The following is a 72,089-nucleotide window of genomic DNA, read 5'->3' as shown; positions in this document are numbered from 1 at the left end:
TTTCGGGACAGAGGGTAGATCTTACTCTTGGGAGGCATGGCGTTAGGGAGGAGGTCGATAGCACAATCCCAAGGATGATGAGGAGGTAATTGGATAGCTTTGACTTTACTGAAGACCTCCACTAAGTCATGGTAGCATGTTGGGATTTAAACATTCAGGGTTTTTCAGGGCTTTCTACACTGGTCGAGAGACATAGAAGGGGGCTTGAGGCTAAACAATGATTCATGCAGAAATTGGAACAATAAATTATCTCACTATGCTGCCAGGAGATGCTTGGGTTGTGAGCGCTCAGCCATGGAAATCCAAGGATGAGGTCATGCTGGCAAGAGTCCATTAGGTACAGAGAAATGGATTCTTGATGAAATAGTCTCACAGTAAGAGAGTTTTAGTTTGATTAGTTATTCCTTTTCTGATGGGTGTATCGTCGATTGCCTTGATCTTGATTGGTGGGGTGCATGGTTGGACGAGGATGTTATATTTTTGGGTGAGGCAGCTCCAGAATCGGTCATCGCTGTCAAATTAACAGAAAGATTCTCAGTTCTTAGGGTAATAGGAGTGTAAAGGACTTAGTGCTAAGTAATGCAAAGTGTTCAATATTTACCCTAGAGGTGGTTTTGCTCTTTTGTGTGTAGTGTTGACAAAAGTAACGGTACTTCGGTACCAAGTTGGTACTGAAATTTTGAAAATGTGACGATAACCAGCATTTCTTTAGTACCAGGAGTACCGAGTATCCAGGAACATTCGGTACCCACTGATAGGGCTGTGCCAGTATTTACGTGAATATGACACAACTGAAGCATAAAGCTTTGTTTACAAAAGAAATAATAGGTTAGCAATTAAATATGACATCGCAGCCATGGAAACATTTTGGTTCATGCTGAATGAGAGCGGTACGTGAGTCCATAAATTAATGTTTTGTCGGCTTTGTATTCTGCTTTGTGAATCGCGATCTGGTCACCCGATTATCAGAGAATTTAACAATTTTCCATTAGTTATTCCACTGAACATAGAATCTATTTCTTTTTCCAAATCTTCACTCATGCAGGAAATTATAAAGGTTTCTTCCTTTCACTCACTTTTAGGCCTATTATATTCACATTCTTTACCGAGGTAAAGTAGAAAAAACACTGTAGGACAAAAACCTTTTTGCTTGCATGTCGGTTTCTGTTAACACGGTTTGCGCTTGTTATTAGACGTTATAAGGCGCGTCAAGTTTATTTGTATAGTGCGTTTCACACACAGCAGTGATTTTTAGTTTCACTTTCTCTGGCAGCGCAAATCAAACATAGCCTGAATGTCTTTCCCCTGCGGAGGATACAACTCTCCCTTCAGACCTTTTACAAGAAGTGTCAGTTGCTTGTAACATCATGAGATAACATGAAGACATTATAAAAGAGATGTTCTCTTTCTTGCTCCTGTCCCACATCCCTATCAAAGCGCAGAGCAGTAGGCTATGACGCATCTTTGTGTGGAAATAAAAAACAAATGTTTTTATAAAATAATATATAACCTTCTTATTAATTAGGTTAACATTATTTACCAATTTCATAGTTTTACAGGCTGTAGTGTGTCGTTTCACTGACGGAACAGCTAAAATAAACATGCACTTCTGTTACAATGGATGTTTGAGCATTTGTTTATTCATTCTTTTATATTTCAAAATTTATTTCATTTCAACACACAAACATACACACACACTCCAAATGTTTATATGTATAATTACCATCATATTTAATATGTTTTTAAAATAGATAAATAATAAAATAGTAAAATAGTTCTAACAGATTTTCCTGTGGTACCCAAAATGGTACCGAGAACCGTACAAGTTTTATGGTATTGGTACCAACTACTGGATATTTTGGTATCATGACAACATTACTTGTGTGGACATCTCAAACTGCAGTGTCCTGCCTCGCCGCAGTAAAAGCACAGCCGAGGCTGTCGACATCTCGCTCTCTCTTCCTCAGAAAGCCTTGAAAAGTTTAGTTGCATAGGTTCATCGCTGACCGTGGTTTCAGGGGTTGTTACATTGAATGCAGGGGATAAATGACTCTGTTGAACTCCTCTTGCATTTCTACGTTGGGGAGATTGTCTCATAAGGTTGTCAATATGTATGGCCAGAAAACATAGTCAGAAAATGACAAATCACCTCTTTTGCATGCCAGCTCTGTTTGTAGTTCATACTTCGCTGAAACGCGGCCTTAAGAGAAATATTATTCCAAGCAAGCGTTCTAAACTGCATAATCAGCTGCTGTGCGGTTGTTTTGGGAGAGGTGAAGTAGTTGAGTTGATATATTTTTTCCAGCGGGATATTCAAACACTTCTCACAATTGTTGAATGAAATAGTCCACAGAGGTTTGCAAGTCACTATCCCACACAGCAGAAGTCCAGTTTTGTTAATTTATCATTATTTAACCTTGGTCAGACAGGGCTTGAACCCGTGGCCATATTGGCACAGCCTATCCATATATTTTGTGAAACGATGATGTCATCACCTCATGTGTTGACCTTAGTCAGACACCGCTAACAGCACAAAACAGCAACAACAACAACAATAGCAGACTCTATATGCTTGTGTTCGTGCTGCAGAAGCTACTAAGCCAAAATAAAGCATTGTTTCTAAGGTACTAAAGGTAAGTACTAAAGTTTGTATACAGCACGCAAGGTTTATGCACATGCTCAAACTCTTATTCGCTGTTTTAAGTGTATCTCTGTGGCAGAATTACAGTGCCACATACTGGTCTGGCATGTATACTACATCGTTTTGAGCCGGTTTCAGCAGTTTCGTGTGTACACAGATATTTCTTGAGACGAGGAAAAAAAAAAAAGATTGGATAGGGAAAGATCTGGCTTCGCGTGGACGGGGCCATAGACAGCGCGTAAATAACAGGATGACTAAACACTTTCTTAGCCTACTCGGTTAACAAATAATATAAATATGCATAATAAAAGGCTATTGCGTTTACGCTTGATATAAACAATCAGAAACAATTGCGTAAACAATCATAAGCATGCAGTAAAACAATAGATACATGCAGGTCGATCAGGTCGTATCGTCATTAATTAGGCTTAAAAGACTAAACAAACTGAATTATGCTGATGATAATCCAGAGGCAACAAGTTAACTGAGATCCAGTACTGACGTGTCCAGTACTTTTAGACTCTAGCATACTCTGTAGAGTTCCACAAGGGGGCGCTAACATTCCATTGAATATTAAATTTTCCAGCTCTCAGTGAAACACTTAATATAAATCTATTACCTGGAGTATTGGTTTAATAAGGAGTCCTTCTTAACAACCGCCCCCAAATTTGCCCAGTCAAATTAGCTTATTTAAAAGGGCTTAAAACTGTGTCCATGTCTGGGAGTGCTGGTTATTTAATGAGGTGTGCTACAGGTCTGATATATGTTCTGTCCTCAATTTTAACTTCAGCTGTCCTAATCCATCAGTCCCAGGAATAATATTAGTGATCTTTCCTATTAGCCAGAGGGCTCTGGGTAACTGTGGGTCCACAATCATGACGACCATGTCTGGTTGCATTGGTTTTTGTTCCTCTGCCATTTACCACAGGTTTGTAAGTTGGGCAGATAGTACTTTGTGAAGTGTGTCCAGAATTGATCAGCAAGCACTGTCTCATGATATACAGTCTGTGGGAGTGATGGGTCAATCTGCCCCATGAGAAGAAGGTTTGGAGTCACCGACTCAGAGTCAGCAATATCTGTGGAGATGTAACCCAGAGATTTAGAATTTAGAATTCCTTCTATTTCAATGAGAACTGTGTTCATGTTACAGGTAGCTGTGTAGGAACACACACGACGAGGAATATAAGTTAAGAGCAAGACTTTACTAGGCAATTCAATGGAACATTCAGGAATACAGGATATACACACACACACTAACAACGTAAGATAACAGACAACACTAGTGAGCAAGGTGACTGTTTATAAAGGGAGTCCAGATGAGTGATAATCATAATGAGTGACTTCAGGTGATAATGATGACATGCAGGTGCAGGACAGACGGGATGCTGGGAAACGTAGTGCTGGAACTGGTGACTGTGACAGTTCAGGACCTCCTCAGTCATATTTTGTCCTTGCAACGTGGCATATAGGGCAGACTTGATGGATCTGATTTCACATTCCCAAAAATCTCCTCCAAAATGGGCACTACTGGGAAGATTAAATCTGAATTGGATTTGCTGTTTAACTAGCTCCGTCTGTAGTGTAGGACTCAATGATTTGAATAAATTTTGCAACTCTCTTTCACCACCTTTAAAGTTCGTGCCTTGATTCTGAAGGTTTTCCCTGGCGTGATGTGAAGCATCTTAGGGCCATCAGAAACGAGTCAGTATCAAGGCTGCTTAACAGGTCTACATGAACAGCATGAATAGTCTGGCATTTAGGCAATATGCCCCAACGTTTCTCACACCGTCTACCCACTTTAACTGTAAAGGGGCCGAAACAGTCCATTCCGGTAGAAAAGAATGGAGGCTTGAATATTTGCAGTCTGGCCAGAGTGAAATCTGCCATTTGAGGCACTGTTGGTTTAGCTTGCCACCTTTGACAATCAGGATATAAGGGCTGCTGCCATTTTATGGCTCCCTACTGCGAAAAATCCAGTATTTACGACTGAGCTCTGCTGGCGTAGTTTGTGGGGGGGTGGGGGGGAGGTACCCCCCCCCAAGATTCAAATCCATCAGTTACAACCCCCCCAATATTTCAACATGAAAATCACAGTAGATCTATACTAAAATGTGTATAATTCATTTATTTTGTAACAATAATTTTGTTTATAATCGAATATGTGTTTGTCATAATAAATTAGTCAAAAAAATACCCCCCCTCCATTGAACCGATTGGTAACGCCCAATCAATGCGCATCGTACTTTCACCAACACAACACGAGTGGAGCAGCTCTACTGTTTGAATGGGAGAGTACAGGTAGCACCAAAAATAAAGAGAACCGCTGCCCAGCCGACTATATTAAACTTCTGTTCAAAGAGGGACGTTAAAAAGAATAAAGCATGTACTGAGAAGGAGGTATGAAAACATTGTAATAGCTAAGTACACTCCACATATATTTTAGCTAGCTAATCCATTGCAATTTAGCCATAACTATCAGTGTAACTGTAACCAATTACTAAAACAGCCATCTATTTTGTTACTTCATTTTTCAATAGTGTCTTATCAATGACAAAAGTATTCACATCGGTGTTTGTTTTCTTCCTTAATTAATCTGACTTTTGAACGAATTGGCTGAATGAACGATTTAAGTAGCTCACTCATTAAAACGTCGAATCGCTGCCATCTACTGGCAGTTTCAATATGTAGCGCCCCCTACCCTTAACCTTTAATAGGGCGGAGCACCGGGTTCTGACAGATGTCTCCCGACTATGAATTAATATTCCCCCTATTACCCTATATGACTATTGTAACTCAAAGTATTTAGGCTTATACTCATTTAATAATATTTATATACAGCAAGAACCCTCCGACAAACAAGAATAACTTCAATCAACACAAAGGGTAAGTATGAAAATATTAACACTAAAATTTATTTATAACAATAGGGAAATATAGAAATGAGTGGATATTATGTGTCAATAAAGATTCAAAAAAATTAATAAAAGGACTGTTGTGTATAGTACTTTTGCTACATACCTTTTAAAATACCGGTACAGCAATTCTCAACATAAGAAAATCTTATATAATCCAAATTAATGAATTTCATAAAGATGGTACTCAATTACAAATATTAACAACACAGGACACTGTAAGAATTAGATGAGGGAAAATCAAAACCTCATAATACACTTAGTAACAATAACCCCAACTAACAGTGTGAAATACCAAAGTAGAACGTAAAAGATTAGTTTAACGGTTATGTGGGCCCACACACACACACACATACACACACACACACACACACACACACAACCCACCCGTTGCAGGCCTGTAACGTTGCTGGGGAGCGTCGGGGCCTAGAAAACAACAAATGGCCTCTTCACTCAATGAGCCAAACAAACAACAGATCACCTGAACGCCTTTTTTTTTTTTTAGGCAGCTGAACTCCGCAATTTCCTCCTTGGAAGCGGCCAATCATCCAGTCGTGTCCCCGGCAGTCGTCAGAAGGGCGGCGTGAATCTCTCCCGGATGAACAACGAGGAAGGGATATCGCGTGCGGCCTCGCCCAGAGATTCAACTCCCCCCGGCAGTCTGCAGAAGGGCGCCGCAAGTCTCTCACGTAAACAGCGAGGATATAGTGTGCGGACTCGCTCAGAAGTTTCTGTTCTCCGAAATCAGTCTCCTCCACAAATAAACTAGACTTTAATGTCTCTTGCAGTCAATAACCAGTCAGCTGTCTGATTTCTCGCTCGCCTTCACACACAGTGAGGAATGAAATGTTATGGTGCTCTTAGAAAAAAATCCGAAAAAATAGATTCACAATTAACTCTTCTACTGAGTGTAAAAGCACAATAAAAATAAAGACAGGTTTCCCCAAAACTCACTTAATCTAAAATATGTCGTTAACACACTTATTCAGCAGTTAATTCTCTCTATTTAGGCTTAATAACTCACAAGACCCATCAAACACTCTTACTCTCATCTGCCATTTTCGCTCTGCCCCCCCCCCTGTCCAATCAGACTTTTCTATATTTATCAGGGCGGGAATAAGTCAAAAATTAACAAATCACCAAAGGAGGAACAAACATGCTGGGCAAAAACACGTTTTCAGCAAGTGCATCACAAACAAACTTACATACATCTTTGTTCATGCGTGGCCAGTAGAAACGATCCTTGCAAAGTTCTGTGGTTCTCTCGATTCCCAGGTGACCAGATTCATCATGTAGTGAATGTAGCACCTGGGTTCGGTACTTTTCTGGTAAAACTAGTTGTTGTCTCTCTCTCCCGCAGGTGCTTTCTGTAATTCGGTACAAGAGGTGTTGGCGACTGCTTAACTTTGCACCCTGTTGTCGTAAGAGAGTCTCAATGGGGTTAGAACTCTTCGTAGTGGTAAGTATATGCCCTTTCTCCACTTCCTGCTTCACCTGTCCAATGATGGGGTCTTGCTCTTGTGCTAGTCTCAAGTCAGAGTTTGACAACTGCTCCTTGTGTCCCATTTCCAGCTGTACTGGACATACATATGCAGAAGGAATGACTTCTGAAGTAGCACCCAACTGATCCACCAGTCTACTGCAGGATTCATCGGAGTGGTGAGTATCGGCAAGCTGACAGATGGCCCTTACTCCAGAGCTTGGTAGGTCCACCCATTCTTGCGGCAGGTCAGTGGGAGGGGGATAGCGCGACAATACATCCGCATCGATGTTATGACGACCTGGTTTGTACTGAAGGCTAAAGTCATAAGTGGCTAAGGCAGCCAGCCATCGATGCCCAGTAGCACTAAGCTTTGCACTTGTCAGAACGTAGGTGAGGGGATTGTTATCCGTTCTAACTGTGAACTTTGCTCCGTACAGGTAATCGTGGAATTTATCCACAACAGCCCACTTGAGTGCCAGGAATTCCAACTGATGAATGGGATAGTGGCGCTCAGCAGCACTCAGTCTACGGCTTGCATAGGCGACAGGTCTCAGTCCGTCTAGATGTTCCTGATTCAACACGGCACCTAAACCACTCAGGCTTGCATCAACATGTAGAACATAGGGCTTAGCTGGATCTGCATATGCCAGTACTGGAGCATGCGTAAGGCAATGAATGATGTTATGAAAGGCCTCTGTGCACTTTTGGTCCCAACGCTCACCAAACGGCTCTGACTCACTATAATACTTCCCTTTCTGGACAACTTTATTGTGACTTTTGACAGGAGGATAACCTTTGGTCAAGTCAGTCAGGGGTCTCACGATGGCAGAGTAGTTTTTGATAAAGCGACGGTAGAACCCACAAAAGCCAAGAAAGGACCTCAGGGATTTCAGATCATGTGGCATCTTCCAGTGAGACACAACTTTCACCTTCTCAGGATCAGGAGCTATGCCGGCAGCCGATACAATATGTCCGACATATTTGACTTGTGGCTGACAAAACTGGCACTTATCTATAGACACTTTGAGCCCATATTCTTCCAGGCGACCCAACACTTTCAACAGCCGTTCCTCATGCTCTTCCAGGGTACGCCCAAAGACAATGAGGTCATCCAGATATACGATGACCTGGAGAAGATGCATATCGCCAACAGCTCTCTCCATCAGCCGCTGAAATGTGGCTGGAGCCCCCGTAATCCCCTGTGGCATGCGTTCAAACTGGTAGAAACCCAGAGGACAGATGAACGCTGTTTTCTCTTTGTCCTCGTCAGCCATCTCAATCTGGTAATAGCCACTACGCAAGTCTAAAACAGAGAACCATTTACTTCCGGACAGACAGTCCAAAGCATCATCTATCCTGGGAGTGGTGTATTGGTCAGGAATTGTTCTGGAATTCAAAGTCCGGTAGTCTATGCACATGCGGATTGTTCCATTTTTCTTTCGAGCAATAACTATTGGCGAGGCATAAGGGCTCCTGGATTCTGTTATGATACCTGCAGCCAACAGATCTTTTATGTGTCGCCTCACGTCATCAATGTCTGCAGGTGCAACACGTCTGGATCGTTCCCTAAATGGTCTGCTGTCACTCAGTCTGATGTTATGTTTCACACCTTTGGCTCGTCCCACATCCCACTCCTCAAGGGAAAACACATTTCTGTGCTCAGCTAACTTCTCTCTAAGCCTTTTCTCCCAATCAGCAGGAATAGGAGAGTCACCAAACTTGAACACTTTGGGATCTATCCTCTTCAGATCAGTTGGAACATTTGAGGTAACTGTGACTGTGTCCGTGGGAAAAACTTTAGCAATGACTGTGTCAGTGGGGATGCTGATGTCTTTGAAGGTCTCATTGCAAACCAGCACTCTGAATTTGTTCTCATCAATGGCGGAATAAGGCAGAACAGTTGGAGGGATAAACAGTCCAGCTGGAAGCTGACTATCCATTGGCGTTTCCACGAGAAATATGTCTTTTCTCAATGGCTTCTCACACTCCACTTTACACATAGCATACACTTCACTCCTTGAAGGGATAGTTAGGGCTCCTGGTCCTTTCCACTTGACCTGTCCCTCCACTGGCTCGGTGACTTCCACTTTTCCCTGAACCTGGTGTAAACAGGGTTTGAGGAGTGACGACTGAATCCTCAGTGAGTGTGCTTGGTTTGATACACCAGAGTCCTGACTGAGCATGGTCAGACGTTGAAAGAAGCTTGCGTTGGTGCCAATTATTACGGGAACTTGCTGGGGACCTTGAGGTTCTGGGCAGACCAAAGCAAGAATGGAGACTGACTCTTTCACCCCTGTGAGGGAAACAGGAAGCAAAACATCCACTATGATATATCCCTTGTATGGATAACTAGAAGAGCTCAGTCCCCAAATGGACAATCCAGTGAGTGGATGGATGGGTATCTGCGATAAGTATTTGGAATACCACTGGTCGAATACAATGGTGACCTGGGACCCACTGTCCAGTAAAGCTTGACAGGGACATCCATTCAGCTCCACGGAAATGGTTGAGGCAGGGCCCACTAATCCTCTGGGAAGTTGACTCACCCCACAGACCTCAGTTTGACTCTTTTTAGAAAAGCAGTCTAGACTGCTAGAAGTGGCACTGTTTCCAGTCATTTGGTTCCTTTCAGTCTTAGCTTTTCGGAGAGCACGTAACAACTTCTGTATTACTTGTGAGTTATTTTCAGGCGACTGACACTTGGTAGCGATGTGTCCATCCTCTCCACACCGATAACAGAAGAAATCATTGTTGTGCTTTACTGGCCTTTCTCTACTTGAAACTGGAACAGGCCTGGGATGTGACTGAGCAGTGGAACTAATACTCATGACTGCTAGCTGTTGTTGCAGTTGTTGAACTTGCCTCTTTAATACTAGTACTTCAGACTCTCCATGTGTGTCGACTCTTTTCTTCTCCGGCTTGTCTTTCTGATCAACCCTCATGGAGGAAACAGAAACGGGGTTTGGATCTTCCCCAAATCTGGATTTTAGCTCCTGAATTTCTGCTTGGAGTTGTCGGATTACATCATCATCCTGCTTCAGCTGTATGGGCTTCACAGATGTATTGATTTTATGGCGAGCAGCTTCGTTCTCTTCCGCTTCTTTGATTTCATTTAGCAGTTCTAAGAAAGTGGGTGGCTGTTCTCTTCTCTCCCTCAGTCTTAACTGCAGAAGCATCAGATCTGACTCAACCGCACCTCTAATCAGCTGTTCAACCCTTGTTCTGTCCATCATCTGGAGACTTAATCCTCCTCTTTGTACCACTTTAGTCAAGGATTTCTCCATCCTACGCAGAAAGTTTGACAAAGCTTCCCCAGGGAATTGACGTAAAAGACGAAAGGCAAAGTATAGATCCTCCCCTGACTCAGAGGTTCCGAATGTGTTTTCTAAAGCTTCAAGGTATTGAGAAGCACTTGCCTCTGGACTTGAAAGTCGAACAGCTTTGATAATGTCAAGAGCAGGCCCTTTCACACTCTCCATTATTCTTCGTCGTTTTTCCTTTTCAGAGCACTCACATTCCTCAGTCATTAATCGGGCCTGTTCTATCCAGTTTTCTAGACTTTCCTCTCCAGATGGCATTGGAATGGTGCCAGAAAAGATACGTAGTCGTCGATAAGCATTAGTTTCACCTGATGATTTTGTTGTCTTCTCCAGAAGTTCGCCCACCGCACGTATAATGGACTCAGGGGAACTGGAACTGTGTGGAGAAAATAAGGCCTGTACGTCAGTCATAGACTTTCCTTCATCCGTTAAGAACTTTGACAATTTCTTGGAAAACTCAGAGGCTGAAACATCAACAGGTACCACGACAACTTTCCATGACTCTTCTCCATCTGGCCGCTGCAGTTCAGCTGGGATACGGGCAGGGTCGATGACCTCACGACACTCACATATCACCAAGAGGGTACCAGGACTTGGCCCCAATTTCGAATCTCTAACCCGCACTCTTCCCAAGACTTTTACAGTCTGAACAGTATCTTCAATAATTGCCACTTCAGTAGTTGCAGGTACGCCAATCAACAGTATGGCATGAGTCTCCTCAATCTCTGCCTCCTTACACCACTTGGAGAGTTCAGCGTGCAGAAGAGGGCTACTTCCAACGGCCATGCTGAAACTTCAGGCAGATAATAATTAATTGACCTATTGAAGATTAATATATAACACAGCTCTGGTTTTCACTGTATATTGTGTCTTCATCAGGGTAACAGGAAGTAGTATCCCGGACGAGCCCCCACTTTGTGTAGCGCCCCCTACCCTTAACCTTTAATAGGGCGGAGCACCGGGTTCTGACAGATGTCTCCCGACTATGAATTAATATTCCCCCTATTACCCTATATGACTATTGTAACTCAAAGTATTTAGGCTTATACACATTTAATAATATTTATATACAGCAAGAACCCTCCGACAAACAAGAATAACTTCAATCAACACAAAGGGTAAGTATGAAAATATTAACACTAAAATTTATTTATAACAATAGGGAAATATAGAAATGAGTGGATATTATGTGTCAATAAAGATTCAAAAAAATTAATAAAGGACTGTTGTGTATAGTACTTTTGCTACATACCTTTTAAAATACCGGTACAGCAATTCTCAACATAAGAAAATCTTATATAATCCAAATTAATGAATTTCATAAAGATGGTACTCAATTACAAATATTAACAACACAGGACACTGTAAGAATTAGATGAGGGAAAATCAAAACCTCATAATACACTTAGTAACAATAACCCCAACTAACAGTGTGAAATACCAAAGTAGAACGTAAAAGATTAGTTTAACAGTTATGTGGGCCCACACACACACACACATACACATACACACACACACACACACACACACACACACAACCCACCCGTTGCAGGCCTGTAACGTTGCTGGGGAGCGTCGGGGCCTAGAAAACAACAAATGGCCTCTTCACTCAATGAGCCAAACAAACAACAGATCACCTGAACGCCTTTTTTTTTTTAGGCAGCTGAACTCCGCAATTTCCTCCTTGGAAGCGGCCAATCATCCAGTCGTGTCCCCGGCAGTCGTCAGAAGGGCGGCGTGAATCTCTCCCGGATGAACAACGAGGAAGGGATATCGCGTGCGGCCTCGCCCAGAGATTCAACTCCCCCCGGCAGTCTGCAGAAGGGCGCCGCAAGTCTCTCACGTAAACAGCGAGGATATAGTGTGCGGACTCGCTCAGAAGTTTCTGTTCTCCGAAATCAGTCTCCTCCACAAATAAACTAGACTTTAATGTCTCTTGCAGTCAATAACCAGTCAGCTGTCTGATTTCTCGCTCGCCTTCACACACAGTGAGGAATGAAATGTTATGGTGCTCTTAGAAAAAAATCCGAAAAAATAGATTCACGATTAACTCTTCTACTGAGTGTAAAAGCACAATAAAAATAAAGACAGGTTTCCCCAAAACTCACTTAATCTAAAATATGTCGTTAACACACTTATTCAGCAGTTAATTCTCTCTATTTAGGCTTAATAACTCACAAGACCCATCAAACACTCTTACTCTCATCTGCCATTTTCGCTCTGCCCCCCCCTGTCCAATCAGACTTTTCTATATTTATCAGGGCGGGAATAAGTCAAAAATTAACAAATCACCAAAGGAGGAACAAACATGCTGGGCAAAAACACGTTTTCAGCAAGTGCATCACAAACAAACTTTATAGTTCACCGTAACATTTAAAGGGGCAGTTCATAAATGTATCAACTGAGCACACAGAAACTGTTATGATACTATCTGGATAGATAGATAGATAGATAGATAGATAGATAGATAGATAGATAGATAGATAGATAGATAGATAGATAGATAGATAGATAGATAGATAGATAGATAGATAGATAGATAGATAGATAGATAGATAGATAGAGAATAAATAAATTATCCAATAACGCTACACATAAAAGGTTTTGTTTTTTTTAATTAAAAAAAAAAACTATCAGGCAGCATACCAACGCTCAACCCCCCCCCAATGTTGAAACCAAATCTACGCCCTTGGTGATCATACTCAGGTGCCAAGGTTATTAGACAGCTAAAGGATGGTATTGGTTTACCTGCCACTAAACAGTGGAAGTCCTCAGGGAAGCTATCATACTGATCTCTCAGAATGTCTCTTTCTGCTGAATGATGATCCTCAGCAGAAGGATTCCCTTCTTTACCTGCTGCCACGTGGCGATGAAGTGCTACTGCTTCAACTAATGCTTTAAAGCTGCTGAACTGTTGTGGGTCAGACAAGGACTAAACCTCAGTGAGTGTTACATGACCACAAAAAGTAGGCTTCTTCAGTTTGGCAGGATTCTCAGCTGCATTTATATCAGGAGTAGTTGGCCAGCAGGAGGGTGAGTGCCAGAGATATGCCGGTCCTTGTCTCCATGTTTTGTCTGTGGCTAGCTCTTTTAGCATCTTCCCATGAGTTATGCAGTCAGCTGGATTATTGGTGGATTCCACATACTGCCAGGAGTGAGCACTTGTAAGTTCTTTTTATTTCAGCAATTCTAGCAATTCTGTTTAAATACAAAACCTGCATATTCTGTGTCTCTGTGTGAATGATTATTGGCTTTTCCAAAAAAGTATTGCTATACTGAGATGAGTGAAATCGACTGAAATAAAATGTGTTAGCAACATATTAAACATTAACCCTCTGGAGTCTGAGGTTGATTTGGGATAATGGAGGAGTTTTGACATGCCTTGACATTTGTTATTTTTCAGTTGCTTATAAACATATTAATGTCAAAAGTCTCATTACACAGTATTCATCAGAAACTAGGCTACAAAAATATGTGAGCAACAAGTATGTAAATGTTTGTATTTTTGAGAGAATTATGTATATGCATGTTTTTTGATAAAAAAAAAAAAAAGAGTCACTGAAACAAGGCCTCAAAACACATACTTAATATTTTTCCACAAGACTTTTGGGAACTGTATATTTTAGCCTAGAGTTTTTGCTTCACAATGATGTAAAAAGCATTCTGCCTACTTGGACGCACAGAACTTTGATTGATTTTAAATTTCTAAGACACTTTTTGGTTAGGGAGCCCGTATGCAAGGAGGCATGAATCTTCATGAATAATGCTGTGATTCACACCTGAGGAGATTAAGACCCTGCCCCTAATGAGACACATAATGAGCCATTCAGTGAGGAATGTGACTGAGTCAACTAAGAAATAATTCAATGACAAAAGAAATATATCATTTGTTTGAAGTTTATTTAAAATATAATTAACTATATAAATAAGACATATTTTGAGTACACAGTTATACCTGGAAATAAATCCTGTTCAAAGATATAAGTGAACATCACATACCTGACATTTGGTGTTTCTGCACTGGAGAAAAAAAGAAAAAAAACAAAAGAAGAAAAAGAAAAACACATTTTTTCCAGTCAGTGATCTCAGTATCATATTCATGCAGTCCAATGTGGGCCAATATCTGGTCACTATGATTCTCAAATCTGTGAGATAAAAGAAAAAAACCCTCTGTGAGCATGCTGATAACAGGATCACATCAGCTGTTGTATGAACGTTAATATAATGTCCACTCTTAACAGAAAACATTAATTTTGTGATCTCATGCATGCACTTATTATTGCACATCATGTGAAGAAAATGTTGTTTTTAATTACAGTACCGGTCAAAAGATTTGACACAGTACTATTTATAATGTTTTTGAAAGAAGTCAAAGAAGTCTCATGTTCATCAAGCCTGCAATAATTTGATCAAAAACACAGAAAAAAACAGCAATACTGTGAAATATTACTACTTCTATTTTAATATTCTCTAAGATTTATTTCTGTGATTCATGATTACTTGCTAACGAAAGTTTCATTGATGTGGCTATTTTACAGTAAACTCTTCATAATCTGTCCAAAACAGGCCAAAAGAAATATTGTCTAAACATTCATATTGCTATGACATTTTATGTATCTTATTTTTTATATTATAGAGCCTATAAATATTAATGGTTAATCAGTGAATCATTTTGTACACCTATAGATTTCTATAGATATTGATTTTATTGGCATTGTTTCTGGAATTTATTTGCAATTTCCGATATGGATAACCAAATGTAATGAATACTTTTTACATTATTGTTATGAAGGGAGACTCAGGCAGGGGATCCAAATGCAGCATTTTATTAAATGTAAGCGTGGTCGTACAGGCAGGGTAAATCAGGAGCAAACAGGTACAGCAGAGGGTCTGGCAGATATCACTCACAGGTCAGTATACAAAGCAAGGGTCAGGACAGGCAGCAACGGGTCAATAAACAGGGAACAGGCAGACAGTAAACACAAGGAAACGCTCAGAATTGCAACAGTGTTAACAAGACTTCGCGGTGAGGTGGTTTGTGTGAAAGTCCTTTATAGTCCTGGTAATGATGTGCAGCTGGGTGTGGTGATCAGTGTAGTGTGCTAGGCTGTATGTGCTAACAGGTGATTGGTGGAGTGAGTGCATGTGATAGGCAAGGGAGGATTATGGGAAATGGAGTCCGGAGTGAGCAGGAACGTGACAGGAACAGATGGTGATCGTGACAATTATAAGCAATTATCTTATAACCACAATTTTCAAAATGTGTTTGTAGTCCTGGTAAACACTGCGTTGTGAACCAAATGTCCCAACAAGAATGGTAATACCAGTAATTTTAGAACTTGTTTAGGGATATTTTTGGTCCCCATGTGGAAAACAGCTTATAAATACAAAATTATATTTTTATAAAATGTAAAAATGCAGAAAGTTTTCTGTGATGGATAGGTTTAGGGGTAGGGGATAGAATATACTGTTTATACAGTATAAAAACCATTATGTCTATGGAAAGTCCCCATAAAACATGGAAAACCAACATGTGTGTGTGTGTGTGTGTGTGTGTGAGAGAGAGAGAGAGAGAGAGAGAGAGAGAGAGAGAGAGAGAGAGAGAGAGAGAGAGAGAGAGAAAGAAAGTTTGTGAAGATCAGAGCAGAGAGAAAGAAGGATAAAAAATAATTAAGATATCTGGAGAATGAATGAAATGTAATGAAAGAATGTAATAATATTGCACAGCGCCTCTGCCCTGCCCTTACTCACGATTTCTCTCAACATGATGACATGTTGATTTAGTTTAATTGTAAAAATGTAATGATATATTGCCCTAACCAACCCCTAACCCTAAACATACCCATTGGTAATCCTCTTGAAATATTTAACCTAATTTATTTCAATATATGAGCAACTTTATTCTGGTTTGCTTGGAAAGAAAGACTATTTTCTGTCTGTGCGCGTCTTCAATTCATTAGCCGCTTGTTTGAAGTTTTAATCCGGTTTCCTCTGTTGATGTACAATTGCCTGGGTGGCGCTGTCACCAAAACTAAAAAAAACTCGGAATGCACAGATTATCACCACTAGATGGAGCTTTTGATCAATCTATGTTCAATTGCTTTGTTGGATTTGACAGACATTACAACAGTTTCTCTACAATCTCTGTTCCTTCCTCAACACAAAGGTGTTATATTTTATTTTGCAGACGTCATCTGCGTCAGTATGACGCTCACATTGTGAAATCACAGTAGTCACAACAAAGATATCAAGTATTTTGTCTGCAGATATGACCAAGCTTATCCAAGAACACATTTTGATCAGATTCAATTCTACAAGAAGAGGCAGAAGAACATAACTCTACTCTTGTTGGATTCTGTTATGTTATGACAGGACATTAATAATGCAGGAAGTAGTACTATTTGGTCACTTTTATGTCTGAAATGTGGTCAATTTTCCAAATGCATTAAATGGATCACATTCAGTGTCGGTGACACATTGTGTGTTTGATTGACAGATCACTGTCATTAGTCACTGTAGTGTCCTTGTTTGCATATGATAATCTGGGTTGTGCTGGTGCAGTAAATCCAGCTAGCTGCTCTTTTGTTATGTAGGCATGTCTGAAGGGTGTGTTGTGTTTGTTCTGAAAGCTCTAAAACTGGGAGGAGCCGTTCACAATGATGGTCTGATGGAACTGTGAAAGGGAAAGCTTAACGAATTTTGACTTTATGTTCATGCTCTGTGTGTGTGTGTGTGTGTGTGTCACAGGAGTAGGTCACTGCAGCCTGACTGAGGTCCTGAGCCAACAACCATATGCTCTGCATCAAGTAAAAATAGTAGCTCACACAACGACTCGTGTCAGTGTTAATCACTGTGGCTTCACCAAAAGGTACACTGACCTTTGAGCCTGAACCCACTCACCTCAACACCTGACCTCTGCCCAGATCGTTCACATTCACACAAACACACAGTTTAATCTTTTAGTAAAGTATGTCTGACTGTATGTACACAAGCATTTAAAATGCATGAGTTTATACAACCTGATCCAGTAGGAAAACGTAAATATCACGAGATGACATTTTTCGTATGAATTTGTTGATTATTAGACAAAAGTAATCATATAGGTCCGCCCCAACTCGTCACAGGGGCGCAAGCAGATTGTACAAAAACATACAAATGAGATTGTATGAATTAAGTAGCCACCAGTTCATCAAAACATAAAATAGTTATGAACTGTCATGAGATTGTGTTTGTATATAAACACAGTGTTGGGTATGATACTCTAAAAATATAAATTAATTATAGCTACTAATTACATCTTCAAAAGTGTTATTAGATTACTAATTGCTCTCTTTAAACATTATTAGATTACCTATTACGAATTACTTTCTAAATCCCACACCGACCTCCAGCAGTTGAACAACACAAGGACAGACATGAAACTGCACTTCTGATTCTTTCAAATAAACAATATATACAATTACATAAATTATCCTTGAACTGAGCAAACTGTGTAAAGGGAGAAGGTTACATTACTTTTTAACATTACATCTGATGTTAAATTTAGTGTTTTATATCGAATTCTTGGATAGTCTGTAATGCAATTACATCTGAAGTATCTGTAATTAAATTACAGAAAAGAGTAATCCCTTTTCAAGATAAAACTAATATGCAGATATTAATTTACATTCACAATGGGGTCCAAAATCCTGAGATCGCTCATGAAAATGTCTATTTTCTGTAGAAGCAAGACAATCTGATGTCTCTGCAGTTCACATGATCAATTCTACATTCGATTAGTGACCCGGAAACACTGCAGAATATAATTTCATTTCACAGCATAACTCACCTTTCTACTAAAAATGTCATAACCCCCCAAAATCAATTTGTTTAAATGAATGAATGGTTGTGTTCCTACACTGTATCAATGCATGGATCATGTATTCATGCAGGTTTATGTACGAAGAGAAGAGCAGATCTCCTACAACGACTTTCTCTCGGAGATGAAAGGACAGATAGACTAATGAGGACTATTTCTCGCCATAAATGATTCATTCTACACCGTTCTGGGAACATGTGAGGAGAAGTGGGTGGTTCGGGGGTCTCTCTGGACTCTTGGAGTTATTCTGGGAGATAATTAGCGCCTGAATTTTGCCTGCACTGTCACGACTCAGCGCGGCTCAGTCAGTACCGGGTGCGGCGGAACTTCACCTGCGGCGAACGGCACGGCCGTGTCCCCTCCCTCTTCCAACACAGAGAACATATCCACACACACACATGCTGACTCACACACACTCACTTCCGGACACGACTGTGCCAATCCAGCCCTATGTCCTGAGTTTTATCATGCAGCACGCGCAGATCTAGTCCCAGCGCTGAAGGAATAAACCGCGCGACTCTCGCAAAACTTAATTCAACTTTCGTGCCGGGAGAGACTCTTTCACCGCGCGCTCACAGGAGGATTTCACACTTTGAATGACAAAGGCGATCCCGTGGGAAAATCACGCGCCTTCACAAAATGGATAAAGGAACGGGACTCCTCCGTCCTGTGATTTTGTTTATTGCTCTTGGTAAGTTGATAGTTTCTGACTATGAAAAGATTGTTGTCATTATTTCAAGGCAACAAAGAGATTTGCTTCATGAAGCGCGCCTGAAAAGCGTGTTTGTATAGATTAAAAAAAAGTTAGACATGCATTGTGTCTTTATTATAAACTCGTCATATGGTTGTTTATCTTACTTCAGACTCCTTTATGATGAAAATGAGCTAGATGTATTTAAGATCGATGTAAAATTTATATAATCATTGTCATATGAGCATCAGAAGGTGCTTCCTTATCATTTTATAGGCTATGTTAACCCAAACAATGTGACATTAGTCTGTTAAGAGCTTGAGATTTTGTTTCCTTTTAGGCTTTATGGTAAATCCCCAAACCAGAGCTGACTTATTGTAGCAAATATGTGTGTTGTGTAAAGTGTGAATCTCAGTTGTCTAATATTGCCTACACTGTAAAAAAGAATTGTTGGTTTAAATTAAAAAGAGTAAGTTACCTGGTTGCCTTAACATTTTGAGTACATTAAACTTAATACAATGAAGGCAACAGAAACTCAAAATAGTATGTTATCTGAAGCACATTAATTATTGAAGTTGATTTGACACAAGAAAAAATGTCGTGATTAATCATGAAAATAATTTTCTACAGTGTACATGCCAGCTGCCAGAGTTTAGTTTCTAATTCCAGTGGTTAGTTTGGGTGTAAAATGTTTACTACAAGCAGATAGTGGAAACCTGTTTTTCAAGCATTATGTTTGCTGGGTTTTAAACATGATTTTGCTTCAGGACTTGGTGTCTGGGGCCAAAGTGGTTTACCATACAAAAATGGCCTTCACATCAAACATTAAAATATATGAATATTACTGTGTGAGTCCAACAATATGCAAAAAATATTAATATGACAGGTGCAATAAGATCATAAAGTGTCACTTAAATTTAAATTTTTATTCTTTGAACAGACAATAATGTTGATTGCTTTATTTGTTTTCATATGGTTGTAACTAACCACCATGAATATGACCTCTAATATTCAGAATAATATTTGAGTTTACATTGACAAATAGACTCCCTTTGTTCTTGAATATTTGATTACATGCTTGATTTTTGAGGATGAGGGGATGTCACACACCATATCCATGTTGGCATCCGCCTGAAAACGTCTACCATGTGGCATGAATTTGCACTAAAGTACTCTAGAGTTTTGCTAGTAGGCCTATATTTCTCATAGTATGTTTACAATACCTTTCTACGGGAGATTCTCCCGTACTCTATTCTTTTGATAGAGGGAAACAAGATACATTTCTAGTTTAAACATGATTTATTCTTCAGACATTCCTCTTTAAATGCAGTAAGTATCAGCTGTATGCTGAGTGAATCACTTTTGGTTTTCAATCACTGAAAATGGGTAAAAGTCAACAATTTGAACATGGAGCTGCTTTGAGATCCCCATATCTATGGGACTGAACGAAATAGGACCTTGATAATGGAGATTTAAAAGGGAACGTTTATTAAGAATGAGAATCTAGAAGGATATTAAGATATCTTGAATACTTGTAGAGTTACAGGCATGGCAGCTTTGGAAAATGAATATTTACATCATGCAGTTGAGTTGATCGAAAAACACGAGATACATTTCTAGTTTCAACATTATTTGTTCTTCAGATATTCCTCTTTAAAATTAAAATAGTATCAGCTGTATGCAAAGTGACCCACATTTGGTTTTTGGCCACTGAAACTGTGTACAAGTTACCATTTTACTCATGGAGCCACATTATGATCTCCATATCTCTGCGATTGAACAATCAAAGGCCTTTAAAACGAAGATGCCAAAAGAACCAGAATCTAAAAGGATATTAATATATCTTTAATACTTCTTGAGTTACAGAAATGCAAACTTGAGGCAAAAAAACACAAGAAGTGAACTGTCACTGTTGGCATATAATGAAACAAAGATTGACATAGTTTACTAATAGACCTGCAAATCTCTGTGTAAAAACAAAATAATGATGCTGCCATGTTTCTAAAGTCATTTTTACACTCCTCTAATTTGGCTCCAAATCTCAGGTGAAAATGCTCATTTTGACCCTCCTCGACAAAATAGTGGATTACACAGTAAATCTACATCTGTGACATTTAATATTTTGCCTTTGATTACCATTTATGTTTGTCTTTCTACAGAAAATATATTAACAAAGTCAAAAATTTGAGCCGGGGACCTCTGGTTGAGTTGACACAGAATGACCCAATAGTATGCTAGTATGTGCTTCAAAATTCAGCACTTGATTGGATGCATGACCTTTGACGTTAACAATAAAAGATGGGAAGTGTTGTTGTTTTTTTTGGCTCCCTTTTAAAAGATAGAGTTGTTGTTTATTATTTGCATTTGCAAATATTTTTTTGTGCTGATAAGTTTTTGTTGTCTGATTTGGCATGTTCTCTGGCTCACATTCATTATCATTCATCTAATCAGCTCTTACTTATCAACTCTCACCGTTTCTTGTTTTAATACTGCAGCTTTTGACCTCAGTTACATGACAGCAGGTTTATTGTACCATATATTTCTCTAGTGTCTACTATGTTTGCCTTCTGAGTCTTCACACCATATGAGAGCAACCAATCCCTCATGAAGAGACAAGTTGTTACATGTCACCTTCTCTCAGTTTTGGTTTCTGTCCCTCTTCCTCTTCTCTTCTGCTGGTTTGTCTGTTGTTGTTGTTTTTCCCCCAGTGTAATGTTCCAGCTCATTCTAATTTGTGTTAGTGAATTTTCTGTCTTCAGCTGCCATGCCGATATAATCTGTCTCTGAGCACTTAATTCCCAACCCAATAAAGTCTTAATGTTCACCTTTAGTTGCGACAGCATGTTTTCATTCCAGTGCTTTGAACTCATCCATGACCTAATATGGTTATTTACAACTAACATGTCCATGAATAGACAGTCTCTTTGAGGTCATCTTTAAGGTGTACTTTTAACAGATAAACTCATTTAAAATGTAGTCTTTCTCTTCTGGGAAAACAGCAAAAATATTGATGACTCATCCTGCACTAGGGACTGATCATTTCCCGTGACATCACCACACGTTCTGTCTCCAATGGTTCCTTTGAACAACATGGTTTGGACAAACTTGACAGAATTTGGTTTTTATGACTTTTACACCTGGTTTCACAGCCTAGTCCCAGACAAAAATGCATGTTTAGCTGTTTTGACTAAAAGTAACTTGCATATCTTATAATATGTCAGTGCCATTGTTTTCTCAAGATGCACATAAGTTTTTTTTTCAAATGCACATTTATAAAAGCTAGTTAAAGGGATAGTTCTTCCAAAAATTAAAATTCTGTCATAATTTACTCCCCCTAAAGTTGTTCCAAACCTGTATACATTTCTTTGTTCTGATGAACACAAAGAAAGATATTTGGAAGAATGTTTGTAACCAAGCAGATCTCGCCCAAATTGACTACCATAGTCAATGGAGGCGGGATCTGTTTGGTTACAAACATTCTTCCAAATATACAGGTTTGGAACAACTCGAGGGGGAGTAAATGATGACAGAGACTTCATTTTTGGTTGAACTATCCCTTTAAATGTAATAACTGTCTTAATCTAAACCCTGTCTATGAAGCCAGGCCTAAATCATTTTGGTTGTAAGATAATTGATCTAAGGGATTATATACTGCCCTGCCCTGCCAAAAAAAAAAAAAAAAAACTTTCCAGAGTCCAGACCTTATATTCAGTGAAAGTATTTGGGATTTGCTTGTCAATACAAGATCTTGACCAAAATTTTGATGGAAGTGTGGACAAGATCTTGTATTGACAATGCAAGAGGTGAGCACTCTTTAAAGTCCACTCCAGCACATCCCAAAGATGAATGTACTTTATTTTTATTGAGAGTATATAATAGTGTGAAGTGAATGCCTGAAATTAGTTTTCTAATATACAAATTTACTTTTTTTTTTTTTTTTTTTTGTTTTTTTTTAATAAATGAGCTGAACGGGGCAGTGAAGGGAATAAAGTGTCCATCATATCATATTGTTTAAAAACCATCCCAGGATGCTTTTCATGGGTGGCGACTTTGTATATAAGATGACAAAATCTAGTTTTGATTAACATTTCTGGTCACTGCCTAATTCTCATACTATTGTAGTTTTGATCACTGTACTAATGTTTTAAAATTGTTTAAATCCAAACCTTTGACTGATACTGTGTATTTGATCTGTTACTTGTTCCAGTTGTCCAGTAGTGTGTTTCTCAGCACTCTTGTTTTCCATACACCATATGTGAGACCTCTTGTCTTCTTCTCTCAGTGGTGGTCGGTGAGAGCCGTGTGGTGAAGGTTCCCGTCGGGCCTCTGGTGCGCGTCGAGGGTCAGGCCGTCTCCATCCGCTGCGATGTATCTAACTACGAGGGACCCAGAGATCAGGACTTTGAGTGGTCTATGGTCCTCGCCGGCGATAAACTGCTCCAGCTCGTCTCCACCTTTGACAATACTTTCACGGACACTAGAGTGAAGGACCGGGTCAACAGTGGTGACATCAGTTATAAGAAGCTGGCAGATAACGCTGTGGAGCTCAGATTCAAGAAGGTCAGAGTGACGGACAGCGGCTTGTATCGCTGCAGCACGCCCAGCACCGACTCCGTCTACAGCGGGAACTACGACGCCGATGTGGAGCTCAAAGGTGAGTCAAGTGTGCGTTTACCAGCTCGTTGTGCTACACTAGATGTTTTCACAGAGCAAAAGCAGGTTTATTTATTCATATTATGCTCCATCTGGGAGGAAGACTTCAACAGTGTCGCTGCATCTGCCAGCCCGAAATGAAGTTATTTATTTATAATAAAAATGGGGCAATGACTTCAGTATATACAAAGGGGAAATTGATAAGCTTTAATATGGACCGATATTTTGGTATTTTATCATAATAACTCTGGCAAATTGTCTGATTAACAGAAGTGGTGATAGTGCCAATTCCAAAACCTGTGCATTTGTGAATATAGGGTAAATATTATGCGTCAAAAATGTTAGTTTTCATTCTGTGTACAAAGTTATTTTAAATTTATACTACGGGGCTGATTGGTTGATGAACGTTCTAAGCTGTGCAATTATTTCAGGGAAAGGCACGTCTAAAGTAGTTCTAGCAGGTCTTGACCGCATTACAGTTCCATATCAGTACGCCAAATAATTTCAGTTATTTCAATAGGTCCTTACAGCCTACAACAGCAAAAGAAACAAATCCCACAATGACAGTGACCAAGCAAATAAATATAGTAAACTATAGGATGAAGACGACAAATTATTCTCAAGGTTTTTGCCAACAAATACGTTTTATTATGTCCTGAAAGCTTGTACTCTTTCTCCCGCTCTCTCTCTCTCACTCAAACACACACTCACACAGAAATGTGTTGTCACCTTACCACCTCGGGTGTGCTTTATTTTCTAATAATTCAATGGCCTGTAGTCAATTATTTCATACATCTTACTAAACTTAATTGTAACATATATGTTGTCATTCTATCAGCTGCCCTGCACTAGCCCTTATAGGTCAACATTTTCAAAACCTATAAAGCCTGACATATGAAATAGGATTTATTTATTTTTTTTTTGAAAAATATCAGTTTAATGAACAAAATCTGCAGGGGGAAAAATATGTTTTTTTTTCATAATCATATTTGTTACCTCTGGCTTTTATTGCTTGTATAGTTTGATTTAGTGAGAATATGGAAAGAAAAACGGATAAATTTTATTCAGAGGCTCAAACTGACCAAAAATATGTAACTTGCTGCAGATGCTGATATTTATATGGATGAAATTCTGATGCTTTATAATGTATATCAATGAGATCTTTAAAACAATATAGCAACTACTTTGATAAAATCATATAAATATCAAATAATTATCTGCCAATAATATATCTTGGTAAGATTTTTAAATATAGTAGTAAGATATTTAAATGTTTAGTTTTTTGATCAAAGCTCTGTAGTTTTAAAGCACATAATGCAATGCAGTACAATGATGATTAAGAGATGAACAAATAATCCTTTCTCAAAAGCCTGATGATCATATTTGAGACTCACGATTTTTCTAATAAATGATGGATAATCAAGAGTCGCTTCAGTGCATCAGTGTTCATCTTGAAATGTTACTAACACTATCAAAGTGATTCTTACATTTACTTTATAAAAAGAAATCAGTGCAGATTTCACAGCAGAAAGAAATGTGAAGCACGAGCTGAAGGACGATTGTACAATTAAACTAAAAGACTTTTACTTGCTAAAAAAGTATGAACTGTCAAACAAACAAGAGAAGGCCTGTAGCAGATTGTGTGAGACAGGATTATCAGTAAAGTTTTGATCATGTTGATCATTTTAGAGGCTTTACATGTTTAAACAAGGCTGCACTAGGAGTGTAAATGGAATGCGATGTGCTGCAAGGCCTGGAGTGTGACAAAAATACAAAGACTTATTCTTTGCTCTACTTACTAGAGTGAAAGTCTCTAAAGCTCCGAAGCTTTCTTTCAGACAGCATGCTGATTTTATCACTCCATTCCATTTCTGGATGCACCAATAGAGAGAATTAAGAGCACAGAACAACACAGGGAACATAAAATATGAGGTTCAGCTAATTCATAATACAAATCTGTTCATTCTAACTGGGAGTTTAGTTATACAAGATGAAAAAGTTCACCCCAAAATAAAGTAATTAAAGGTATGGGACCTATAGTGCCCCTTTTACAAGATGTAATGTCAGTCTCTGGTGTCTCCAGAATGTGTCTGTGAAGTTTCAGCTCAAAATACCCCACAGATCACTTATTATAGCTTGACAAATTTGCCCCTATTTGGCCGTTTTTGTGTGTGTCCCATTAAATGCAAATGAGCTGCTGCTCCAGAAGAGGGCGGAGCTTTAACATCTCAACAACAACAAAGCTGGAGAATCTCACGCAGCCAAAATGAGGATTGTCAGTAACGTGTTCAGTCTTTTATTGTTCAGGCCTTAGAGAGGAGCATTAAACAAGCCAACACAATCAGGAATTTCCCTAAAACTTTAGCCAAAAGTCAGAAAAGCTTGATTCACTGTGACACAGACACAGAGCGTGAGAGAGGTCAAGGGTCAAACACAAACTGGCTCTTTGCAGCTCTTTTAGCTGGTGTTGTGATGTAGTAGTAGTAACCGCACTGTTAAGAAGAACAGTACATGAAGTTCAATATAAAGAGTCACGTGAGACCTGCAACTAAGTGTGATTTACATGTTTTAATGTTCGTTTAAAAAAGATGGCAGATCAGATTATGATTATCAATGTTGAAAACGCTTTAATATTCAGGATTCTTTGATGAATGGACAGTTCACTAGAACACATCATTATTGTAAATGATTTTACTGTCATATTCAATCCTTGCTGAATGAAAACATTAATTTCTTTAAAAAACAAATCATGCTGACCCCAAACTTTTGAGTTGTAGTGTAATCTATATGTTTTTTCCTTCATGATATCCCATTAATATTGTATTTGTTGTATTTATCAGCTTTTTTAGAGGTGAAGTGTGAAATTTCTGCAGCACCAGTAGCAACAAACAAAATTACAGTCTTTTATTTGAGCGGCCAGACAGGGTCGAATATAAAAACATTGTCTAAACCATGATTTTAAGATTGGGGCAGGATTATCTGTTTGTCCTAACAATGGAAGACGAGTTTTGAAAACAAAATTTTTGCAATTCTGTTTGGTGATGTGAAAGTCACACACTTCACCTTTAAACCCTTTGACGCACATCCCTCTCCTGCCTGCTTTAAAGTGTCCTTTGTTCTGTCCAGTGATCGGGGACAGTCTGAATGTTACTTCAGCCATTCCCAAGTCATCGGTGTCCGAGGGAGAATCGGTAGAGCTTCAGTGCAACACGACGCGTGGCTTCACGGAGCACACCTTCCTCTCCGTCACCTGGTCCATCAGGAAAGGGAACATAGCGTTGGAGGAAATCTTGACGTTTGGGCCGGATGATAAGGTCAAAGTTGGAAGCAACTACACTCAGCGTTACACAGACGGCGAGCTTCGCTTGGACCTTCGTGGAGGTGGATTTTATGGACTAGTCCTGAAGAGAGCAAAGCCGTCAGACCAAGGGGTGTATGTGTGTATGGCCCAAGAGTGGGTGAGGCAGGGAGAAGGAGGAAGAAATTGGAGGAAGATTCTGGAGAAGTCTGAGGAAATGGGGATGGTTGTTGTTACACCCACAGGTGAGTCACGTCTCATTCTCTTCTCAGTTCCCATTATGTGAGTCTGTTTTCTGTACAATTGTGGGCCTAGATCAATGAAACTTTGGGAGACAGATGACTCCATTACCTGAGACATGATTATGAGGTTGTGTGTTAAAATATAGCTGGTATTAAGGTGTTTTATAAAGCTCCTCAGCGATGGCACTGCAGAATGAACGGTACTATTACAAAATATGATTCTTCTCCATATTTGATGACTCATGATACTGAAGAAGATGTGACAACATTTCCAGAAAGAAATTTTTTAAGTGTCCTTGGTACTTAAAGAATTTTTTTCATACGTTTTCTTCATCCTTTCTTCAAAAAATATTATAAGCTCTCACCCAAATTAACCAGCTAAATATAATGGCATTACAAACTTTGATGTGAAGCACTACTAATGACATAACTTTCAAACTACTTATATTTTAATGTTAATGCTAAGTTTTTTGTGAGTTTAGGGCAGGGGTGTCAAACACCGTTCCTGGAGTGTCACAGTCCAGCAGAGTTTAGTTTTAACACACACACCTGTGGTTTTCATATAAGCCTGAAGGTCTTGATGAGATGTTTAAATAGGGTTGAAGCTAAACTCTGCATGCCTGTGGTCCTCCAGGAACTGAGTTTGACACTTGAGTTTGAATGACATTATTCGCTGTGATTCATGGGAGTAGATGAACACTGCTGATCTCATTTGCCACACTTTCAATTCCCATGGCAGAAACAGGTTTTCTCGCTGGATGATTTCCCTTTGGGATTATGGGTAGTGTAGTTCTTCAGCAGAAATGATAGTTTTTCGCTTCAGAAGGCCTTTATTAACCCCCGCGGAGCCGTGTGGAGTATGTTCATTATGGATGGAGGCACTTTCCTCAGCTCATACTCTTTGATCCTCGTTCACTGCCATCATAAAGCTTGGATGCATCAGGATATGTATTAATATTCCTCTGACTGTGTTCATCAGAAAGAAGAAAGTCATTTACACCTAGGATGGCTTGAGGGTGGGTAAAACTTGGGCTAATTTTCATTTGAAAGTGAACTAATCCTTTAAAGGTGCCCTAGAACTTTTTATTTTAAAAGCTGTAATATAAGTCTAAGGTGTCCCTTGAATGTGTCTGTGAAGTTTCAGCTCAAAATACCCCATAGATTTTAACTGCCTATTTTGGGGCATCATTAGAAATGAGCCGATTCAGGGTGTGTGGCCCTTTATGTTCAAACTTTTTATTAGAGCAAATGTTATTACAAGAAAATAGATTACAAATGTAACATTTTTCCCATTTTGAGACTTAACCTAACCATAATACATAACCATAAAAAAAATAAATAAATACAATATATATTTAATACAATATACATATTATATATATATTTATACATACAATCATATATTAACTAGGAGGTAGAGTATTAAGAGACTTGAAGTAATCAATAAAGGGACCCCATTTATTAAAGAAATGACTTTTCCTACTTTTTCCAGTTTAAAAAAAAAAACATGGTATCCACTAGCCATTGGGAGGTTGTTGGAGGAATATTAGATTTCCAGTGGAGCAGAATACGGCACCTAGCTAACAAAGAAGTAAAGGATAAAATATCTTAATTGTTTTGAATTAAACTGAGACCAGATTAAACTGAGACCCAAAGATTGCTATAGCGGGGCAAACACCAATTCTAACTTTTAACACTTTAGACATAGTTGTAAAATAATTTAACCAAAAATTTTGCAACATAGGACAAGTAAAAGACTCAAATTGCACAGAGAAGCATGACACCTGTCGCATCTGTCTTCAATATTAGGAAATATTTCAGATAACCTGGCCTTGGAAAAATGAATCCTGTACAGTACTTTAAATTGTATGAGGCCAAGACGTGCACAAATTGTACTGGAATGTATTCTGTCCAGTGCACCCACTCACCAGTCCTCTTCAAAAGTTTCACCCAATTCTGACTCCCAAGCTGTTTTAAATTTGTCAATATAACAGTCATTTAAACCTAAAATACAACCATAAATTCTTGCAGTTTGTGGTGTGTGGCCCTTTAAATCTGGTGCTCCACACCCATCGAGCTTGCGCTTGCCTTAAACAACATAAAAAAAATTTCAAATGGCTAATTTAACCCTCAAAATGGATCTTTACAAAGTGTTCGTCATGCAGCATGTCTAATCGTGTAAGTACAGTGTTTATTTTGATGTTTACATTGATACTGAATAAGTTTGAGGCTGTGCTCTGTGGCTAACGGCTAATGCTACACTGTTGGAGAGATTTATAAAGAATGAAGTTGTGTTTATGAATTATACAGACTGCAAGTGTTTAATAATGAAAATAGCGACGGCTCTTGTCTCCGTGAATACAGTAAGAAACAATGGTAACTTTAACCACATTTAACAGTACATTAGCAACATGCTAACGAAACATTTAGAAAGACAATTGACAAATATCACTAAAAATATCATGATATCATGAATCATGTCAGTTATTATTGCTCCATCTGCCATTTTTCGCTGTTGTTCTTGCTTGCTTACCTAGTCTGATGATTCAGCTGTGCACAGATCCAGACGTTAATACTGGCTGCCCTTGTCTAATGCCTTGAACATGAGCTGGCATATGCAAATATTGGGGTCATACATATTAATGATCTCGACTGTTACGTAACAGTCGGTGTTATGTTGAGATTCGCCTGTTCTTCTGAGGTCTTTCAAACAAATGAGATTTATATAAGAAGGAGGAAACAATGGAGTTTGAGACTCACTGTATGTCATTTCCATGTACTGAACTCTTGTTATTCAACTATGCCGAGGTAAATTCAATTTTTGAATCTAGGGCACCTTTAACATGTTTTTAAGAGACCATCTAAACTCTAAATAGATGATTTATCCTTTTAATCCTGTGAGTGTAAACACATCCTCATGTTTGGACCAAATGCACAAAATGTATGTATTCCAGTGCAAGGCATTATGGGTATTCCCCCTCTGTAATATATGCAATAATATGAGATTCAAGGAATTTCTAGCTTTAGTTTGCTTTTATAAAGCTAGAAACTCCTTGAATCTCATATTTATTGTATCTATTACTGAGGGGGAATACCCTTAATGCCTTGCACTGGGATTAATACATTTTGTGTATTTTGTTTGCTTTTTAGGTAAACACAGGTTTACAATATTCACATTTCATAAATCCATACTATATTAAAAATAAAAAAGAAAATGAATCCTGAAAGCAAGTAAAGACTAGCTGTGATGGTTATAGTGCGAGTTATAAGGAAAGTGGAACTGTTCAAAAGGTTCGGGATCAAACTGAGCTGCTCAATGTTAGACCAATAAAAAGTGCTCACTATTTAAATTGACAAGTTTCTCTAAATTAAAAATATTCCTTTATTTTATTATTTAAACTTTTTAGTTCCTTAGAACTAAAAAGTTCCTTTAAAATAGAGTATTCTACAAGATGGTCTGACTGACACAACACAGCCTCGCTGTCTCAACCTGCTGCCTTTTAAACGACTGTTTCTAATTAAACTGATCTTTGCACTCGGGTATGAGTGTTTTGTGTGCAGTATGCATTAGATAGTCAGTGAACATACAGTGGGTTTGCCGTCTGTGACTGAGATTATCAGGGTTGTCTGGGTTACAGAACTTTACTTGAACTTTTTTTTTTTAATTTGCATTGGGATTTGTAAGAGAAATTATTGCCTCTAGACATCAACCAGGAGACAATGGCGCTTTCGAAGTCCCTGTTATTATGAAGCATTATGAACAATGATACCGAAGTCTAAGGGATTTCTAGACTGTAGCTGTGATCCATTATTAAAAGTTCTTTCATGAGGCTCTCTCTTCAGTAAATGGGTTCATTTTATCTCAGCTTGCCTTGAAGTTATAAAGAGGCCTACGGGGCTTTGCGAATATTGGCAATGACTGATCCTATTCAAAGTCAGAATGTCTGAGGATGCCCGTATATTGCACCAAAAGGACCAAAAGTACCGTAAAAGAATCATTAAAGCTGTCTATACTCATACTCGAGTCTTCTGCGGTCATATGATATAAGATTAATGTGATAGTTTTGGTCTGTATCTGTCACTCTTCTCTGATTTATTTCCTCTCTGTCCTCCCGTTCATTCTCAAGAGAACATTCAGATGGCCATGTTCTTGTCGAGTGCCGATCACACCATCTTAGATTTGGCTGGATATACTTCACTGACCACACAACATGCATGGAAAACTGAGCGATAACTTTAGATGATGGTTTCTGGCTTAAGTAATCACTTGTTTTCGGTTTTTATCTCTGACTTGCTCACAGGACCAGAAACTCCCTCAGGGAACAGAAAGTCCCAAACTCTTCCAGACGCGCAAACGTTTTCCCTCGGGGAACTCTACCTTGCCCTTCCCTACATCACCTTTAAACTATGTAGTATTACTAGATGCCTGGACGCAGTTTTAACAGTGGCGTGTTTAATGGAGTCGGTTTTGTTTGCCGTTGGCCCTGATGTTATCTCGAATCTCGACCCTCTTACCGGCCTCCAGACTGCAATGCAGCAACGTGTGAGGGATGTTTGAAGTTTAGCAGGCAAACCGAGTCACTGTCCAATCTCAGTGCACTGCAGTTCACCCTTCATGAATGGGAAGCAGATCTTGGTGGTCACAGTATTTTAGAAAGTAGTATTTGATAATACAAAAACAAGTTTAATAACTTGTTTTGTATATCACTATACACTACAGTTCAAAAGATTATTTTTGTGTTTTTGAAGGCTGTATTGTTTTATATGGTATAGTGTAATTTATTCCTGTGATCAGAGTTGAATTTTCAGCATCATTACTCCAGTCTTCAGTGTCACATGATCCTTCAGAAATCATTCTAATATGATGATTTGATGCTCAAGAAACATTTCTGATTATTATCAATGTTGTGCTGCTCAATATTTAACAATGAATACTTTTTTTCAGCAAAGATGCATTAAATTGATCAGATGTGACCGTAAAGACATTTATAATGTTACAAATGATTCTAATTCAAATAAATGCTGTTATTTTCAACTTTCTATTCAAAGAATGCTGAAGACAGGGTTCGTATAAAGTGCTTGAATTTGACTTTGAAATGTAAGTCCTGGAAAAGCCTTGAAAACAGCCATATTTATGGAAAGGTACTTGAAAATTGTGTGAATCATTGAAAGACAATATATATGAAGTTAGTGTTTAATTTTATCGATAAAACAATCGCTTCATGCAAGATTAACGCTGCAGCCTGTCTGATATACATATAGAGCCATTTCACATGGCTATGAACGTGATATTGCTCATATAAACATCCAAGCATATGATACAGCTTTCATTCTTCAGGTCAATCATATATTCATGGCTAAAAAATTTGTTTGAATAAGGAAAACGATATCTTTGTCATAGTGTCCTTTCAATGGTTAAAGTTACCACAGTTGATGCATGTGCTGCACTTTATTTGTACCATTTTGTTTTTTAAGAATTTGAAAGATAATAAAGCTATTCTTTTGATAAGTGAGATATAGTCCTTGAAAACCAAAAAAGTAGTGCTTGAAAAGTCCTCAAGTCCTGGAAATTCATTTTACAGTATCTGAAGGATCAAATTTCTGAAGGATCATGTGACACTGAAGTCTGGAGAAATTATACTGAAAATCAGCTTTGATCACAGGAATAAATTGCATTTTACTGTATATTCACATAGAAAACAACTATTTTACATTGTTATAATATTTCACTTTATTTTTTATCAAATAAATGCAGCCTTGGTGAGCAGAAGAGACTTCTTTCAAAAACATAAAAAAATCATAGTTATTGCAACCTTTTGTCCAGTAGTGCATCTCCATATCACTTGCCTTTCTTGAGTCCACTTTCTTTTTGGTTCAGTCCAGTGTTGAAGTAATGTAACTGTGTGTGTCTGAGCAGAGTTCACTCTCAGTGGAGCTGGACAATAATCTCTAACCTGTTGTTTGTCTATGAATGATTGATCCAGTCTTTTCCTGGTGTACCTGTCTGTTAACTCCACTCATGTAAGAGAGAGATGATTCACTTTCCAAGGCTTTGCAGTGTCAAATGATAGAAAGAGAAACAAAGCATTTCTTGTTTTACATATGTGAAGTAGGGCTGGACGGTATAGGTGACAAATGGACACAAACTTTTGTTTTCATTAATACTTTATATATTTTATAAGGGAAAGTGTATGCACAGATGCGCTGACTTAAGTTTAACCAGTTTAAATCAACTCTTTGTACTTTTCATTATTTTGACACAACACAAGGCCACATGAGCTAGAAAACATAGTTACAACATGAGGTAATGAAAATGACATGCTGTGTGTAGTTTTGTATGTCACACCGGTAGATCTTTCCAGCTATTCTGACACTGTTTCCCACGGTTACATTTACATTTATTAATTTAGCATATGCTTTTATCCAAAGCAGCCTAAAATGAGGAACATCACAGAGAATAAGAGCAAACAATATCTGCAGTACATAAAGTGTAAGCTAGTACACAAGCCAGAGCAGATACAGTAGAAATAGATTGAAGTAATTGCCAGTTTATGGTTGTGTTTTAGTTAAGTGTGTGTGGAAGAGCGTGTCATTCTTCAGCTTAGGAAAAGGGAAAATTAGAGACTAATAAGTAAAACTTTAATAAGCATAAATTTGCCATTAATCTTTCTTTCTGTTGTGGAGGTGTCACACCCCAAGAATGAATACATTTTAATTAACAGTAGGAGGAGGTAAACTTTCTTTTGTTTTTCATGAACTTCAAAATGTCTTAATTTCTCCTGTTGGGATTCTGATTAACAACATTTCATGGATTCCCAATAGATTTATTCAGTAACAAGTGAATTTTCGGTAACACTTTAGTTTAGAGTCCGATTCTCTCTACACTCTAAAAAAAAAAAATGCTGGGTTAAAAACAACCCAATTTGGTTTGTTTGGGAACCCAGCGCTGGATAAATATTGGATAGAACACATGCTGGGTTATTTTTACTCAGCTTGCTGGGTTTTATATAGTGATGCACCAATATGAACATTTTGGTCGATACCGATAATCGCTATTTGAAAGCTGATAACCAATATATTGGCCGATAAATCTAAATCCAATTTTTTATATAATTTTTGAGAGCCTGATTACAAAAAAAAAAAGGCTCACCATTAAAAGTCATGTCCCAAACACAATCATGATATGTAGCCTTAATGACAGACCTGCACTGTATGTTGCACTTAACTGTATTTTTGAAGTCATTTTAATCATATTTCAAGCAGTTCAAAACCATCATGGAGGGCTGAAGTGTCTCAGCTGAAGGAAATAATACATTATTTATTGGCTGTAATATATGCCAGCCAAATTTTCTTATCAGGCTGATAACAATAACATTACAAGTGAACATACACTGCCCTCCAAAAGTTTGGAAACACCCTAGAAAAGTGGGGTTTTGGACAATATTGGCATGAATCCTTTTTAATTTGTGATAATTTTGCACTGATAAGGGACAAAACAAACTACGAAAACACATATTTTATTATATAAACAGTTTATACATAGAAAAAACCTAAATATTCGATTCATCTAAATATCCAGCATTAGCAGCTCTCTGACCTAAACTGGTTTCTGATTGGTTCATTGTATTCTAAACTTAATTGTTGAAGCTATTAACGTGTGCTGACCCAAAAATCTGTTACAAACCTGGCCAAGTTTAAACCAGTAACCAGCATCACAGCTGGCAAAGGGGCGTGTCTGACTTTGACAAGTTTATACTGCCATTATTATGTAATCAAAATGAAAATTATTATTGCTGGTCTTCAATGTCAAGTTACTGTAATGTATTTGCACCAAAAAATGAGAAGGATTTATGCTGATATCGTCCAAAACCACACTTTACCAGGGGTGTTTCCAAACTTTTGGAGGGCAGTGTATATCGACCGATACCAATATGGTGGCCGATATATCATGCATCCCTAGTTTTATCAACTTTTTTTTTTTTTTTTTTTAATTAGTGCGGGGTTAATCAATTTGATAGTGGTTTTTAGTTTTAAATAATAAAATTCACTCTAAAATCTCTCTATACATATAGGACAGGAACAGTTCATATACAATATTTTTTGTTCAATGACAAGTCAATCTTTTACAATCATAAAACACTCCAAAACATTTAGTAAATGTTTGGCCAATGGAGTCTGTGGGGAGAAAACTGGTATCAGTAGGCTGTTCCAGTTCATTAAATGGTGATCTTATATATTAATTTTTGAAAAGTTACATAAAGAACAGCATTACCTTGTGCCATGTGCACATCTGTCAAGCATTTAAGTTTCAGCCATTAAATGCATAGCGCACTACATCAACAGCGCTCATATTATAGCGTCAATTGGAAACGTCCATGGTCGCGCCGGCGCGTTATTTGCTTTGAGTGTAGATCCAGTGTTAGCTGCGTTTGTAGAAGGCTAGCATTTCCAAGCTGCGGTGTACATAAAAAAATAAAGATCAAATGTGAGACTACAGACGTTTTCCTCTTTTGTACAGCAATAATTTGATAGGAATACACTGTAATACAAAACTTAATTTCGTTCAGGAATTTCCCCTCAGGAAGTTTTCTCTCAGAACAGAAACCTAAATGACCATTAAGTTCCAGTTTTAACCGGTTTGGCACAGACTACCCAACATTGGGTTATTTACCAAGCACTGGGACGGTATGTGAGGGGGTTCACTGACATTAAAAAATGACCCAGCAGCTGAGATGCAGAAAAACTACCCATATAAAAAATAACCCAATAAAATTACCCAGCAGGCTGAACCCAGGTTTTTTTAGTGTAGTAATTAATGAGTCATACTCTAATTAGCTAATTAGGTCACGCAAATTCTATATTTAGATAATAAAATGTCAATTACGCTACAGGACCACTACCACGTTTTACTAACAGATGTTATACCGTGACGTGAAATATATCCTGATGTAATATTTTGCATGAATGGACCATAATATTTCTCGACTGTATTATGACAGGATGTGCTTCTAAAGTGGCAGAAGGAAGTTCCTCCTTTGAGTTCTCCTGAGGCCTCGTATTCCTTATTAATCTCTCGTTCTAGTGGCTCATTGTGAAACATTACAGCTGTGTTTTTGCTCAGCTCTCACACTGTCGGTTGCGTGCTCGCAGAGCAGCAGCACGCCGTTTGCCGCTGGTGATGGAATCATGTCAAGGATTTCTGTGCATCGTGCAGCTTTATTTTTGAAGTCTCTTCTCCCTCAACGTTAAATGTTAATCAGTGTTTTGCATATTCTAACTGCGCTGTGAATTCAGCTTGGGGAATTTCCACGTAGCTGGATATTCAAAGCTTGCCACATAATGCTGCCAAACGTAATGTGCCGTAGCCCTCTTTGTCAGAGCTTGTTCCTTTTATGATAGTTTCTGTGATACTGTATGTCTGTTTGTAATGTTTCTGAGGACACAGCAGTGCTAGAGGAAGTGCATGAATGTTATAGTGTGATGTGGGTCAGGGTAAGATAAGGAGCAGAGGAACTGGTTCAGCATGTGCAGAGACTAATTTTATCATTTCAGGCCCTTTGTCTTTAACAGGACAGGACTTACAATAGAGAGCTAAATCAAGTGTTTTTCACATACAAACAGGTGTCTCTTCTCACAGCACACAACAGCTGAGTACAGTGTGACTGCAGTGAGCTGGTCCGGTGTCAAATACACAACGCCAGACGTGTGTGTGTGTGTGTGTGTGTGTGTGTGTGTGTGTGTGTGTGTGTGTGTGTGTGTGTGTGTGTGTGTGTGTGTGCGAGCTCATCATAGCTTGAACAATGACAGCTGAAAATCGAGAGAATGTGCACCCTTGCCCTTCCCTTCATACCCAGAGAAAAACTAAAAAACTAGGTTGACTAGCATACATCTACAGACACTGAGACTGGGTGATGTATAACGGAAACAATTACTGTATGTCTCTGTGTTTTTTATTCTTTTGATTCATTTTTGATGTGTTTGACGTGAAATGGCTGTAAAGGGGTGATTTATTTTTAGTCAGAGAAATCAATCAATCATTTCAATCAAATAGTCCTTTGGAGCCAAGTAGATAGGCATGTGTCGGTATCAAATTTTCATGTTGCGATTAATTGATGAAGCTTTTATCACGGTATACGGTATTATCACGATATTAAAATAAGTTGCAAAACCATTTTTGTCATAGTTTAACAGGTTTAAGAACTCTTTTTGTAATAAAACAAAAACAACTCTGACTGAAATTTTTAAACAGATTAAAATGCAAAAGAATTAGGCTATAAAGAACAACAGATAACACTTTACTCTGTTTAATGCATTAACTAAGATTGAGCAATAGCTACATTTGTTACAGAAAGTGTTTTTTTTTTTTTTGTTAATGTTAGTTTAGAAACACAACTGATCATTGTTAGTTTTATCTAAGGTCCATTAAATAAGTTATTTTGATTTTAGTAATGTTATTAAACAGTAACTAAGAAATTAACATTAATTAATAATAATTAATACTTTATAAGTGTATTTATTGTCAGTTTAGTGATAATGAATTAACATGTTAACTAATGAAGCTGTATGTTTTCAAAGTTTTACTGAACAATAACAAATAATCAGAACATTTCTAATCATTAGGGCATGTTGTAGTCCAGATTAAAATATAAAAATGTTTAGGTTTGAAAATAAATATCCTTTTAAGTCGTTTTTAAGTATTCAGTATTTGGTGCTGTGATGAACAACACTGAGATTACCAAAAAATGAATGAAATTACTTTGTTTGCACGGTTTCCGTGGTAACCGCTGCACGCTGCTGTTCCATCAGCGCCCTCTGCTGTCGGAGAGTGAACGCGCACTTTCACTCAGCGCGTCTCCTTCACTGGTTCCGCCATGTGCTTCTCGTGCACGCTGGGATTGTTTACGTCTGAGCGCGTGTCCTTTTGACGCAGAATACAGCGGTGTTGTGCATTTTATACGATTGATGGGTAAAGTATTCTTAATTGCCTTATAAAAAATTAATAATTGGTAATAAATTATTATTTACGGTATTCTGAAGTGCCGACGATTACAATATCGCGCTTATTCATTATCGCGATTTATCGCATTACCGAATATCGGCATAAGTCTACAAGTAGATTTAAAATGTTTCATTAAAGAAGCACATTAAAGGATGCATCAAAATCAAAATTTGATCAAAAATACATTAAAAATAGTGAAATATTATTACAGTGTAAAATAGCTGTTTTCTATGTGAATATATTAACTAATTCCTGTGATCAAAGATGAATTTACTCCAGTCTTCAGTGTCACATGATTCTTCAGAAATCATAATAATATGATGATTTGATGCTCAAGAAACAAACAAAAAAAGCTATGTGATAGTGTACAGATGAGATGTGTGAACAGGACTTTCCAAAAATACTGGTAAATCAGTTCTGGCACTTTTCCAGCATGAGAAGTCAGCAGTAGATGATTGTGTAAACAAAGCATAGGATCACGTACGAGGTAAAAGTTTGCTTTGGGACGATCATAAAGCCCTACTGGTATTCTGACAATGCATCAACACCATGTTATGGTTTTAAGGGTAGGTTTAGAGCTTAAAGCCTCACACATCACACCTCAGGAAAGTAATGCTGGTAGCATACTCTGAGTTATTTCTGTGAAGATGTGTTATATACCTTTTTACACATTTCACACTGTCCTATTACAGCTTGTTTTGTGCCTCACAAAGCAGCTGCCTGTGTTTAAAGGATTAGTTCACTTCTGAAAGAAAATTTCCTGATAATTTACTCACCCCCATGTCATCCAATATGTTAATGTCTTTCTTTCTTCAGTGGAAAAGTAATTAAGGTTTTTGAGGAAAACATTCCAGGATTTTTCTCCATATAGTGGACTTCAACGGGTTGAAGGTCCAAATGTCAGTTTCAGTGCAGCTTCAAAGAGCTCTACATGATCCCAGACGAGGAATAAGAGTCCATTGAGAAACCATTGATAATTTTCTAAAAAAATATAAAAACTTCAATTCTTTTTAACCACAAATGCTCGTCTTGCACTGCTCTGTGATGCTGCACACATTCCGTTGGAAAGGTCACGTGTGTTTTAGGCAAAAGTACCGCGGTAGGGTGAAAAACTACTAATTTTCTCCTCCAACTTCAAAATCGTCCAATATCATTGCTTGACCTTTTTTTTTTTTTTTTTTTTTTTTTTTTTTTTGTAAAAGGCGTTTGACTTGGTCTTTGCACGTTCGCTTTGTAAACACTGGATCGGTACTTCTGCCTACGTCACACGTGACCTTTCCAACATGATTACGTAATGCGTGGCGCATCACAGAGCAGTGCAAGATGAGCATTTGTGGTTAAAAAGTATATAATTTTTATATTTTTTAGAAAATGAGTGATTGTTTCTCTAGATAAGACCCTTATTCCTCGTCTGGGATCATGTAGAGCTCTTTGAAGCTGCACTGAAACTGACATTTGGACCATCAACCCGTTGAACCCCAGTGAAGTCCACTATATGGAGAAAAATCCTAGAATGTTTTCCTCAAAAACCTTAATTACTTTTCCACTGAAGAAAGAAAGACATGAACATCTTGGATGACATGGGGGTGAGTGAATTATCAGGAAATTTTCATTCTGAAGTAAAGATATCACAATAGGGAAGAAATCACAACTTTCATTTCATGCCAGGTTCGGGGGAAATATATCTGAAAATTAATGAAAGACGTTTTTATGCAATTCATTTGGTGACATACACTCTAAAAAACACTGGGTTAAAAACAAGAGCTGGGTAAATATAGGACAGAACACATGTTGGGTTAATTTTACCCAGCAAATTGGGTTGTTTATCTTTTTGAATAAAATCATAACATTTTTTGCAAGGCATCAGGCGTTTCCATCACGTGAAAAGACCAATGTGACACTCGTTTAGGTGACTCACATCATGCCCCTTTATGTTGCTTTGCATAAAATTAACTGATATACAGAACAATAACATATTTTTAGATCAAATAAAATGTACGCAAACCTGTATTTTACCGAAGACATGCACAATTTGACGGAGCTGCACTGCTCTCTCCTGAAGAGGGCGCAAAAAGCCCGCGATTAATAACTCAACCCCTGGGTTATGTCTGACCCAGGAGCTGGGTAACACAAAAACTACCCAAACTAGGGCTGGGTACCGAACTCGATACTTTTTAGGGACCGATCGAACTGCCTCGATACTATCGAGTATCGAAAAGTGTCTTTGTCATTCGGTACCAAATTTCGGTACCTCAGAATGGAGCCGAGTAGAGGGGCGGAGAAATGCTTTCGCTGTCTCGTTGAGGAGCAAGTAACGTTGCGCTACATTATTATTTATATCTAAATATATAAAACTATACGCTCGAGAGAGACCCTATGTACGAGAGGGCGAGTGAATCAACGGTTTCGTTTTTAGTTTATCTCCGAATGGACGGGTGAGAAACGGCTGTTTATGTGAGCAGCCGGTTCACTACAGATACTGTTAACAGAAAACAAAAGTGTCGCACTGCCTGCAGAAACAGCGGAACGCGCGATGTTTTTTAGACTAGTTATGGACAGGTACAACACACAGCAGCTTTACAGCTTTCGTCCCTCAAGTCTATGGAAACACGCGACCGGTTCGTGACAGGCTCGTTCGCCTGCACGAGCACAGGCTCTGCCTCTGGCTCCAGAACGCGAACAATTCTGCTGAAAAAGGGGTATCAGCGTCCTCCTGATACTGCGGATAATCTGCGGGTCGGGCCAAGTAATAAAAAAATATCATTCAAATTAATTGCGGGTGGATGAGAGATGAATCATTAATGTGTTGATTTTAATAAAGACACAGAACTCTTATTTCACGGTAAGACGCAACGAACTTGCGTCACTCTTACTTCCGCTTTGATCTTGTTAATAATAATTATTTTTTTGAAGAAGAACATTTGCTGAGTGATTTAAAAAGAGCCTCACATACTGAATGTTTGCATTGAAAACTAAACTTTATTAAAACTATTTGCACTGATTTATTGTGTTGGGTAAATTTTGTTAATTTGTGCTTTTTTATTATTCCCCGCAGTGGCTCAGGAGATGAGTCTTTGAGTCTGAAAAAAGGTCAACAAAGTTAAAATATAAAACCAAAGATTTTTTTTGAGGTTATGTAATCTTGTTTAAACAGATTTTATAAAATTAGTATCGAAAAAGGTATCGTTTAGGTATCGGTATCGAAGTCAAGGTATCGGTATCGTCTCGGTATCGAAAAATTTTTAACGATACCCAGCCCTAACCCAAACACTGGAAAAATAACCCCAAAAATGACCCAAAAAGCTCAACCCAGGACTTGGGTAGAAAAAATAACCCAAGATTTTTTAGAGTGTAGTTCATGCTTAATCATTAGCTGTAGATCTCGCAAGTGTTATGTGTGACTGATTGTCTTTATTTTCCTTTCCTGTCCCACAGAGCTGCAGTTTAAGGTGAACCTTACAGCCTCTCTGAAGCCTCAGTCCACCAGCGAACCCACTGAACTGCGCTGTCAGGTGGTCGACCTCCTCCACCTTCAAGATGGCCGCCTGGGCGTGACCTGGACTTACTCTACAAACGCACCTGGAGACGTACCTCAGAAGAAGATCACTATAGCCTCCCTGAATGAGCAAGGAGCTCTGATTGCTGGAAATGAGTACCAGCAGAGGCTGGACAGCGGGGACATAGCGGTGACCAGGAAAGAGTCCAACGTCTTCGTTCTGCGAATGCTCCAGACTCAAGATGCAGACATGGGCTCTTATTCCTGCATGGTGACCGCATGGATGCCCACCCGGCAAGGTGGATGGGAAAAAGTGAAGGAGGTCCAATCAACTCTGGCTACTGTTCAGTGGATACCAAAGAGTAAGCACTAAATTCCTTCATTTTATTGTCTATTACATCTAATTTGATAAAGATGAAACATTTCTTTGGCCAGAAACACACTTAGCCAGCGCATTTAGCAGCAACTTCACTGTCCCTTATCCTGTCCTTTTAGGATTTGCAGTCGCTGTTCTGATATTTCATTTTTAGCCCATGAGCTCAGAGCTCCCAGCATCTGAGGCCGAGAGTTGTACCACTTATAGCACTGTTTAAAAAGCATGCATCAAAGCTTGGAGTTTGAAAGTCTCTTAGTGTCTCTCATTTTCAGCACTCAATAAGGGATTAGAGTAAATGACTTTAATTGTGTCTGATGGCGTCTTCTCTGTGAAGACACACAATGGCCGCTCTGTCTGGGACTGGACGCTTTCCACTGCACCCTTGATGTCACTGATACTGTGCTCTGAAACTATATCTGATACTGACAAAATTTACATTTCTGATACTTGTTAGGTGGCGAGCGCCGTAGTAAGGTGTGATGGCATCTGTTAGTTCATTTCTGGCAGGGTAGAACCATATGGCAAAAAGCTGTGAAATTTGGCACACTAATTGAGGAGTGTCTAATCATTTTTTTTGGAGCGATTTTGGGATCGATCTCTTAAATCCACTAGCAGCACCAACAGCTCATTTCCTATGAACTATGTCATCTAGGCATGGAATTCACTATGATTATATCTTGATGCTGCTCCTACAAATTTTGTCAAATCTTTACCAAAATATGATGATTTTTGCACTTCATCTGAAGTCTTTGAAATCTTTGAAGGATTTCCAGTCAATCTCTTTCAAATTTTACTGGTGAGTCTCCAAATAGAGGTCATTGAGATAAAGAAATAAAGACTTGTGGGACTTCTGCAGAATATAAATATCTGAAAATAAATTAAAAGATGCTCAAATGTATTTTGTTTTTAAGGTGCAGACACTTTATTTACAGTGTGGTAGAAATTCCCCTACGCACCTGATTTAAAGGGTTAGTTCACCCAAAAATGAAACTTCCGTCATTAATTACTCCCCCTCATGTCGCTCCACACCCGTAAGACCTTCATTCATCTTCAGAGATATTTTTTGTCCACCATAGACTGCAACATAATTGGCATCATTCAAGGTCCAGAAAGGTACTAAAGACATTGTTAAAACAGTCGACATGACTGCAGTGGTTCAATCTTAATGTTATGAAGAGATGAGAATACTTTTTTATATGCAAAAACAAAACAAACATAATTACTATATTCAAAAACTTTTCCTCATCCTTGTTAGTCTCCAACACAGTTGGCGCAGTGCATGACTTCCTTGTTTATGTCTGAAGGCCAGTTCATTATTGGCTGGCTCCTGCGTCAGCATCACATGAATGTGTCGTGCTGCTCACGTGACCAGGCATCGGCCAATACTGAACCAGCATTCTGATGTAGATCCTGGAAGCGCTGCAATGTAGATAGCTGGAATAAAGTTGTTATTTTTGTTTTGTTTATGCGTACAAAAAGTATTCTAGTCACTTCATAATATTAAAGGGTTAGTTCACCCAAAAATGAAAATAATGTCATTAATTACTCACCCTCATGTCGTTCCACACCCGTAAGACCTTCATTCATCTTCAGAACACAAATTAAGATATTTTTGATGAAACCCTCCATAGCCAGCAATGACATTTCCTCTGTCAAGATCCATTAATGTACTAAAAACATATTTAAATCAGTTCATGTGAGTACAGTGGTTCAATATTAATATTATAAAGCCACGAGAATATTTTTGGTGTGCCAAAAAAACAAAATAACGACTTATATAGTGATGGCCGATTTCAAAACACTGCTTCAGGAAGCGTCGGAGTGTTATGAATCTTTTTTGTCGAATCCTGATTCAGATCACGTGTCAAACCGCCAAACTGCTGAAATCACGTGACTTTGGCGGATTCAATACACTGATTCATTTATGATCCGAAGCTTCCTGAAACAGTGTTTTGAAATCGGCAATCACTATATAAGTCGTTATTTTGTTTTTTTGGCGCACCAAAAATATTCTCGTGGCTTTATAATATTAATATTGAACCACTGTACTCACATGAACTGATTTAAATATGTTTTTAGTACATTAATGGATCTTGAGAGAGGAAATGTCATTGCTGGCTATGCAGGCCTCACGGAGCCATCGGATTTCATCAAATATATCTTAATTTGTGTTCCAAAGATAAACGAAGGTCCTAAAGGTGTGGTAGCCAATCTGGATACCTTGATCATGAGGTTGGACATACACTGGACACCTGTCTAGTTTTATTTCTCCTTTTGTTATTTTCAGACACAGTAATTCTGGCCAAAGTGTTCGAGACATTCAGTATTAAAACATGTATAAATGTTATCCTTTTGAGGAAAGAAATGTTAGTTATGATTAATTAAAATTAGATAAAGTTAAAAGTAAAAAAATCTTCCTCAACCGACACATGGTTCAGTATTTTTAATGGCTTTCAATTGCAAGAAACAGTGAGGCAAAGTAGCATCCTGTTTCCTGCTGTGACGAATGCAACAAGGTGAGGTCCGTTGTTGAGGAATTAGACAAAGGAGCCTATGACACCACAGAGAGACAGAACCTTACAGGATTGGGCCTGAAAAATCTGCATAGACCTCTACCTGTGGGCTTTTGCAGAAGGGATGAAAGTTGAAACAAGAAGAAAGTTTATTTTAATGCCTTGAAGTCTCTTCAATATTGCTTGAGTTAAACAGAATTCATTGATGCCCCATTTGTTACATTTTTGCCAATTTTGCCGTATAGTTTTCCCACTGCTACTCTTAAAAAAAAATTGTTCTTCAGATGTGTTTTGTGACCCCCTCACCCACTGGTCAAAGCTGTACAATTATTTATATCTGCTCTCAACTGCTTGGCCTAAACTTGGTTCTGCTGTGTTCTGGCTATTCCCACAGTTCTTGCTTTCAGATAGATTTATGTACAAAAATGTATATATATATCCCTGTCTCTTTGAGGGAAGTTTGGGGACTTTACAAATGTTTAATGATGTATTTTTGTGTGGTCTGTTCAGTTCCAGTTTTGCAAGTAGTAGCCCACCGTGTGAGAGAAGCTTCGACTGCTGGATCCACGTTTGAGATGACCTGTCAGGTGACGGGTCAGCACCTGAGGAATCCCGGCTACACCGTTCTCATCCGTTTCGAGGAGATCTTTGGAGGCAAGTCCCGGAAAATGCTGTCACTCAGCCAAGACTCGGTCCTGCAGTCAGAGGAGTGGAGCGAGCCGAGCCGGATCGACAGCGTGGTTCTGGAGAAGACCGGGCAGCTCGAGTACCGCTTCCGTCTGTATGGGGCCCAGGACACAGATCGCGGATTCTATTACTGCGATGTCACGGCCTGGACACGGGATCAGAAACAAGAATGGATCAAAGCCGTCAGCGCGGAGTCCAACAAGATTGAGATTGCCTTTGTGCACACAGGTATTACCATGCTAACTAGACTCCGAATACAGTGAGCTTGAGCACTCATTGGGTGATGCTGAACTGCCTGTAGGTGTGTTTACAGCTGGGTCATGTTACCTCTCACTCTCTAATTCTGTACTTCCCTCTTCATGTCTGCTTCTGGATGACTAGAGCTCTATAGTCTCTCCCTCAGGGCAGATTCCTGCTGTCCACAGACTCTCTCTCTCTCTCTCTTAATCACTCGCACACTCTCTCGTTCACAGGCAGCATTTTTAAAACATCATAGACACACTCCTGATGTGAAAGTTTGTTCCAAAAGCTGGAGGCCAAATTCTAAGGCCAAACCGCATGTATCCTCCACAATGAAGGCTATCCTTTTATGGAAAAAATAAATCCAACATGGCAGAATTGATTTTGATTTTATATATATATATATATATATATATATATATATATATATATATATATATATATATATATATATATATATATATAATTTCAGAGCGCTGCGTCATCACATATTTTTATTGGCCAACCCGGAAGTTAGCGTCACCCTGTGGGTTTTTTTTTTTTTGTGTGTGTGTTTTTTTTTTTTGTGTGTGTGTGTTTGTTTTTTCAATAGAAACCCCAATATGGTCTGTGACCAAACAAAAGTTTATGATTCATCAAAGTTTTGTTCATCCTGATAATCTTGAGAGATTTTTCACGAATTTTGAAGCCTAAATACAATCACCAGAAGAAAAAAGCTAATGTAGCCTACATTAGGGAACTACACCATGGTCACAACATCACCAACATTTAAAAAAAAAAAAAAGTTTCTCCCTGAAAGTTTGAGTTAGAATAATATGCAAGAGTGTGATTATAAACACAGTGAGGCTGTAAAAGCGGATGCTGATGAAGTTTAATGTCTTGAAAAAGATGTTTGCCATCAAGTGTCTAAATGTGACTGCAGAGGTTGTCTGGGAAAAGTAAACGCTTTAATCAAAAGTGGTATTAAAGACGTATTTTATGTTGTAGAATAAAACATCTGTGGTTAACACAAGCTCTGTTTATTTCAGGCTTTTAATAAAAATTAAAAAAATAAAAATAATTTGGGATGAAGGGAACCCTTTTTTGGATTTTGCCCTACAAAAATACATCATCCCTGCAGCTATCTTTCATTCACTGTTAAAGTATCTATAATAGTTTAGACTAATTAAAATGGACCAATATTTGTGTGTTTTTCACTTTAATATGCAGAGTACGGCATCATTGCGTCTTTTGAAATCAGTAGAGAAATGAATCTCTCCTGCAAAGCACTATTTTGAGTTTCACTGTGTGGAATTTTACAATTCAATCACTTTTGATATTCAAATTCAGTCAGGATGCTCCCTGTGTAGACAATAGACTGAGAGGCTCACTAAGTTTTGGAACGGAGCCTCTCTCACTCTTTTACTCCATTTTGTATGAACTAGAACTAAACACAACTATGAAGAAGCTGATTTTTGAAATGTTTATCAATATAGAAGTCTTCAACAGCCACTTAAAGACTATGCAATCTTGGTAGACTTTAAAAACTGAATGTGTGTGTGTGTGTGTGTGTGTGTGTGTGTGTTCCCCCTCTGCAGGTCCAGTGTTCAACATATCCATTCATTCAGAAGCAAACAGTGTGTTACCAGGAGACACGGTCCAGATGAAGTGCATCATTTCCATCCTGAACGCTTCTCCTAACACTGGCAAGTACTGTTTGTGCAGTGCAAGAGAGAATAAATATACAGTACAATTTATATGATATAAAGTTTTTTAGAATGTTAATAAACGAATGGATTTCTTTGTGTAAAAAGAAGATAAAACTAAATGGCATCTTCAAGAAAATCCTACTAGAGTTTTTCTCTTTTATAATTTCAAACATTCAGATTTTTAAAAACAAATGTGATTTAGTTTGATTATTGATCTAATCCAATGACATTGCATTTTAATTTTGGTTTATGTCCAAATTCTTATAAGTAACCAGACTGAGATTTTATTGTACATATTTTTGGGGAAATGTTTCTGACATGTTCTTGACAGCTTTTGTGAGAATGACTTCACAATGTCACATTCTGCCTAAAGCATTGATGTACGAACTGAATCTCAAAAGTAACCAAGTGCTTTAAGAATTTTAATTATTCAAAGTTTTTTTGTAAAACACTTTTTAGCTTTTTGCCAGTCATTTTAGCATCTCTGCACTGTTCAGTTTCTGGCCTTAATCCGCTCTCACCTTGTAAGCTCTCTGGATGGCATGTTTTGGCATGTTTTAATATCAATATTCAGGTTGAACCTTTTGAATTAAGTCATCCATATTCAGTTTATTCATCAGCACCTCAGAAGTCACATGTTGTTGCTCATGGTTAGTGGGTGTGGTTTTTGCAGTTATTCACAGGTAATATTATAAACTAATACCTCAACTTTGCCCCCTGAGTCACATCCTGTATCACGTCTTTTCCTTTTGTTTCTGTTGTTTAATAGTTACTCATAAATACGGTATGCACAGTAATGTGGGGTAGTAAGTTGAAGTGTTTCTTTATAATGAGCTTTTAGCAGTCTTTTCAAAAGTGCTTAAACTTCACGCGTGAGACTGCCTTGGTCAACATAGCAAGCGTACTATTGAGAAGTCGGCATTTTAGCACACATTCTTGGTGAAAATCTGTGGAATCCATTTAAATGTGGTAAAATGGAACTCTCTTTTAAAAGTATTGCTCTTATTAGTAGCTGAAAATCTATAATAAACAAACCCACAAAGGGTGTATGAAGTGTAAAATGTCATGAATCCTGGGCCTTGTGGTAAACTGGTGCTTGCTTCAGATTTTGGTAGAATTGGAACATCTGTCATTTACACTCGGCATAATACACTAGTTGCAATTAGTCTTTTCCTCCCTATTGTGACGTATATCCCAAAGAAACGGCTTCTGGAAAGGGCAGGGCTTGATTTTGTCTGTGGGGAATTGATTGGATGGTTGAGGTTTGCTATTGGTGGATCTCGTGTGAGTGAGGTTGAGAAGAAAAGAGAAGAGATGTTAGAGAAGACAAGGAGAGTTATTTTGATTCAAGATTGAGGCACATGGATTTAAAAAAATAATGATGTGCACAGATAAATTATTCATAATAAATGTAGTAATTTCCATAAATTTAAAATTAGGATTTTATGGTGACTTTAAAGTTCTACACAACCTCTTGTTTATAAATTGTTTTAGCTTATTAATTATGATATCAACTTCAAAAAACTGTTTAGAAATATTTGTTCTGTTTAGAGCTGCACGATTGTGGATAAATTGAGAATCATAATTTTTGGTTTTTAAAACTGAATCACGATTCTCCCACAATTCTGAACAGACAACTAAAATAACTTACATAATTTACTAGAGGTTCAGACAAAATGTTAATTGCTGCAATGTTTAATGATTCTGAACAAATTATTTAATAAAAACTTCACCCTCATGTCGTTCCAAACCCGTAAGACCTCCGTTCATCTTCAGAACACAGTTTAAGATATTTTAGATTTAGTCCGAGAGCTTTCTGTCCCTCCATTGAACATGTATGTACGTTATACTGTCCATGTCCAGAAAGGTAATAAAAACATCATCAAAGTAGTCCATGTGACATCAGTGGGTTAGTTAGAAGTTTTTGAAGCATTGAAAATATATTTTGGTCCAAAAATAACAAAAACTACGATTTTATTCAGCATTGTCTTCTCTTCCGGAATCCTTTCCATTGAATCGATTCCATTGAATCGATTCCATTGAACTGATTCCATTGAACTGATTCCATTGAATCCTTTCATCTGTCGGCAGAAAGTCATAGTTTTTGTTATTTTTGGACCAAAATGTATTTTCGATGCTTTAAAAACTTCTAACTAACCCACTGATGTCACATGGACTACTTTGATGATGTTTTTATTATCTTTCTGGACATGGACAGTATAACGTACAAACATTTTCAATGGAGGGACAGAAAGCTCTCGGACTAAATCTAAAATATCTTAAACTGTGTTCAGAAGATGAACGGAGGTCTTATGGGTGTGGAACGACATGAGGGTGAGTCATTAATGACAAAATTTTCATTTTTGGGTGAACTAACCCTTTAAGGATTCAACTCATAAATTCTTCACTTTTTTATTGGATGAATCAGCGTTTTTTTTTTTTTTTTTTTTTTTTTGAACGAATCTCTTGAATGAACAAACACTTAAGTCACTTGTCGACACCTACTGGCATGACAATGTAATCGATACAATTATTATTAGAAGCATCAAGTTACTTTAAATAGGTGATTTGCTCTATTTTGATCACTATCATCGACATCATCAGTGTTTATATCCCAACTATAAACTTTTCTCCCAGTACTGTGAGAATATGAATATTGTAACACAGAAATAATGATACTGTGTGGTTAAAAACACTGCTTGTGAAGCTCTTTCATATCTATACTTGACAACTGCTCTCTCTGGATCAGCGGCAGCACCGACACCGATCTGAATGTTTGGCTGTGATTTTGTCAAAGGTTTAATCGTTGTTATTTAGGAATGAGATTGTGTCATTCCTTTTAACTATTAATCGTGCAGCTCTAGTTTTGTTTAAAATATGACTATTTTACAGTGTAATAAGTGTTTTCCTATAATTAGTGCAGAAAACACAAAAAGGGCCTACAAATAAAGATAACATGAAACCTAATACATCCACACCCAATGCAGAGTTTAGCTGTGAGTGTCAGGAAGTGACTGTGTTTTGTGATTGATTTGTGCCACGTCGTGCCTCATTTATTGTGGACCGACAAATTGCTTTTCGGTGGAAATTTGTCACGGCTCACATGGTTAGAACTTTCAAGCACTGCTGTTTCCTGTTGGATGTTTATGTGTTTAGTGATCCTAAACGTGTCGGGGAACATACAGACCTGCGGGCTGCTGTCGGTGCCATTGCCTGCTGTGATCGAATCAGTCAGAAATGTTGCACTCTTGTGGCTGAATGTTGGGTAACACTCATGTTCCTCCCTCATCAGTCTGTAGCCACAGGCAGGCACACACATGCTGCAGTCATAGATACATGTCAGCACAATGTTCACACTTCTCTTTTCACTGTACAGTGTAGAGAAATGAGAGATGTTTTTGTGCTGCTTTTATTGTTGGGATTCTGAAAAGATTGCCGCCCTGAAGGAAAAGGTTCTGTTTCTATTGTGTTTCTTTAAGTGTAATCCCCACGGAGACTCTACAGTGCGTCTCTCAGGATTTGTGTTTTTAAAGTGTAGCTCAGTCATCTTTTACTCACCTGTATGTCATCCCAATCCTGTCTTATTTTCTGTAGAAATAGTCCACACAACTCATGCACTATATTCCAAGGCTTGTGAAGCCACACAATATGTAAAGGGTTAGTTCACCCAAAAATGAAATTTCTGTCATTAATTACTCACCCTCATGTCGTTTCACACCCGTAAGACTTTCATTCATCTTCTGAACACAAATTAAGATATTTTAGTTGAAATCCGATGGCTCCGTGAGGCCTCCATAGCCAGCAATGACACTTCCTCTCTCAAGATCCATTAATGTACTAAAATCATATTTAAATCAGTTCATGTGAGTACAGTGGTTCAATATTAATATTATAAAGCCACAAGAATATTTTTGGTGCACCAAAAAAAAATTATTTAGTGATGGCCGATTTCAAAACACTGCTTCATGAAGCATCGGATCATAAATGAATCAGTGTGTCAAATCATGATTCGGATCGTGGGTCAAACCGCCAAACGGCTGAAATCACGTGACTTAGGCGCTCCGAACAGCTGATTCGACACACTGATTCATTTGTGCTCCGAATCTTCCTGAAGCAGTGTTTTGAAATCGGCCATCACTATATAAGTTGTTATTTAGTTTTTTTGGCGCACCAAAAATATTCTTGTCGCTTTATAATATTAATATTGAACCACTGTACTCACATGAACTGATTTAAATATGATTTTAGTACATTAATGGATCTTGAGAGAGGAAGTGTCATTGCTGGCTATGGAGGCCTCACGGAGCCATCGGATTTCAACTAAAATATCTTAATTTGTGTTCCGAAGATCAACGAAGGTCTTACGGGTGTGGAACAACATGAGGGTGAGTAATTAATGACAGAATTTTCATTTTTGGGTGAACTAGCCATTTAAAGCAAATTAAAGGGATAGTCCACCCAAAAATAAAATTCTGTTATCATTTTCTCACCCTCATTGAACAGCATTGAAACACAGTGACTTCCATTGTGTGGACAAAAAACAGACTTTTGTCAATATATCTTCATGTTCCACAAAAGAAATAAAGAAGTCCCGTTCACACCAAGAATGAGAACTATAATGATAACAATATCTGCGTCCACACCATAATATCGCTCTGTTGATTATAAGCAAGTGCTGAGGATTTGTCGTCTGCTGCATAAAAGCATTCTGAGCCGAGGTGCAAGTATATTTAAAGGGATAGTGCACCCAAAAATGAAAATTACTCCATGATTTACTCATGCTCAATCCATTTTGAGCATTTGAGTGCGCAGTTAAAAACTAGCCTAGAGTGCCATCTGCTGTTAAAACTAAGCTCAGAGTAGATTTGAGAGAGAAAATATCAGGATCGATCCAGATTCATCGTATCGCTACTCGAGAATCGAGAATCGCTGTATAGTCCCAGCTCTAGTGCTTATGTAATAATGCTGAACCTACCCCTAAACCTAACCTTAACCCCTGTATTTGGAGTTTGTTGGAGTACCTGTTGGAGTTTGAGTTTCTTGCCGCTGTCGCCTTTGGCTTGCTTAGTTGGGGACACTTGACATTTGATATTCAACATTGCTGTGATCTGCCTGCATTGACACTATTCTTTAAGAGCTGCTGTGCAGCCAAAATTATATACCAGTTATCAATGTAAAGCTGCTTTGACACAATCTGCATTGTAAAAAGCGCTATATAAATAAAGGTGACTTGACTTGACTTCATTACCCAATATTTTCTTAGGTAAGTACATGTAAAATAAAGTGCAGTCATCATCATTATAGCTGTGGTGTGGACTCCGCTATTGTTTTATATTTAGAACGATTTTCAGAACTATATCTTTTTCGTCATCTTTATAGTTATCATTCTTGGTGTGAACAGCTTTAATTTTGTTACATTAAATGATGACAAATTTCATTTTTGTTTGAACTATCCCTCCAGAGCTGCATGATGATTACTTTTGTCTTCCACCCAAAAAGTACAAAATAATAAAATACAAGTTAGGAACGACATGTTCAGCTAAGTCTGGTTGAACTATTCCTCTACAGCATTGTAGTGTGAAATCACATTGCAGTGTTTAATTTTTAATTAAACTCATAAATCTTAATGCCTGCCCTGCTTGTTCTTGCGCACAGGCTGAGTAACGTACTCAAGTAATGTATCCAAGAACATGAGCTTCAGCTGAAGGGAAGCGGAGGGCCGGGAGATGAAAGGACCCGTGAGTACAATCTCAACCCAAAACTGCGAGTCAAGAGCTGCTCATGAGTTCTGAGAGGGCTTCTTCTTTTATTCCGGGCTCGATTAGAGCAGAAAGAACATCGTTTTAAGGCTAATTTTGGCCTAGTTATTGTTCACAGTGGTTGAGAATAAGGACAGTGCTGCTCCCTCAGGCTCCATATGACCTTGAGGTTCAGAGAAAAAGCCTGTGCAGAAGAACAGCATCAGTCCTACACAAACTATGGAGGCAATAAAGAAAACGGTTTTACTTTGAAAATGTTTTTTTTTTTTTTTTTTATGTTTCGTGGCTGTGAAAATCTCTTTTCAAAATCTCTTTTCACAGCGGAAGTGTTTGAGGTGTGGCAAATACCCCCTAATAGTCATTTTGTGTAATCTGTGTACACTAATAAAGCAGTGATGCTTAAAATGCGACCCACGTCTGACCCGTCACTGCAATCCGCATTAGATGCTGTCTTGAGGCAGTAAAGTTCAGTCATTAATCATTACAGATGGCATGAATGTAGAAAAGGCACAGTTATCCAGTGAATGTAGGGAACAGTCAACTCGGCCTTTATGAGTGTCATTTGCCCACCCTCGGGCTCCGGAAGCGAGCGCTAGTTCGGACATGTCATTCCTCATCCACTGATGATCATAACATATATACTGTATATATATAGTAATGACGATGCAGTGCCAAAGGCTTTCCTTAATTTCCCAACTAGCGTCGTCATGGTTGGAATGAATCATAACTCTAATATGGAGATTGATTTGTGAAGTAATCGATTACTGTATTAACGAGAGCAGGACTTGGCAATATAGCAGCAAAAAAAATTATCTTAACATGCTTGTGTGTGTGCGGATACATTTTTGAAAACAATTAATACTTTTATTTGGCAGTGTTTTAAACAGTAGTGTGTGTATGTTTACGTGTGTGTGTGTGCAGTGTTTAACAAATTTATTAGAGCACCACCCAAAGTAAGGTCTGTGCCACAGCTGCCCTAAACTAACAGTATTGGTGATTATCAAAATCATTTGTGTCTTTCTGTAATGGTCAGTCCACAGCAGTATGTGTAAGCTCTTCAGTCACAGTAGAGTTTCTAAAGCTAAAATATAATTATTGTTGGGATTTATTGGATTCAAAGATGGATCGCACAAAAGTTTTATCAAAAGCAAGTCTTTGGGAACAACTGGAAACTATAACTATAACTATGTATATATATATATAATATACACAGTCCAAAAGTTTAGAACCACTAAGATTTTTAATGTTTTTAAAAGAAGTTTCGTCTGCTCACCAAGGCTACATTTATTTAATTAAAAATACACTAAAAAACTGTAATATTGTGAAATATTATTACAATTTAAAATAACTGTTTTCTATTTGAATATATTTGACAAAGTAATTTATTCCTGTGATCAAAGCTGAATTTTCAGCATCATTAATCCAGTCTTCAGTGTCACATGATCCTTCAGAAATCATTCTAATATGCTGATCTGATGCTCAAGAAACATTTAATGTGTACAATTGTACAAAATATTTGTGTGCAATATTTTTTTCAGGATTATTTGATGAATATAAAGTTCAAAAGAACAGTGTTTATCTGAAATCTAATCCTTTGTAACATTATAAATGTCTTTACTGCCACTTTTGATTGATTTAATGCATCCTTGCTGAATAAAAGTATTCATTTCTTTAATTTCTTTTCAAAAAATAAAAATAAAAATTCGTACTGACCCCAAACTTTTGAACGGTAGTGTATAATGCTACAGAAGCTTTGTATTTCAGATAAATGCTGTTCTTTTGAACTTTCTATTCATCAAGGAATCCTGAAAAAAACAACTGTTTTCAACATTGAAAATAGTCATAGATGTTTATTGAGCAGCAGATCAGCATATTAGAATGATTTCTGAAGGATCATGTGACACTGAAGACTGGATTAATGATGCTGAAAATTCAGCTTTGATCACAGGAATAAATTACTTTGTCAAATATATTCAAATAGAAAACAGTTATTTTAAATTGTTTCACAATATTACTGTTTTTTTACTGTATTTTTAATTAAATAAATGTAGCCTTGGTGAGCAGATGAAACTTCTTTTAAAAACATTAAAAATCTTAGTGGTTCCAAACTTTTGGACTGTACTATATAACCACTAAAACAACGTCCTTTGTTTACAAAAGTCCCTTTGCATTTATAATCACTCGTAATGTTTGCTGCCATCTAATGGCGCATTCATGTAACTTTCACACAATCCATATTAAGCACTAATGGACCCTTTCTCAATAACAAATACAACAAATTATTTATATAAAATAATATTTATAAATCAACAATATTTAAATTAACAACAATAGCCATTATGAATGATAGGAAATAAACAATTGTACAATTCAGTCAAACATACAAAAGCAGTGCTCTACAGGATGAGAGTTACATATAGCCTTCATATTAAATTATTAAATTCAATTTGCTCAGGAACAAGTAATAGATGAATAAGAACAAAGACTGCCTGTTTTATGTACCCAAAAGGAATTATATCTCATGTTTAACCACTATAACACACAGCAGCAAATCCCTGAAGCACTGGCCGAGATGAAGCTGTTCTCGGCGGGTACTCGAGCACCGAACGGCTGCTGACGGCCTGGAGCTCATATCTAAAACGTCTAAACGAAAACGTCTAAACAAATTGTAAAATAGATGCTATTAAATATGAGTCACATATTTCATTCTCACCTAAAAAACTCTTAAAACTACAGTTCGTGGTACAACAAGTGTAGTAGTTGTAAAAAATAAACAGTGGATTTGCTCGACCGCCATGACAGTTGCTTAAAGCGGAGTGATACAAACGGTGAAAAGGTAAAAGAGTGCCGTTATCACTAGAATATCGCACGACTCTCAGCCAATCAGATTCAATAACCGGAAAGAATTGTTTTATAAATAAATATATACTAGGGTGGGCGATATGGCCAAAATTTATATCACGATATAATTCTAAATTTCGGTCGATACGATATAATTCCGATATCGATATGAACTATATAATAGCCTCAGAAAAACTGCCAAGAACGGCCACAATGGATGTCTGTACCGCACCGAAACCGTGACCCTAAAAATAGGACTACTGTCAAATAAAAATAAAGAAAATAAGAACAAACAATCAAACTACAAGAAACATCACAAATAAGTACAATAAAGCAAATATTCAAATAAAATAAACAGTGCTTTTCAGGTTTTTCAGGTATGTAACAGTAGTTTTCAGGTACAGAAAATGGATAAAGTAATCAAATATAAAATAACACTGCATATTATCTTTACTGTATATAAGATGAATCATTATTGAAGTTACAAAAACTATTTAGTCAAGATCAGTGAGTGATTTCTTTGTTATTTGATTTAACATTAAAAACAGGCAGCAGGAATAGTTTTTTTTTCCCTTTAAGACAACCAGTACATATACTGTTACACATGCGCTGTCTTTCTCGACTGTTATACGTTCACTTAAGACATAACTGACTATGTTTGCTAGGATACTCGACAAGACGGGCATGTTGACATCATTTTTTGTATGAATGTGGCCGTCGAAGCGCAAGACTTGAAAGAGAACTCAGTATTTGCGCGCTGTCTGAAATAAGCGTGTGCGCGCTTCGGATGAGCGCACACAAATCTTCTCATAGCGCGTGCGAGTTCTCTCTCTTTCGCGTCTTGTTCTTGAAGGTTTAAATCAGCAAGGCTTAACTGAGTTTAGTTTAAACACAGATAGCAATGTGTGCTGTTCAGGTCTCACCTGCGTTCGCGCGCTATCAACACCCGGGTGATGAAGGCGTAAATGACTGGACATTAGAGCATACGGCACTAACGTTAGCTGTTAACATTTTACAAAGGGTGACTGTTTTGTCCACGCTTTTTGATTATCGTTGTTGTAACGTTTTGCGCATCCATCGACTGATACATACATTATCTGAACTCTGTCTGTTTTCCACGTTGCTATTTTAAACAAACCATATTAACCAATAGATACGCTGATGGCAGCGTGTCTCTGTGGTGTACGTCATCACGCAAATAGCCAATCTTGTTCTGCTCTTTCTAACCGCTGCGCCTCAAGTCAGTGAGAAATGCTGTAATGTATATCGAAATACCGGAAATGTGTTTAAAAATCATATCACCGTTATCGAAAAGAATTATATCGCGATATATATTGATATTGAATTATTGTCCAGCCCTAATATATACACAATTTGTTGAAATTATGGTTCCTTTGAAAACACTGAAGCCAGTTTCAGACACAATCAGTATCAAGATATTGAAAAAAATGTCACTGTAAGAATCATAAGTTGTCTGCAGCTCCCATGGGATTTTTCTAGTTATTAGCTTGGTTTTGACTCTAGTATCAGAATGCTGTGGTGAGCTTGAGCCGCGCTCGTGGTTGTCAGTTTCTGATTACCCAATGGCCTTCATTGAGATTCCACACATAGCAGCGGGACGGCGTGTAGAGGCCTGTTTGTATCTCCTGCCTCACTCCGGATCATCAGGGAGTGTTTCTGCTTCCTCAATGGAGCTGTAATGCTATTGAACCACTTGAAAGACACCATTTAACTTTGTTTCCTTTCCATACACTACTTGAATACACTTGTGGTTGTGGCGCATATACATGTATAATCTGCAGCACCGCCACGGCTGTTTGGAGTGCTGAAGCAGAACGCTTTTGAACGCATTCGCACAGTTACACCACCGCTCAAGTTAGGAGTAATCATGAAATGTATTTATTTTTATTTTGGTTGCTTTTGAAACAAGTCTCTTCTGCTCACAAAGGCTGCATTTATTTGATCAAAGATACTCTAAAACATTAATATTATGAAATATGGTTATTATTTAAAACTGTTTTCCATGTGAATGCATAGTAAACTGTAATTTATTCCTGTGAATGCAAAATAATTACTCCAGTCTTCAGTGTCACATAATCCTTCAGAAATCATTGTAATATGATGATTTGCTTGAGACATACTTCTGAGTAAAACAGGATATTAAATGACAAGTCTTGTAGAGCAACACTTGATCACACCGGAGGGTGTTACAGATCAGAATGGTGTGATGGCAGGTGTTTAAATGTCATTTTTTCCATGTTGACATCAATGGTTTTACCCTGTCTGTCCCACAGGTGACATGGCGTTTGACGTTCGCTGGTTCCGGAGTGCAGCATGGGCTGTGGATAACGGAGGAGTCCCGCCTCTCATCAGCATGGACCACTGGGGGGTGGTGAAGAAGAGCGGCTCCAATGACAGCTGCCTCGAGCGCACCGACTGGCACACGTTTGTCCTCAGCTTGCACAGCGTTCAGGATAGAGATGTGGGAGAATACTACTGTAGCGCCACACCCTGGCTCCTGTCCCCTGCTACTGGAGCCTGGAGCAGGGAGAAGGACCTCACCTCTGCTTCATCATTCCTCTCCGTCCAAATGCAATGTAAGGATCCTGATGGTTGTGTCTGGGAATGGGCATTGTTAAAGGGGTCATAGAATGATTTTCAGATTCTGGAGGTTAGTTTATGAAGATTTTGCATCAAAAAAGGTGTAAAAATGATCATTTTCCATCCTTGTTTTCTCTCAGTCACAAACACTTAATCACGGTTACCGCTTTCAGAAACGACTGTAAACGCCCACTGCTGTGCTCCCTCTCAGCACGTCATCCGTGTTTTGATATTCGAATTGGCCAGCGCTGTAATAGAGCTATATATGTTTGAGCCAAACTAAAATGGACCAATGCAACAATTGTTCAAAGTACTTGACACTGTTGTAACTTTCAATACAAGATATTTAGGAAAAAATGGCAGCATGTTGGTAATAATTAAGAAAAGAGTTATGAAATGAGACAAAAACATTCTCATTCAATTGCTCAGGCACGTCGTTAAAAAATAAACTTCAGTCGTGCATTTCTTATAATCTGATCTTTTGGAAGGGCAGGCACAGTTTTTGGAGGTGCACTTTGTCTACATCAGGGACAGAACCGCTTCAGACGGTCTTATCTTACTCTACATCTCATCCTCACAGCACTATTACTCTTGTGATGATGGACAGACATGAGTTATTAAGAACACACCTGCTTTATTGGCATGTTAAAGGAAAACTGTAATGTCATGAATGGGGTGATTTCAGATCCTGGTGTTTCAGAGGGTTGGAAAACAAGAACTCATATTTTAAACTAGGTAGTGAGCTTTGAGGTAAAAAAAACTTGCAGTGTGTTTTATTATAGACTAACCTCTTGCATGGGCCATTCTACAGAATTGGTGCAAACTGATGTCCCACAACCAAAAACACATTTAACATGCATTGAAGTATTCAAATTTTAGATTTTACTAGATCCTTTCTATTATCTATTGATTCCCACAATAATATTTAAAATATCAGTAATCTTAATATATATAAAATAATCATTTATTGGGTACTTTAAATTGGGAGGTGGCTGTCCTGAACCCTAACTCCCTGAATTTCAACTTTAATTTTTTTAAGTGAAGTTAAAAATATATATTTATTTTATAAATCATGAAACTTTATGTAAAAACACATTCCTGGAGCGCATTTTGCATGTCTCCTTTGTCTGACACATATTTCAGGTCTTTGAGTCTCGACTAAAGAGCTGCTGATCTGAATCAGGTGTGTTTGATACATGCAGCGTTGGGGAGGCTCCAGAGATGTGTTTGGGAACCACTGTTTTAGTCCATTGGCTGAGTCTGATTTTAACCACACCTCTTCATTTTTGATCAGGAAATATTCCTGTGTCCCTCCATCATGTAGCCTCTTTTTCATAGTAGATCATTCTGAGTTAAATGTGTTCAAAAGCATTTAACTTTGACAGCATATCTAACTTTATACATGCTATGCAAAACTTTTTGGAGACGATCGCTGGAAAGGGTAAAAAACTAAAAAACATGTGTAAAAAATACACATGTGACCCTGATGTACTTCAAGTTAAAGAATGAACTAATGTGTCATCATTTTGAACATCATCAGATGATGTTAATCGACAGTCTTGTTAAAGTCATCAGTTTGCATAATTTCAACCTATTTTTTTAAGAATACTGATATTTTTATTTATTATAGCCTACTTATATTTATTATAATTACATTTGATTTTTTATGTATAATAGGCTGATAATACTAATTATTAATATTAATAGTTTTTATTAATTTAAAAAGTACTTCTGGCATACAATTAAATTGAAGCTATGGTGTTTTTTATTTGTCATGTCTGATTTAGATCTGTGTCCTAAACTGAGACGTTTAAAGGTAAAGTATATTGTTTGTGTGACACTAGCGGCCCCTAGTGGACCTACAAAAATACAGCATATGTTGCAAACGCACTTTTCGCATGTGGTGCGTCCATCGGCTCAAACATCACAAAAGCTCCAACATATTAGAAATGCTATTTGCAATGAGCAAGCAAATGAGTAAACTAACAATGTCTAGAGAGAATGTGCTATAAACCCATTCAACGTAACTGCATACACTGAACTTTGTTTATGCTGTTTAAGGCAAGCGCCAGCTCCGGGGGCGGGGAGCACGAGAATTTAAAGGGGCCGCAGCCTGAATCGGCGCATATTTAATGATGCCCCAAAATAGGCAGTTAAAAAAATGAATAAAAAAAATCTATGGGGTATTTTGAGCTGAAACTTCACAGACACATTCAGGGACACCTTACACTTATATTACATCTTGTGAAAACATGTTCTACGGCACCTTTAATGATGAAGAATCGTGAACAACACATTTTCCCATATCTGGTGTGTTTGTGATTGACACTGATGATTGTTTGTTGTTCTGAAGTGTGGGAATCGTTGAAGATGCCGGTGGGATACGGTGTGGTCGCTGCTGTGATCGCTGCTCTCCTCTCAGTGCTGCTGGGGCTTGCTGTCGCCCACTGCTGTTTCTCCAGGAACCCCATGCACACGCCTCGCCCCCGAAACAAGCTTATGGACCTGGAGATGGATTAAAGCTGTCCACCTTCCTAGCGCTGTGACCCGACCCTGCCCAAAACCACTTCAACCAACTTTGGGACTGGACGTGGATATGCACATTGCTTAACACGAGATGGAGAACCTGTTTCTATGCACTCCGAGGATTGGGCCACTCCGACTGACAGCTCCATATTCCCACTGGGGAGCAATACACTTATTATTCTCAGGAATAAAGCACTGATGGCCCCATCCAATTATTTTTTTCCCCCTTGTAATTTGTAATGCATCCCTGACTGCTGATTGGATGAAAGCATGAGAGTACAAACTTGTGACTGCACTATGGCCAAACCAGCAATATTAGAGTTTGTACAGTTGATGACGGTTATTTTATTATAGCAATTAATAGGAAGGACTCTAATGAATGAGCCAAGAGCCTGTCAGTTATGATTGTGGCAGAGACTCCAGTTTTAGCCTGACCTTTTAAACCGCTGCAGTCCCAGAGGCTTTGTTTGTCACGTCCGCTGTGACCCTCGCCCTGCCCGCCTGTCAGAGTTATGAACCTAAAATCCCTGACCTTTCCTCTCTGCAGAAATCCTTAGCGTTGATCCACAGGCTAAAGGAAAAGGATGGGTGATGGATGGGTGCTTCAAGACTGCACTGGATCTGCTGGGATCCAGAAGCGAGCACTCGAGGGAACTGTCCCAACAGACTGTCAATCCGTGGCTTGGCTTCGAGCGGCCTGCCTTTAAAGAACGCTTGTCTGGCATTTCAAAAGCTCTGATAACTGATATCCACACTGTTGGCGTTAACTCTTCCCTCACTTTCTCTTTTCTGCCCACAAACATTGAAAAATATCAGTATCCAATCTCAGTTTCCCAAACTTGCATCTCTTCCTCTCATCAGAATCCATTCATTATGCTGATTCTCACACAGCTGACCTTCACTGACACGATTGTGGTGGATGTGGTCAGCAGAGTATTTTCGGAGAAGAGAAGCTGTTGGCATGTGCGAGAGTTTCCACTGTATCTCAGAGTGAGAGAGCTGTTCAGAGCCACATTTATAGACAAATGTTTTACTTTTATATACAGTAGTTCCTTTATGGATATTATTAAAATGTTTTGTTTTCTTTTTATTGTGAAATTTTATGCGCTTTAACCATTTTTTATTTTTTTTGGCTAAGAGGAAATATGTATTTTCTTTGTTGTTCAGTGACTGACTCACTCCAGGTCTCAATGGCAAACAGGCAAAAATGTATTTCTCAATAAAAAATGTACAACTCTGCGTTGGCTTGAGCTTTCTGTTTATCCCAAATCTGACGAGAATCCCCTGGGAAATGCCTCTGTCTCCCTTTTCAATTATTAATGAAGATTTGTTTTATATGCATAAAAATGCAGTCATGTCTCTTTCCTGATGACTGATGCTTTGTCATTTCATTTCAGTTGTACTTTCACTCTTCTCTCTGGTTATTTGTTCTCTGGTAGTATTTATTTCATTAAATTAATTAACCACAATGCTTTTTGTGACTCTGCATTTTTCAAGAACTGTATGTTCTGCAGTAAAACTAGAGATTTGAGTTTACATCTTGATTTCAAACCTATATGACTTTCCTCTGTCGAACACATAAGGAAATTTTTTGAAGAATCCTCATGCAGGATGAAGGATAAATTTCATACAGCACAAAGCCCACTATAAAAGATTACATTTTGTCTGTAAGTCTGTTGTTCGCCAATCATCTTCCTCGGGTCTGTTTGCAGGGAATGTATCTCATAAGCACTATTGGTTATGAGTTTCATCTTCTGAAGAGTATTAAAATGTGAAAGAGCCTTTCACCCATTTATATACGTTTAATTTTGAACAAGTTGCACATTTTTAAGTTCATTCATGTAACCATTTAGTAATCATGTATTTGTCATTTTCAGTTCCACAAATACTTTTGTATTACTTTTGTAACTCTCCCTCAACAAGTCTCAACATGGGAATTCCTTGTCTCATTTTACAAATGCTCATGAAGGTTTTCAGTCACAGTCATTTTGAGATGTCAAGCAGTTTATTATTTTTTAGAGCATCTGAACTTGTTTAATGAATTTAAAGCACTCAAAAAGCAGATAAACAGTCTTGCCTTGAGGGGGCTTGACCTTCGACAGCCATGTGCTTCGGCATTCATTGCTATCCTTCATTTGACCAAATGGGTTTTCTATGAACTTCAATGTATTTAACACACACTGGACAATCTTAAAAGGCTCATTTCTTGAGCTGTACATCTTTGTGCACTTTTCTTTGATTTCAACCCAGACTCTACATACTGTATACTAAGTACTGATGGCTAGGTAAGAACAGCTCAGGCAAACCAGCATTAGCTTTGAGAGAGGGCAGATGGGGGCATGGGGTTATTTGTTGATAATGCTCACCATGGCAACTGCTACCTCAACCTGAATAGTGCTGTACTGTAAAATCACAAATCATTGTGACATTAACTGTGTGTTTACCAAGTGTCAGACTTAGCTGCCATATTCTCGTCTCTGCTCTAGGTAACGGTAATAGCGAATTTAAAATTGAAGAACATTGTATACTTTTAATTTTTATGTCAGTGTGTTTATATGCTTAAAGTGCATGTGTGAAGACAAATACACTGAGAGCGAATGCCAACCATGGTTGGTACCTTTTCCAGCAAACACAGCATTCCCTTAACATTAGTGTATCATTCACATTTGGTTATGTTTTCAGAACAAATTCTTTAACATTCTAGGAACATTTTCAAGAACAAGTTATTTGTTTTTGTGACAACCAAATAAGAACCTATACAGAATGTTCTCTAATGGTTATGTTTTAGGTTTTATTTTTAAAGAAACAAACTAACTCCTTACTAGATCATTTCATCCTGCAGAACATTTTCTAATGGTTTAATATCATCTTTAATTATTCATAATCATAAATTGCATTCACATTTTGCTCACTCACACACCCAAACTCAGAAACTTTAGGCTTAAAGGAAGTTTCTAGTTTCCCACTTGTAATTACAATTTTGTGATGCCGTTCATGTGCATTCAGCTCATAAATATGACCTTTCCATCATGACTTGAACTCACCATGAAGCATTTTCAATTTACAGTAGGTGTTGTATAGCCTGAATTCCAGAAATGTTGGGACTTTTTTTAAAATTTAAATGAAATGAAAACTAAAAGACTTTCAAATCACATAGGCCAATATTTTATTCACAATAGAACATGGATAACATAACAAATGTTTAAACTGAGAAATTTTACACTTTTATCCACTAAATGAGCTCATTTCAAATTTGATGCCTGCTACAGGTCTGAAAAAGCACTGAAGACCTTTATTGGGTCTTCGGGCCCTCAGATGACACTGCATCACTCATCGGCATGATTGTGTCAATGACATTACTAAATGGGCCCAGGAATACTTCCAGAAACCACTGTCGGTAAACACAATCCGACGTGCCATCTGCAGATGCCAACTAAATCTCTATCATGCAAAAAGGAAGCCATATGTCAACATGGTCCAGAAGTGCCGCCATGTCCTGTGGGCCGAGGCTCATTAAAATTTGACTGTTTCAAAGTGGAAAAGTGTCCAAATTTGGAATTCTTGTTGGAAATCATGGACGCCGTGTTCTCGGGGCTAAAGAGGAGGGAGACCTTCCAGCGTGTCATCAGTGTTCAGTTCAAAAGCCAGCATCTCTGATGGTATGGGGGTGCATAAGTGCATTTGGAAGGCACTATGAATGCTGAAAGGTATATAAAGGTTTTAGAGCAACATATGCTCCCCTCCAGAAGATGTCTATTTCAGGGAAGGCCTTGTGTATTTCAGCAGGCCGATGCAAAAACACATACTGCAGCTATCACAACAGCATGGCATTGTCGTAGAAGAGTCCGGATGCTGAATTGGCCTGCCTGCAGTCCAGATCTTTCACCTATTGTTATGTGTCTGAACGTCGCTGAGTTTTACTCATATTGTGTACCATATATTGTGTGGAGCAAAACTGTGTATGCGTGCTGTGTTCTCTCTCTCGCTCTCCCCCTGTCGCTCCGTGCTCATTTGTGTGAAAGCAGGTGCAGCTGTTTACCTGGGCAGAGCTGAAGTTCATCTGCTGTGGATATAAGCTTTGAGGGAAGTCGGCTCGATGAGTTCCCTCTCCTGCTTCCTCAGCGTTGTTGCACGCCTGTGAGCGTGCTTCTAGCAAAGTGTGGGTGACGTTGCTGGATTAGCCTTTAAGACCTCCTCGTGTGGAGTACAAGTTGTTCACGGTATAGGCCGGTAAATGTTCAGTTGCCCTTTTTTCCCTTTTCATGCAGACCGTTTGCAAGGTGGGAGGCCCTTTTTGTTTAATGACCATTTTCTCCTGTTTACTGTTAAGCAGGGAGGTAAGACTTGTGTGGTTTTTTTTATCTTTTTCCAGGGAAGACCTCTAAAATTAGGCAGAACAACCTTCTTTTGTTTATTGTTTTGGCCGACCAAAACCTACTGACTCCAAGCCTACACCAAAGAGAACTTAACCTTAATTTAAGAAATAAACATTTCCTCTCTGGTTCAACTTATGACATTGTGGTGTGTTTGTGGGAGCAGGAGACGGGACTCCGGGCTACACACGTTACAATATTTCGCTCTCTGTGTTACGATCAAATGTTTGTTGGTGCAGTTCAAAGACGACCACAAACTCTTCAGCAGCTGTAAATCTATATTGGGCAAGAATGGGACCAAATTCACACACCAAAACTCCAGAAACCCATAACCTCGATGCCCAGATGTCTTCAAACTGTTTTGAAAAGAAGAGGACCTGTAGTAGGCATCAAATTTGAAATGAACTCATTTTGTGCATAAAATTTTATAATTTATCAGTTTAAACATTTATGTTGTCTATGTTCTATTGTGAATAAAATATTGTGTCATGTGATTTGAAAGTCTTTCAGTTTTCATTTTATTCATATTTAAAAATTGTCCCAACATTTCCGGAATTCAGGTTGTATCTTTGCGTCAAGTAAATTTGCACTTTCTGATTGGTTGAATTGTGAGGAGTGAAGAATACTTCTAAAGTTTATGCTATATGTCTAACTAACTATATGTCTGGCTTGGTGTTTGATGACCATTTCACGGAAGAGGATTAGGGCCAATAATAAAAAATTAAAACCATCTCGAGATTAAAGTTGTTAAATTTCGAGAAAAAAGTCAAAATAAAATGTTGAGAATAAACTCATTAAATTACGAGAAAAATGTTGTTAAATTTCGAGAAAAAAGTCGAGATAAAATGTTGAGAATAAACTTGTTCAATTATGAGAAAAAAAGTTATTAAATTACGAGAACAAATTCGTTAAATTATGAGAAAAATGTTGTTCAATTTCAAGAAAAAAGTCGAGATAAAATGTTGAGAAAAACGTCATAATTTATTAGTTTATTCTCAATATTTTATCTCGACTTTTTTCTCGAAATTTAATTAGTTTTTTTTCTCATAATTTAACGAATTTATTCTCAACATTTTATCTCGACTTTTCTTGAAATTTAACGTCATTTTCCTCGTAATTTAATGACTTTATTCTCAACATTTTAGCTCGACTTTTTTCTCGAAATTTAATGAGGTTTTTTTTCTCGTAATTTAACGAGTTTATTCTCAACATTTTATCTCGACTTTTTTCTCAAAATTTAACAACTTTAATCTCGAGATGGTTTTATTTTTTTATTATTGCTTGGCCCTAATCCTCTTCTGCACCATTTTTTACTAAGGCTTATTTACTTAAAAATGACATTTGGCCAAAACATTTACATTTTACAAGCCAGCAGATGGCGCTGTTTTCAATACTCAGAGGATTTAAAAAATATATAAAAATATCAAAAGTATTTACTGTAGCAGTTTACAAATGTAAGCTTGTATGAAGATCCAAAGTTTTTTTTCTTTTTCTTTTTAATATATACATATCAATTTAGTGACACACTACTGAAAGTGATAATGTCAATAATATATAAAAATGTGATAAAACACAATTCAGCCATTGGGAACATTTTGGACTCATAGATCAGCAGTATGTCTGGCATGGCTTTTCAAATATCTTTTTAAAAAAAAGAAATTCTCAAACTTTATTTTCGCTTTATGTTGAATTATTCTTGACCATGTGACCAGCATGATGGATTCTTTGAAGTAGCAGGCCATTTTGGCAAAAAATTGTGATGCCTTTAGTGTTTAAACTGAAGCTTGATGATCATTTGACTTCCCAGCAGACAATGATCCAATAGAGTGCCCCAGGGATGACGCGTTTTTGTAGGCAAAACCCGGAAGCGAGTTAGCATTTTAGGACTTCCGGTTCCAACGCTGTAAGGTCTATGGGTTTTTGCTAAATCCCCTGAACTAAGGTCTGTGGTTAACAAAGCCTCTAAATACTTTCACGTTATGATCTATGACATAAAACACACCAGTTATAACCCACTTGTGATTTTTTTAAACTTTTACTGTGTCTTAAAATTGGCGGTTGCTAACAAATTGCTAAAAGGGACTACTTCCTTTGGCGGGGACTTTAGACGTCATCATTAAAAACAGGACATTTGGACAGCATTTCTCATGAAAAAGTGGATAAGTATTCATACACAGCGCAAATCATAATCAGTGAGCATGTTTTTAAATAGAGTTGTTTTCTAAATACAGTTTGAAGACGCTTGGTGGTGACGGCGTTAATCCGCGACCATGGTGTGCTGTAGTTCGTTTATAGCCTACTGTTAGCCTTTTATATCTGATGACTTTATTTAGGCTTCAAAATCTATAAATGTTGTGTTAACTTGTAAAGATTCTCTTGATAGACAAAACGTGTAAGTGTCATAACCCTTTGTTAAACACAGAGCTTATTTTCTGCGATTTTCCAAAAGTCTATGGGAAAAATGAATAGGCTTTCAGTCGAGGGAACCCGTGCGCCGCTAACTTCCGGGTTGGCCTACAAAAACGCGTCATCCCTGGGGCACTCTATGATCCCTATACATCCAAATCTACCCAAGCTTGGCTCAGCTAATGCCTGCTCAGTCTCTAGATTTAAATCCCCTTGAACATTTTTGAAAGAATTGAATAAAGCTGTGGCGGCAAAGAATATCAGATAGCTGGAAGCTTTTCCTCTATCAGAGACACAGAAAAACACTGTAACACAGGATCACATTCACAGATTTTTTTTTTTTTATTTATTTATATCTTAAATCAGCTTAGTGTTTGAGCCACAAGAGGGCATCCTAACATTGGAGAGAGTGGTTCAATGCTTCAACCCATCTCAGGTGTTATGACACTAATAATAGTAGACTTAATATGGAAAATAACGTTAGTTTAACGGCTGAGGTGAGCACAATATGCAGTTACTCTGCTGCAGGTTTTCTTATCAGCATTTCCTTTTCTTGTTATATTTATATTCACATTCAGATTGTGGTAAAGCTCAGGACTCTGCAGCACTGATGTATGTTCTTCCTCTGTAGCTCAACCCACAGCGGTTTCTGTTTCTATCACGACACGCAGGCAGAAATGTGAGGATTTCACGCAGTAAGCATGTTTTAAGTAAAGATATGATTGATCGTTTTCCACGTGTCTCTTATACATCAAAGTGTAACCATATAACTTAGAGTAGTTTGAATATTTGAAAAACACGCTAAGATTTAACAAGGTTGAACAACAAATTTGGTTTAAGTTCTTTTCCTGTGGAGTTGAAATGACAGAGAACATTACTGATGAGGTTTTGACAGTGTTTCAGACATTCACTTCACTGTGGAGAGCCGTTAAGCCCTGCTTCAAATGGTTGAGGCAGCATATTTTTGCCACTATGTAAGACACTGGTCAGTTTACAACTGGATAAAATAACCACAGACAAGCAGATGCCAGTGTCTCTAACTCTTTTATTTTTGTGAATTAAACCTCAGCCTTGCCTAGTGCCTGGTGTCTATTTTGGCACAAGTAACCAAATGTGTCTCAAACTCGTTTCACTACCACATTTTTTGTGCTCTCTGTACCTGGGATCTTTCCTACCAGCTCTTAGGTTGGTCTTTGACACATTCTGACATATTCTTGACTTTCTTTAAGTGTTTAGCTTATAATATTTTCTATTGATAAGAAATTATGCAAAAAAGAAAAAAGTATAATAATTACTTTATTTTTTATACTTTACAGATCACAAATCGCATATTTAATCTCAGGCTCTTCATTGACACTGTTGTCTACTTTGTAAACTTATATGTTAACTTCTGAACATCCTTTATTAGCGGTAAGGGCAGTTGTAATTAAAGGACAGTTGTAAGTAAAATTCACAATGGTTTTCATGGTTTTTTTATTGTGTTATTGTTTATATCATCATAGTTTTAAGTGTAATATTTTATGATGAATTTTCATATTTTAAGATTGAAAGCCTGGGTTTGAGGCAAGGGTGCAAAAAAAAAAAAAAAATCTATGGGAAAACTTTTTTAAGAAAATTACCTTCATATGACAAATGGATGAAAAAACCAAAACCAAAGTAAGCTGTTGCAGTCTCTAGCTGTCTTTAGTGGTCTGCAGCATGCATGATGGAGTAATCTAAAATCTTAATTCAGATTTTTTAGCCAGCCACCAGCATTTTTGATCATTTTCACAAAATTGTCATTGGCCCCAGAATATTTTGTTGTATGATTAGCTGAACATGCAATATATCAAAAGAGTCACATGAAAATGTTTTATTCTAGTTTAATGCATTTTTTTTTTTTTAATTAACACTTCATTGTGGGTAAGTTTAATAAAAAAGCCACATTTTGAGCCAAAAGTTGAGAAAATCAAATTTTTGTCAAAGACTATGTCTGGATCGGATTCACAATGATGATCAAAACATAGATGGAGTAGATTGAGTCCATCAACACCCCCAAAGCTTCACAGTCCTGTAGCTCATCCTGGGTCGACATTTCCTTCAGCAACATTAGGTCTAACTTTCAGTTTTCATTTGAAGCTTTAACTTGGATATACTCAAATTTATCAAATAGAGAAATTAAAGGGGTTAAGTCCTGTATTATACAATGGGAGTACCCCAAGGATCAGTGTTAGGTTCCTTATTATTTAGTATGTATATTAATGATCTCCTGCAACAGCGTGAAGGGATACAAGTGCAAATGTATGCTGATGATACTGTTATTAGTTAACAGCTGAGAAGTTAAAAGCTGCTATGAAAATGAAAGTTGCCACTATCAGAGCAACCTGGGCTCTCATAACACCTGAGCAGTGCCACAGACTGATCGACTCCATGCCATGCCGCATTGCTGCAGTAATTCAGGCAAAAGGAGCCCCAACTATTATTGAGTGCTGTACATGCTCATACTTTTCATGTTCATACTTTTCATCAGGCCAAGATTTCTAAAAATCCTTTCTTTGTATTGGTCTAAAGCGGTGTTTCTCAACTCCAGTCCTCGGGACCCACTGCTCTGCACATTTTGTATGTATCCCTTATTTAACACACCTGATTTAGATCATCAGCTCGTTAGGAGAGACTGCATGAACTGAACTGAGTGTGTCAGATAAGAGAAACATACAAAATGTGCAGAGCAGTGGGTCCCGAGGACTGGAGTTGAGAACCACTGGTCTAAAGTAATATTCAAATTTTCTGAGATAATGAATTTGGGATTTTCCTTAGTTGTCAGTTATAATAATCAAAATTAAAAGAAATAAACATCTGAAATATATCAGTCTGTGTGTAATGAATGAATATAATATACAAGTTTCACTTTTGAATGGAATTAGTGAAATAAATCAACTTTTTGATGATATTCTAATTATATGACCAGCACCTGTATAAATATTAGCACATTTTAGACAAATTAGACAAAGTCTTTCTGTCGATGTAGCTGACTTTTATGCATGATACAATTTTTTTCTCATATTTCATACATGTTGGTGTCAAGCTAGTAAAATGTGAATAAACCTTTAAGATCCCTATATAAACAGACTTTAAACATTTTTAGATAAAAAAACCAAACCATTTTCACCACTGTAGGATCTTAGAGAAATATATTTTTTTTAATTTTGATAATTTTAGACTTTTTTTAAATTTGTGTATGGTTTATAAAATTGTAAATGGTCTAGCTCCTTCTGTACTCTGTGATTTTGTTAATTTTCGTTCTAAAAACTCCCTAAGTAATTGTGTTGTTCCTTTCTTGTCATTCTGCTTTTGGACTATCATCTTTTGCTGTGAAAGCTACTACTCACTGGAATGCTTTACCAGAGGATATAAAAGGGTGTAAATCTATTGGTCTTTTTAAATTGAAGTTAAAGTCTTTTAAAAAATCGAACCAACTCTGTAAACATTGACATTGTTGCAGTTTAATAGATTTCTTGATAGTATGTGTGTGTATGTGTGTATGTTTTATTGTACGTAGGTATTGTGTGTGTTATTTTATTCATTTATGTAGACCATCCAGGGGACTGTGGGAGAAAATTAGCCTTTGGCTAAACCCCGTACAATGCATGGAATGGAAACATTTATGTTAATAAGTGTACATGGTCCCTTTACAAATAAATAAAAAGACTAAAAAAGAGTAAAGGCAGTTTTGATGTATATGATGTTTACTGTTGATGATCATGTTATTTTACGTATTCATCTACTTATAAACACTGCTGCTTGTTTCCGGGGATTCTGTACTCTTTCAGAAGATGTGTAATAGTGCACCCTATATAACCGTGCACCGTATAACAGTGAAAACATGGAAAGCCAGAAAAAAACGAAGCATTGTCCTTAAATAATGGAAATTTCCATCAATGGCAGGGAAAGAGTTAACACTCAGGAGATATCCAAGGAAACATAGGAGGAATATAAAACTACTGGAAGGTCCATCCTCAAACCTTAAAACAGTCCAACAGCTGGAGAAGAGAGAAGCCAGGGAAGAGGTGATGGAGGAAGCCGAGAGAGACCCAGATACGAGCCATTCCGAAGAAAGCCCATGGCAGAAAAGAGGACACAACGAGACCAGGCAACACCTTAGGACCAAGAGGCCAAGGCAGAGCCACAGTGTCAAGCTGCTGAGGTGGAGCCAGGGTGCCGGAGGACTGAGGCGGTGGGACTGAGGACCAAAGTGGAGCTGGAAGGAAGGAACTAAATGGAACAAAAGGGGTGGAGGGACAAGGTGCTGTCAATGACCCGGAAGTCCATGGTGTAGGCAGAGTGACAAGGGAGCCCGGTGGAGCCAACTGGTCGACAGGCCGAGGTGGAGTAACAGGCTTGGTGGAAGACCGGAAGGCCTGAGGCAGATCCTAGCAGCAGAGCGGAGGAACTGGATGGCTTTGACAGGGGGGGGCGGAGAGGGAGGCTGGGTGGGGCCATTAGCTAT

At 38.0% G+C, this 72,089-nt stretch overlaps 2 protein-coding genes and 1 long non-coding RNA gene across 4 annotated transcripts; 2 read left to right on the top strand and 1 right to left on the bottom strand.

Moving 5' to 3' along the window:
* Positions 1-6,110: 6,110 nt before the first annotated feature.
* On the top strand, positions 6,111-7,221 carry LOC137036427 (uncharacterized). Its single transcript, XR_010897192.1, has 3 exons — positions 6,111-6,242; positions 6,914-7,012; positions 7,126-7,221. It is a non-coding gene; the product is annotated as an uncharacterized lncRNA (long non-coding RNA).
* On the bottom strand, positions 6,213-12,757 carry LOC137036426 (uncharacterized). Of its 2 annotated transcripts, none has more exons than XR_010897191.1 (2): positions 6,578-12,757; positions 6,213-6,412 (listed from the first exon to the last, which is right to left on the bottom strand). XR_010897191.1 is itself a non-coding variant. In XM_067410592.1 (2 exons), exon 2 carries the CDS (start codon positions 11,140-11,142, stop codon positions 6,682-6,684), a length of 4,461 nt encoding a protein of 1,486 aa, XP_067266693.1. In that variant the 5' UTR covers positions 11,143-12,369; positions 12,535-12,568; the 3' UTR covers positions 6,213-6,681. The 2 variants fall into 2 exon arrangements, 1 of the variants encoding a protein (XP_067266693.1); XM_067410592.1 differs by having other exon boundaries at positions 6,213-12,369; positions 12,535-12,568.
* Positions 12,758-18,618: 5,861 nt separating this feature from the next.
* LOC137035699 (prostaglandin F2 receptor negative regulator-like) lies at positions 18,619-62,283 on the top strand. The gene is made up of 8 exons (XM_067409231.1): positions 18,619-18,905; positions 23,188-23,559; positions 26,685-27,101; positions 41,533-41,955; positions 44,993-45,397; positions 46,987-47,094; positions 57,992-58,294; positions 60,652-62,283. Exons 1-8 carry the CDS (start codon positions 18,854-18,856, stop codon positions 60,816-60,818), a joined length of 2,247 nt encoding a protein of 748 aa, XP_067265332.1. The 5' UTR covers positions 18,619-18,853; the 3' UTR covers positions 60,819-62,283.
* The last annotated feature ends 9,806 nt before the right edge of the window (positions 62,284-72,089 follow it).

The sequence above is a fragment of the Chanodichthys erythropterus genome, chromosome 14 (genome assembly GCF_024489055.1).
Source record: "Chanodichthys erythropterus isolate Z2021 chromosome 14, ASM2448905v1, whole genome shotgun sequence".
Taxonomy (NCBI): domain Eukaryota; kingdom Metazoa; phylum Chordata; class Actinopteri; order Cypriniformes; family Xenocyprididae; genus Chanodichthys; species Chanodichthys erythropterus.
Note: the sequence above shows the minus strand (reverse complement) of the source record. Positions and strands in the feature narration are given on the sequence as shown.

Bases quoted from the DNA above. Each gene is read 5' to 3' on its own strand.
- LOC137036426 (XM_067410592.1), bottom strand. From the start codon at position 11,142: ATGGCCGTTGGAAGTAGCCCTCTTCTGCACGCTGAACTCTCCAAGTGG.
- LOC137035699 (XM_067409231.1), top strand. From the start codon at position 18,854: ATGGATAAAGGAACGGGACTCCTCCGTCCTGTGATTTTGTTTATTGCT. The intron at 45,398-46,986 runs GTATTACCATGC...CCCCCTCTGCAG, and splicing joins GATTGCCTTTGTGCACACAG to GTCCAGTGTTCAACATATCC. The intron at 47,095-57,991 runs GCAAGTACTGTT...TCTGTCCCACAG, and splicing joins GAACGCTTCTCCTAACACTG to GTGACATGGCGTTTGACGTT.